The sequence below is a fragment of the Dermacentor silvarum genome, chromosome 7 (assembly GCF_013339745.2).
Source record: "Dermacentor silvarum isolate Dsil-2018 chromosome 7, BIME_Dsil_1.4, whole genome shotgun sequence".
Taxonomy (NCBI): Eukaryota; Metazoa; Arthropoda; class Arachnida; order Ixodida; family Ixodidae; genus Dermacentor; species Dermacentor silvarum.
Genome location: NC_051160.1, coordinates 82,472,132 through 82,528,315, shown reverse-complemented (window position 1 = coordinate 82,528,315; position 56,184 = coordinate 82,472,132). Strand labels below are relative to the sequence as shown.

Here is a 56,184-nt window from a genome sequence, read left to right as displayed (position 1 = left end):
GTTTGCCATGGTGCTGCCGAAGGGTGTATGTTATAGAGCAGTCTAATATGAACTTTTCCAAACAAAATTGCTACGAATAGTGAGTCTCGAATGTGAATTGATATAAAATAGTCAATGCTACATACATTTTAAAGCAGGAATATTTGTTTCAGTATATCTAGGTGCGAAGTCTGTACCTACATCTGCAAGTATTGCTGCCATTTGGAATACAGAATTCGTTGGAACTTGAAATTGATAATTGCCAATAAAACTGCAAAAATACGTCCTCCACAACAACAAGTCAAGTGGAAACGAAGCTTCTGATAATATTGGCTGTTGATTACAAGCTTTTCAAAAGTGAAACAAAAATTAGTGGCGGAAACTGATCAGAAGTAGTAGAAAAAGAAAAAAATAAAGCTATCGAAGGACTTGTGTGCCGTAAAAACACGTAAAATGGCTTGTAATCACAGGTTGTAGTATAGGCATCCGCCACGGAACGGAAAGCAAACGTTGCATTACCCATGCTTTTAACGGTGAAGCTCCATAGGCTAGGTTCGAGGAGATCGCGTCCGGCTACGGAAGTAGATAGATAGACCGGAAATTGATCAACAAATGTCGGTTCCATGTGCGTGGCCATTTTCCGCAGCTGGGATTAGCATAGGGTCAAAACGGATGATGCATGGCCAATTGTTACACCCTCGCACAGCCGATGCATCTTTCATAAGTGTGGTGATACTCGTGGCGGCACGTCCCCCAATCGTTGTGTCCTTTGTCTCGTGGCGTAGAGATCGCGCGAGCGCTGCTATCATCAACTGCCCTTGGATCGCTATGGGATGAGCGCTTGTTTAACCACATCTTTCAGGATCCTGACGTCAGGATGCTGAAGTAGAGCACTGCACGGGCCGATTTTTGCGGCCCGGGCCCGGCCCGGGCCCGTTTTTACATTGGGCGCCCCGCCCGAGCCCGATCAAAACTTTTATGGCGAGACCGGGCCCGGCCCGGGCCGGAAATAATCTACGTTACCCGCCGGCCCGGCCCGACACCCCTTACCTTAAGCCCGAGCCCGGCCCGAGCCCGACTCGAAACTGGCCCGAACACGGCCCGAGACCGAAAAATACATGTTTTTTAGAGTTGAGAAGCCGAGAATAACTCGCAGAAAGCCCGAGCCGGCCGGGCCCGCGTAAAAACCCGAGCCCGCCCGGGCCCGGGCCCGGGTCAAAAAGCACACGCCGTGCCCGACCGGCCCGAGCCCGTGAAAAAGCTGCTCCGGGCCGGGCCGGGCCCGGGCTTTCGGGCAAGCCCGAGCCCGTGCAGTGCTCTATGCTGAAGCAGCCGTGCAATGTGCCGCGGCTATGAGCGCTGTGGCTGATACGCTAGTCTATGACCATGGGGCGGACTTGGCACCGCAAACGCACTACTTGGCGATCGCGCCGGCCGAAAACATGGAACCGGTGTGCTCGCTCTCCGACGAACATGCTGAAGACGCTTAATATAGTCAATAATGATAACATATAAATTCACTGAGCGACACACCATAGTGACAGCTTCACTGCATCAATCTTCACAGCAGTGAAAGGGCTATGAATTTTTCTGCATTGTTTCGACAGTTCAGTATTTTTTTTCCTTAGTGAAAATTTCCGTTGCTTCGTTTAGCGTACGCAGAACAGTGGCTAGACTTTTCCGTATGTGTTTGTGAAAGATATCGTTAGTTTTATACATTCGGAATACCGAGGAGTTTCTCTTCGAATAGGTTATAAGATTTCATTGGTATTCGAAACATCAGATATTCACCCACTACTACTTATAACCTGCGTTCACGCCCTTTCACTTTGCACCGAGGTGAGAGTAGTTTTCTACCTGAGCGGAACCTCACGCGTGAAGTACTGAACACAGGAATAAGAAATACCAAGCTGGGATGTTTTTCAAGGAAAACTGCACGAACTGTTCGGCGATCTCTACCTGCTCATAGCGCCACAGATCTCCGAGTCTCATACGTTCAAGACGTCTTGGCTTTTTGCCCTAAGCTCACGAGATGTCTGAAACTGACAAAAGGCCCGCATAATAAAGGGTGTAGCACCCGCTGACGCTGCTGAGCGGGGAAGCTTAGGTCGGCGCTCTTGTCTGGCGCCTTGGGGCCGGCTGCGAATGACGATGACAATAATGTTGGGCGGCGCGTGCTAACGGCGCAAGCACGGCACGCGCTAGTCCGTTAAGAAAACCTGCTGAGCTGCTGCTCTCGTTCTGGCGCTCCGCTGCAACCCCTCGGTTCCCGACAGTGGTGACTCAGCCTAAGCGCAGACCAACCGCAGCAACCTCCCGCCTTCAGGTAACCTTCCACCTGACACTACCTCGCGGTGCGGGACGTCGCAGCTCTACAGCTCACCTGCCCACGCTCTGGCGCAAGAACCCGCAGGTTTGGTTCGACCATTTGGAAGCCATCTTCGATCTGCACAACATCACCTCGGAGGCTTCGCGGTTTCGCCACTTACTTTGCAACCTGTCCCTTGAGGTGGCTCAAGAAGTGGCGGACGTTATCGCTGCACCTTTGAGTGATGCCCATACCAGCAACTGAACGAGTATTTATAACGCACCACGGCGTCTGAGAGCTAGCGCCTCCAGCCCGCTCACCTCCGAGGACCTTGGAGATCGCCGCCCTTCCCAGCTGCTAAACTGAATGCGACAGCTCCTGGGCACAAGCAACGTCGAATAAACGGTGCGCTGTTGAGGGAGCTGTTCCTCCAGCACTCACCACTGTCCACCCGCCTTGTCTTGGCCGCTAAAAGGACTTGACCTCGACCGCCGCGCCCAGCTCGCTGATCGCGTCCACGACGTGACTTCTCCTTCAGTCGCCGCCCTCTCTTCAACGTCACAGTCCTCAATCATGGCCCGCTTAGAGTCCCGGATCGACCAGCACGCCGTTTCCGTCGACGCTCTTCGGACGTCCCACCATTACCAGATGCCGCGCTGGTCGATGGAAACGGCGTCGATGGAGAGCGTCGATGGAAACGGCGAGCTCGTCGACCTCATGTCCAACCACAGCCCTCTTCCCGACGGCTCTGGCAGTCCTCGACGCTAGCCTATCTGCTGGTATCATCGCACTTTCCAGCCCCGCGCCCGTCGGTGGAAGTCCCATGCGAATGGTCGAGAAACGCACCGCGATATCACTGACAGCGGCACGTGATCTCACCTTACAACCCGGTCGCCTTCATAGTCATGGATCGCATTTCCGGACTGCGGTTCTTTGTAGACACGGGTGCCGAGGTCACTGTACTGCCATCCTCCAAGCCTGACTGCGTTTCTAAGCCACCTGGACCTACGCTCAGCGCGGCAAACTTCACCTCCATCGCCACGTATGGTCTGCGGTCCCTCACTTCCGACCTTGGCCTGCGGCGCACGTTCCGGTGGGCCTTCATCGTGGCCGACGACCATTAGCCTATCCTCTGCTCCGACTTCTGACCAATTTCGATCTCGACGACAGCATGCGCTGCAATCGCCTGATGACAGCAAGACGCGCCTCTCCATCTCGACCATCCTGTCGACTGTCGCTCCCACTGGCATCCGCACTCTGATCCATCATGCCCGTACGCTCGAATTCTCGAAGATTTCCCTGAAGTGACGACGCTCTGCAATTTAAATCAGCACCCAAGCACAGCGTCACACCACCACATTGTCACGCGTGGTCCACCATCACAGCCCGTCTGCGCCGCCTCTTCGGTGAGCGTCTGGCCATTGCTAAACGGGAATTCAAGCACATGCTCCTGCTAGGTATTATTCGCCTTTCGTCAACAGTTGGGCCTCCCCACTCCAGCTGGTGCCCAAGAGAGAACCGGGTGACTGGCGTCCGTGCGGTGAATACCAGGCGCTCAACGCTCACAGGGTCCACGATAGCTATCCCCTCCCACACATCCAAGATTTCACAGGCCATTTGGTAGGATGCAAAATCTTTAGTAAAGTGGACCTTGTCAAGGCCTATCACCAAATGCCCGTTGAGCCTGCCGATATCCCGAAGACAGCCATTACTACACCCTTCGGCCTGTTTGTGCATGTGCGCATGCCCTTTGGGTTACGCAACGCAGCTCAACATTCCAGCGATTAGTCGCCGAGGTAACGCACGGCTCCCGGCTGTATTTTCCTACATCCACGACATCCTCGTCGCGAGTCCCAATCTACAAGGTCACGAGCGTCACTCCGGGAGCTCTTTCAACGCCTTCAACAATTTTCCCTTGTTGTCAACTCCCAGAAATGCGTATTTGGGTCTTCCGAGCACGAGTTTCTGGGAAACCACATCTCGGCGCTGGGAATTCGTCCGTTGTCCTCTTACGTCCAGGCCATGAAATACTTCCCAGAACACTACCCTACGCCAGCTGCGTGAGTCCTCGGCTAGTGAATTCTCCCGACGTTTTATGCCACACTGCGCTTAGCTTCTACACCCACTGTCTGGCCTTCTTCGCACGACCAAGGGCTCCTCATCCGCAATTTTCTGGTATCCCGAAGCTGAAGCTGCTTTCAGGGCTGCTAAACAAGCCGTCGCCGATGCAGTACTTCTCCTCCACCCGAGGACTAACGTCCCAACCCGCATCATGGTGCATGATTCCAGTGTGGTCATCGGCGCTGTTCTCAAGTAGAAAATCAAACAACTCCGAGTGGCGCCCACTGGGTTTCTTCTCCCGGAAGCTCCAACCTGCCGAGACTCGCTGCAGCGTTTTTGGCCGCGAGCTGCTCGCCATCTACACCACCATCCAGCACTTCCGACCCTTCTTGGAGGGCCAGCCATTTTATTCTAACGAATCATAAGCCTCTGGTGTATGTCTTCCGTACAAACTCTTCTAAGTACGTCAAACGTGAACTTCGTCAACTGGCCTATATATCGGAGTTCACAACGGATATTCGGCACATCAAAGGCACAGACAACCAGGCAGCGGATGCATTTTCACGCATCACCTCCCTTGGCACTTCTACAACGACTGTGGATTAGGAAGGTCTAGCTCGTGCGCAGTTAGAAGACGCCGAGTTGCAAGCACTGCGTGACCATTCCCGTTCCTCCGTCTACAACTCGTTCCTCACCCGTTCTTGCCTGGCTCCAACTGGTGCGACATGTCAGCGGTCCACCTCGGCCCTTCATTCCAGCTGCGTTCCGTCGTGTGGTATTCCAGTCACTTCATGACTTCTGCCATCCCAGTATCAGAGCCACGCAGCGCCTCGTTACACAGCGGTATGTTGGCCAAGCATTAACACCGATGTTCGCCAGTGGCTACGCTTGTGCCTGGCATGCCAGACCACTAAAATGACCCGCCACACGAAGACTCCCACGCAGTCGTTCTTGCCACCTGGGTGCCGCTTTGACCACGTCATCTTGATTGGGTTGGACCACTTCCTCACTCTCACAACGGCCGCTACATTCTAACAATGATTGACCGCTTCACCCGTTGGCCCGAAGCCATGCTCTTTCCGGCTATCCCTGCGGAAACGGTCGCCAAAGCCTTCGTTTCAGCACGGGTTTCCCACTTCGGCTGCCCCAGCAGTGTGACAACGGATTGCGGCCGGAAATTTGACTGCACGTCCTTCACTTCGCCCAGCCGCGTGCTTGGCACTAAGCACTGCCGTATGACTGCATATCACCCTGTGCCAACGGCGTGGTTGAGCGGCTCCATCGCCACCTCAAGGCTGCCCTCACTGCGCGCCTGAACGCGACCACTGGTCGACCACCTTCCTACGGTCCTTCTCGGCCTACTTGCCGTCCTTCGTTGCGACCTTGGCTGTTAAGCGGCCGAACTCGTCTGCGGCGCCCCCTTGCGGCTTCCTGGAGACTTGTTCGTTCCTTCGGCCCCCTCAACCCAGCCTCTACAGTACCTCCAACGCCTACAGAACTGCATTCAGCAACTGCGCCCCGTACCGCCTCGATCATCGGACCACAGCATCTTTGTGCACCCGGACCTTGCTTCTTCGTCCCACGTGTTCCTCAGACGAGACGCTTTAAAGGCGCGTCTCTACTCGATCCCACGACAGACCGTACCGTGTCCTCCACAAAACTCGGGAGTCCGCCACCATCCTATTCAACGGTCGCGAAGATGTCGTTTCGTTAGACCACCTCAAACCGGCCTACGTCGAGCGCCTCCCAAGGAGTGCTTCGTGGAAGTCGCCGGTGCACCCGTCGATCTGCTTGAAGCTAAGACAGCTTCTTCTCTGCCTCGTCGACGCGAGCACATTTCGCCGTCCCGTCTTGGCGGGGGCCATGTAGCGCCCACCGACGCTGCTAAGCGGGGACGCTTAGGTCTGCGCTCTTGGCCGGTGCCTTGGGGCCGGCTACGAATTACGACGACAATAAAGTTGGGCGGCGCTTGCTTACGGCGCAAGCACAGCACGCGCTAGTCCGTTCTGAAAACCTGCTGAGCTGCTGCTCTTGCTCTGGCGCTCCGTTGCGACCCCTCGGTTCCCGACAAGGGTATTGAAGGCACTGCTGTCACTGCGCTGATCTACACGGGTGCTCACCTCTCCATTACGAGCGCTGCCTTCCGACAAAGAATCGGAAAGCTCGTTACTCCTTTAACCACATGCGTCGACCACGTCGCGTACGGCCGTACTGTTCCTGTAGCTGGTATGTGTACAACCCGCATTAGCATCGGCGGCCACCACAGTTCTGAGATTTTTACCGTGATTGCCCATGATTGCAGGACCTTATTCGCGGCCTCGATTTTCTCTCGGAACATTCAGATTTTATAGACTGCTCCACCAGCACCTGCACCATCAGCACCTGCACCATCAGCCTAGTACTGCCGATTCTTTCGGATACTTGTGATACAACCCTAGCCTCTTAAGCTCACCAGCTTCGTTCGACTGCCGCCCAAATTATTATCATATATCGAGCTGTCGTCTTCGCCTACCATTCCTGATGGACAGTATCTCATCACTCCGCTGCCCGCCATCGCACTGCAGTGTGATGTCACCGTATCTCACACAGTTCTCGCTATCACGCCCTACCGGACTTGCATTCTTGTCGCAAAATTCGGTCAAACGAAGCAAATGTGTCTCAAGCAATTTGCCTCGCCAAACTTAAGCCTTTAGATGACCGTCACGCGGCGGCTTTTTCGCAGGCCGCTTCGTCTGTGCTACCAGGTCTCGAAAGTCTGGCTCCTGTGCCGATCCCAATATTCAGAAAAAGATCGCGACGGACCTCTTACCTGCACAAGCCGAATGCCTCTACCGTGTTTTGTCTTCCTACATGGATGCTTTCGCTTGACAATCGCCTCTTAGGGACATACGCTTGCTGTCAAACATAGTATTATTATTGGCGATGCTGCTCCTATTCACTGTAGAACATATGGCGTATCTCTATCAGAACGCTAGGTAATTGAAACTGAGATAAACAAAATGCTATATAAAACATAATTCAGGCCGTCTTCGAGTCCGTGGGCGTAACCGGTAGTGTTGGTTAAGAAGGACGGGACGTAGTGCTTCTTTGTGGATTACCGCCATCTTAATAAAGGGACAAAGGAAGACGTGTATAGGCTGCCGCGAATCGACGACGCCCTTTACTACCTCTATGGTGCCAGCTACTTCTCTATTGACCTTCGATCTGGATACTGGCAGATCACCCTCGATGGTATGGACCCTACAGAGGGAAAAGAGCGCATCTATAACGCCCAAGGGTCTTTTCCAGTTCAAAGTTATGCCCTTTGGATTATGTAACTTGCCGGCCACGTATGAGCACATGATGGACACCTTGCTTTAGCGTTCAAATGGTCGACGTGCCTGTGCTACCTTCACGACGTTATTGAAGCGAAGCTTCATTACGCTACCTCGGGCAGCCATCGGCGACTCAACAGTTTTCACCTTGAAAGGTAGAGGTCAAAATACAAGAGAGCATTAAGGCGCATTTGGTAGCCCATCGGCACGCGGGCGAGCATCATCAGACGCCGAGCGCCTCGGAGCACATTGGCCGCACGTCCGGTTACGTTGGCCCTTTTCGCAGAAACTATTGACCCTTTTCGCGGCGCAGTTTGTTCTAGAGAAACGAGATGGCGCTTACGGTGGCGGGCCATACGTATCCTCAGGCGACCGCGCAACGAATACGAACCATTACTGCCTTCTACCTTGCTTCTGTGCGATCAGCTGTCGGGAAATGCAACTGAGTTTTCGCTAGCGCACTGTGCTCCAATCACGCTAGATTGAATCATGTGGATTGAAGACGTGTGCAGTAGCTGGCTGGCAAACAATAGGAGCTGGAATGTTGAGGAATGTAATGAATCTGTGCGGCCAAGTTCGCGGACCGCGGCTGCAACTGTCCGAACGTGTTATGGCATTCGAGATGTACGGATTTCCTCGAGGATGCCAGAAATTTGCTTAGCCGCCAGCATTGTATCGCTGACCTTCAAAGAAAGGGCCTCAGCCCGGGAACGGCGGCAAGAATGAGTAACGCTCGTTAAACAATGAGAAAGGCAGTAGCGCCGCTTCCTGTCATAGTAAGTGTTCACGCACGTTATCTGTACACATCTATCCCAAATGACAGGAAACTTACGCCCGCTCTATCGTCGACGTATCAAGAATAAGTGAACGGGCGCACACTTGAATATATGCGCACTACATACGCACATTAAATGACGGCCTACACCGATGGCGCACGAATGGTCGAAGCTGAATGTTTCGTGATGGTCCACAAGAGTAAGCGAGTTACTAGCGGTAAAATATATTTGCTACAAGGTATTACAATGTACAAAACAGCTACGTCTCAAGCCTTGTGCGCAGAAAGAACAAGTCTATCGGAACTGGGCACACCCGCGAGTGATTAGGCAGAAAATAATCAGATAGTGGCCGCACCGATGAACTTCACTGAGTCAGAAACTGACAAGCCGCTGCTTCAAAATATTTGCCAATAACGAACAAAAAGCAAAACACACTAATCCTGATTCAATTCATGAGCGGAATGTTGGGATAGCTTGGAACACATATTTAACCCCACTTTTTAACAAGCACCATATTTAACAAGCACCATATACGCCGCTTGCGCCATTTGGACACACGTTATCTGTACACATCTATCCCAAATGGCAGGAAAACTTACGCCCGCTCTATCGTCGACGTATCAAGAATAAGTGAACGGGCGCACACTTGAATATATGCGCACTACATACGCACATTAAATGACGGACTACACCGATGGCGCACGAATGGTCGAAGCTGATCCTCCGAAATCACCTCCGAAAGCGCATTCGCATGTTCTCTGAAGCTGTGATGAAAGCTTCGTGCCGTCCACCTGCAGTCACCGTCTACGATATCTTCCAAAACAGAAGTTTTCTAAGCCGCGCGGCGTCATACACTTCCATTGTAAACAAGGAGGCAACGGAGGCAGTTGAGGCAAGCATTGGACGCGTCACCACGTGATCAAACATGGCAGCGCCCATGGGATCGCCGCGAAAAGGATCAATAGCCGTTGTTCTCGCCAACGTGACATAATGTGTGCGCGCGGTCACGCTACGTCGAACTATATTTGGGCCTTTACGGAGCCCTGAAAGGAGCCGTTGCCGCCGTTGCCCGAGTAGAGTTGGGCCGGCTGCGAGTCGCAACCAAGTCTCACTACATTACTGATCACCGCAGTATCTTCATAGGCATAAAAAATGATGAATAAACAGTGCATTCATTGTAAGCATGTCTGTATATCATTGCGAAACCACACCTCGGCCACAGCTCGACCATGGGCCTAGCCAGGGCAGTGAAGCTTTCGCTTCAACCAAGGTTACCCAAAGCTAAACCTCAGTAATTTTTCTCTTTTACCAACATTTTGACACTCCCGTTGAACGTCTCTCAAACATACATTTTTCATTAGGCCACGTTTGAACTCAACTCATCGAAGTGCCGTTTCCGCCACCGCCAAATTATGGTTTTGGGCCATCTTGTCGGACGCTTCCGGAGTGCAACTTGGTCCATAGAAAATTCGTGTCATCTGAGACTTCCCGGTTCCAAAGTCAGCTACAGACGTTCGCAGTTTTGTTGGGCTGTGCTTTACTTCCACCGCTATGTCCGAAATTTTTCCGCTATTGCTCGACCTCTCACCGACCATTTAAAGAATGGCGCACCCTTCTCATGGGGACCTCCACAGCCGCCGTCTTCTTTCGGCTCATCACGCAGTTGACCTCAACATTGATCGTCGCCCAGTTCGACCCTAATGTAGATACAGAATTGCGTACACCCCGTCAGTGGTCATGGTGTCGGCGCTGTCTTAACCCAGTGTAAGCGTTACCAAGATGACGTTATTGCTTACGTTAGCCGCCTCCTCTCACCACCAGAGCGCAACTATTCAATTATTTAACGGGAATGCCTTGCTATTGTCTGGGCTCTTGCCAAGTTCCGTCCTTCCCTTTACGGGCGTCCCTTTTCCATACGAACCCACCACCGTGTTCTTTGCTGGCTTTCCTCTCTCAAAGATCCCACGGTCCGGCTTGGTCGAGGGGCTTTGAGGCTCGAAATGTTTATTATAATCTGTGACTTACAAGTCCAGATGCCTAAACCAAGACGCGGATAGTTTGTCGCTATAACCCGTCGACAGCTCTGACGTACCTGACATCGAGAATGCCGCTTGTGTTTATCCGTGTCAAAGCTCCTCCGTATCGCCAGCGAGAAACATTGTAATGCCTCACTCACAGTGCTTATCCATCAATTTGAGTCCGCGCCCGACAAGGCTTCCTTGCGCCTCTCATTGTCCGGGATGGCACATTGTACAGTCGTAATGTTAATTCCGAAGGTACCGATCACCTCCCTCTCATTCCAACGCACCTCCTGGCGACCGTCCTCAAGGAACTTCATGACGCGCCCACCACTGGATATCTCGGCGTGTCTCTACTTACGACAGAGTACGCTGCCGCTTATTCGGGCCTGGTTTTGCACGTTGTGTGCGACGTTACATCGCAGCTTGTGAGTCGTCTCAGCGGCACAAGAAACCGTCCCTGCTTCCCGCTGAGTACCTGCAGCCACTTAAAATCCCGGTAGAGCCGTTTGCTCCTGTCGGCTTTCACCTCCCGGACCCTTTTCTGGCATGTACGTTGCGGAATAAGTGGGTTGCTGTCGCTGTTGACTACGTGACCAGATACGCGATTATGCGCGCTCTCCCAACCAGCTGCGCTACGGATGTGGCAGATTTCCTGCTACGTGACGTCATTTTGATGCATGAAGCCTCCCGTCAAATGCTCACAGACCGAGGCCGCACCTCCTTATTCAAGGTAACTTATGACATCATGCGCGTCTGCGCGATCCAACATCAGCTTAGCACCTCCTACCATCCATAAACCAACAGGTTGAACGAGTGATTGAACCGGACTCTTATAGACATGTCGGCCAAATACGTTTCAGCCGATCAGAGCTAGTGGGACCTCTCTCTACCCTGCATTAGCTGCGCCTATACCTCTTACCCTCATGACGCTGTCCTTTATTCCCAGTTCTACTTCTTGCATGGTCGTGAACCCACTCTTTCGGTGGACACTTTGCTTCCGTCGATAACGACATCGACAAGTGAATATACCGGTGATGCCATTGTTCGCGCCCACCACGCTCGACAACTTGCGTGCGATGACCTCTCAGTGTCACACGAAAAGCAGACGCATCGGTACGACCTCGGTCGCCGCGTGAACTTCACTTTTCGGCGGGCGCCCTAGTGCACCTTTGGACGCCTTCCCGCTGAGTAGACCTTTTCGAGAGACTCCTGCTTTAATAAAAAGGCCCATATCACGTGTTTCCCAAATGACTGATGTCACCTACGAAATCGACCCAGCCAGACTTGCAAGGTCCATTGCTCCGACCACCAGTGATACCGTCTACGCCGCCAGACTCAAGCCCCACAACTATGTGCTAGCGACCGATATGCAACTGCACCATGACGGCGCTTTCCCGCCGGGGGCTGTGTTGCGATACAACAGGTGCTTATGAGACATTGCGCAAAGGAAGACAAAATTGGGCACCTGGGCATGGCACGAGCTGGTTACCATCTTGGTCTCCGGCAGCGCTGCTCTAGTAAATACATCGTAGTTAGTTCCTTTGTTTTGTAGCGAGAGCTACATTGGCCGCATTCTCGCCGTTTCGCTGTGGTCGGCGGCTGCACCGCGAGCTGAGCCGTTGCCTAGCAACCGCCGGAGCAGGTAGCGCCGCTCGCCGTGCAATCTGGCATGACGTCAGAGGAAGAGCCGGTGAAACCGTGAGCTGAGCCGTTGCCTAGCAAGCGCCGGCTTTGCATCGGCGTTGACGGCGTTGCATCGTCGGACGAGACGGCGTTGCATCCTATATATAGAAGGGGCGGCACGGTGGAATTCGTCGGCAGATATGGAAAGCGAGTCAGAGAGACTGAAGCAAACGCCGGCGTTGCATCACCGGAGGAGCCGGCGTTGCATCGTATATATAGAAGGGGCGCACTTTCAAAACAAATGCGTTACACTTTCAAAATCTCTAGTCTTTAATCTAACCATAACAAGAAGATAAGTAAGAAACAAGCCTAAACACTCAGATGTACGAAGCGAATGGATAAAGATGTCACCGTAGAGAAAACGACAAGCTAAACAATAAGATTAACCGTATGTCTCAGTACGCACACCCAGACATAACTGAGTTAAGGCAAGGCCAATTTTTTTTTTGTCTCTCCGCACGTAACAATATTATAGGCGATAAGTACATGTCATTGCGTGTTCACAGGTGCATTTATTACTGTCACCTCACGTCCATGTAATTGAGTAGGCAATAGATCATTCAGTCTGTGCTGCTGGGCCATCCGTGAACTAGTCCGCGTATGTGATAAAAATTGTCATAAAATGTTTGTCTGGTTATAGCTTCTGTGCTTGCATCAAATGCAGTGCCAAGTACGATACCCGAATTTTAAGATGGTTTAATGATGTCGGTTTTGCCCCAGTTCTTCAAAGAAAGGGGGGGGGGGGGTTATGGTGTGATGTTGTGTGTTTTGGTTTCAAAACCAGTTTTATTCGCCGTCTGGGGGCGCTACAGTGATCGGCGGGAGCTATAAAACAAGCCGTGTCACCAATAGATGTTCCTCGCCTCGGTGCCCAGCTGCCTCCATTTCTATTCTTACGGCCGCCGTCCCTGCTTGCCTTCCTCCCTTTGTCCCGGCGTCGGCGTCCATGGCGGCCGCGCCGACACCACACTTGGGCTTCACGAGACTTTCGCTTCTGTTTCTTCATCGCCTTGTTGGTGTCAGCTGCTCGTCGTCTGCTATCCTTTCTCCCTCGAATTCCGCCATGTACTTCATTACAGATGTTTAGTTTCATAAGGTTCGTTTAAAAATGGATAGAATAGTTTATCTCATAATAGCCTAAAGAATGTTATTCAGGCGAAACATTGTTGTTTGTATATGGAGACAAAAAAGTTGTTTGCGGCACATTTCTTTTAAAATAACTGTAATAATAGTAAGGGCGTTCAGCAACAGCTTTTCACTTATATTCGCCTTTAAAATATTGCACAAATACGATAATATTATCACTCATCTAATAAGTATTATACCGTAAAGGTTTAAGTATCTAAGGCAGTGATAGAAATGAGGTCGTGAATAGTCTTACCAGGTAAACAATCTTCTTCACATTCATCTTTGGTTTCAAAGTTTTTTATATCTCCGCATCCAAGGTGGGTGAAAGGAGTGCAGCTTACAGTGTCCTTGTTGAAATACCATAACTCGTCGGGTTTCTTGCTTTCTTCACTGCACAGCTCACCTGAATGCTTCTCCACATTACATCGGTCCATTGTCAAATCTTCATTATCCGCATATTCCCAGGCTGCAGTAATAAAATAAGCTTTAAATATGTTCTACATGCACATTCTGTAACAATCTGCTGGAAACTTGGGGTTGTAAATATGGCAGAAAACCCAAGGTAGAATGAGAATTAAAGCGCTTTTATGCATATTCTATATGAGTATTCTTGATAACAACATGCAAGTGGTGGTTTTGCGTATACAATCACAGCTGACAGACGATTGAAAACTTACATTTCTACGCAGTGCGCAAGATGCGCGTTCAACTCACAAGTGATGGCAAGATTCCTTTTTGTCTACTATCGTTTCTCTGTTGCTGAGTATCTTACTTTTCGATTGATAGTACAGTTATTCCACCCTATCACTTCTTTGAATTTATTTTCTGTTGGCGTCACGTGATTATTCTTAAACTCCTGTGTAGGCTCGAAAACATACGCGTATTACTGGCATTCTTTTCAGAAATTTAGACGTGTAAAATGAAGGCTCAAAGTGTTGTGAAATTCTGTTTCTTCAAAAGCGTGTGTTCTAAGACTTCATTCACAGGTGTGCTTTTATTTACATCCGTCAAACGGATAGATGCCTCAACGTGCGGCCACGTCAACCTCGCTAGACACATTGTTGAACCTTTTTCTACTTTGCATACTGAATCGCTGTTTTTAAAGCATTGTATCTGAATGTATAACACCATGAAATGTGCAGGATATAAGTTGTGACGCCAGTTATGGATCAACAAAGACCTAAGCGAGGCTTTGCTGTCCTAGCACTTCATGGGGTTCTGTATATTAATAGGCCTAATTCATAATTTTACACCGCTTGCTCGTTTATGCTTCATAATGTTAATTGGATATACGCGTATTTTGGTCCTTCAGTACGCAACTGTTTGTTAACTCTCATAAAGGCTTGGTTATGAGAGTGTGCTAGGGTCCATCTTGCCTTCTTTTATTGCGATAGCACATATACGGACACTCCAAACGCATTATTGCCGTCGCCGTCATAGTGATGTTCCCTATAAAGTCCAACGGCAATAAAATCGTCGCCGTGCGACGTGCGTTGTGTGTGCCAGTGAAAGGCTGAAAGCATGTGAGGGTGAGCCGGCAACCGTAGCTTAATCTCGCACACGCGAGAGAGGAAGGCGGCCGGAAGCGCACGGTCTTCGTTCGCGAGCGTGGAACGGGTAGGAGGCAGTGGCGTAGCCAGAAATTTTGTTCGGGGGGGGCTGAGGTTGCAGCGCGGCCTCCTCCTTATAGAATTTGTCGAGGGATCAAATACATGAATAATAACTGTATTGCCAATGCCATTGTATAGTAGATGCTGCAAACGAATTACTGAACGCTACGCACTGTCAAGTAAAATATGTATTTTTTCAGAAAAGAATACATTCGTATGTCCTAAAAATTCTGGCAGAAATAACTGATATCAATGCGGCTGCGTTTTTGTTTTTTGTCTTTAATAAGGAAAGAAAACATCACACGGACATTAGTACTATATGAGTTCGAAACCAGCAAAGCAGTGTATACAGCTGATATGAAGAACGTAAAGGCCATCTAATGAATAAGTTGAGGACAAATATGTTGATGAATCTTCGTCATTCAAGAACCTTCTTTACATTTTTGCACATATGCAAAGGCCAGGAAAAAACCTCAATGACGCTGTCCCTCGTTGCAATAGAATGCGCAGGAGCAGCTGTTACCGGTCGTGTATTGTAATTACACCGAGATGATACTCGCAACAGTGAGTACAAATAAAAAGTAGGAGAGAGAGAGAGAAGTCATAAGGGAAAGGCAGGGAGGTTAACCATGCTGAGCCCGGTAGTCTACCCTGCACGGTGGAAGGGGGAGAAGGGATTGAAAGATAAGGAAGAGAGAATTTCACAGTTCACACGTTGCACATTTACAGTTGAGCGTTCATCGCTGAGTTTCGTCACAGGCGGTCATACAGGCTTGTGCACTTCAGAAAACACAGCAGCGCCTTTGTAGCCCTGCACATAGCAGACGCACGAGGCCACGCGCCCAAGATATTTTCCTCCGTAAAAAACCTCTCGTCTAAGTGCCCCAAAGCCGTCCGAAGGGCAATCCTCTCATCTTCGTATCTGTGGCAGAAAAGTAGGAGTTCTGCAAAATATACATTAGAAATGCGAAGATAGAATGGAATATACAAATGCGAAGATAGAACTCGCTAAGGCCAAAAAGGAGTCGCTAGGAACAAAGTTCACTGCTTGTATACACAACACCTCGCAAGAAGATATTTAAATGTTCGTCTAAGTCTCCAATAAATCTACGTATTTAAGCAAACGTCACTGTATATTATGCGTCAAACAAGACAAATAAACACGTTGCGGAGTCAGACATAGTTAACTTTGCGCACAGAAAGACAGATGATCTAGGCAAGAACAAAACCATGATCGCAGACATCGTGATATGCACTCGGGCCATGCAGCAGTCGCGAAAGCACCATACAGGTAGAATAATAGAGGAATAATGCAGAAATCAGTACGAAAATGTGTAATTTAACTGCCTGCACAGCGGCAACAATTATTCTGCACCCAAAATTAAAAGAGGGTTTTGCTTCTTTTCAAAAAAGAAATAAAGCAGGTAGCTAAAAAGGAAAGAAAAGGACAAACGAAAGCCACAGATTATACGGCAAGTTGAACTACCCAATATCCGTGTGTGTTTTTGGAAAACGCATCGTGGGCCGGGCTTTCAATGAGCAAGGTCGGTCAAAATTGGTTATTGATGTCCTCGTAATTTTCGTATTCGCATGATCGATAATTTTGATCATGATGTTAACTGCTAGAATAAACGGCTAAAATTTCTGCAGTTTTAAAAGCTAACGAATTGCGAGCTTATGGACCCGAAGGAATAGAGCTTTTTACTTGCATTGATTTTTGCTGCTTCGCTATCTAAAGGACAAACTTCTCTCGGCGGGGAAGTTTAGCGAAGCGGTCAATGACTTCGGACACGTTGATGCCGACGTCTCTGTGGGTGTATAGAAGCACCAGTCTAACCATGCGTTCCACAGACATTGTAGAGCGCAAGTAGTTTTTTTAATAAACTCTTGTTAAAAAATATTCTCTCTGCGCTGGCAGTGGTCACTGGAAGGGTGACTAGAATCTGGAACAGTTTGTACACATTTACATAGAACCTGCAGTCGCAATGAGAGATGGGCATCTATTCCGGTGCTAAAACCTAAAACACTCCCTCGATGTCGTTGGCATCCTTGCTTAGGTACTTTGCACAAACATTAGGCTGTTCGATTCCGGCGATGTCCGTCGTTTCGTCAGCAAATACGGAGAAGCAGCCTGCTTTTGCAACTAGGCTTTCTTTGATAATTTCGTCACAAATTTCTATAATTTGGTTTTGTGCCTCTGGGCTTAAATACGAGGCATTACTGGGGCAACTTTCCAAATGGTTCTTCAGATATGTATCTCCCCAATCAGCTCGCATGCGAATAAGCGCTCTGAAAATACCTGTATTTTCCGGGGGGCCTATGCTTGAATCCATAGGGCCACTGTCCCTGTGGCCAACGAGAGCCAGACCTTGTAGCCCGCAAAAAGAATTTCCTCAATAATAGGCCATTTCCTTTCTCCTGTTTTCTCAAATTTTACTTTGCCTGCCCTGGTCCAGCTGATCGATCACATTGGGCACGCGTCCTGAAAATGTTTGGAGAAAATTATCAGCTGCTAGCTCAAAGTCACGGTAATATTTAGTATTTTCGTGTGTGGAAGATTGCGAGCGCGTGCTTTCATTTCTGGAACGGCTTGGACACGAGGGCTCCAGTGCACGCATGTTGGTCCAACTTTATACCAGCATTAACCCCATAAAGTTCTAGAATTGAAAATCTTTTGAAGCACGCCTTTGGAAATGTCAGTGCACCTTTCGCGTCAAAAGTCTATGAGAACTTTATAGTTATACCCAAAAAGTTTCGGAATTGAAATCCATGCGCTCCGTAGATTCCACGGCCGCTGCGAGATGCCGCAACGCGCCCGCTCGCTATCAAAAAGCCCTTGAAAGTTTGTGCTCGGATGCGGCTCCTTGCGTTACGTGACCCCAGGTGCCACGAAATCCACCACAGGTGCCACGAAATCCAGCCCGAGTTCGCAATGTTCGTGCCGAAATGTCTTTCAAACGTGAAAAAGACATTGTAGACAGAATGCAGAATGATTGAACATAGCTCGCCTACACGAACATGTCGCAGCCTATGACACTAGGACACCTGAACAATGGAACATTCTGCACTCAAGAACGAATTATGGTCAACAAATTCTTCGACATACACTTCCGGCTTTACTCAATAACCTCGCCTTACGAGAAATAGACCTTCTGTCCTTATGCAGCCTGCACAACTACTTTCAGTCAAACTAATCCTTGTTGTTTAATGAGTTTGTTCATATGCAATACTGTATGACTTTTCCTCCCTTTATTTGCTTTAGTTTATGCTTCACTGAATATACTGCTATGTTATGTTGTTTTTTTTCAAATTTTTTTTCTGTTTTCGTATAATAACTTTCTTTATGTAATCTATAATGCTCATGTATAAATTCAATATTTCCTTGTTAATGCAGACTACTTGTTTTTCTAATTGTTGAAGTGTATTACTACCTGTCTCGTATACACATTTTTTTTAAATTGACACCTTCGCACCTGTTTACTCACATGTGAGCCCCCGATGGCCTCGGTTGCCTTTGATGGGTTTTTGGGCTGGTCAAGTTGCCTGCGTGCAACTTTTTATCCAGAACCCCACATTCTTTTCATGGGAAGTAAATTATTATTATTATTATTATTATTATTATTATTATTATTATTATTATTATTATTATTATTATTCCCGGCGTCGGTGATAGTTTTGGTCGGCGGTGCATGCCGGCACGAAAAAATTTCGGGGGGGGGCTGAAGCCCCATCAGCCCCCCCCCCTGGCTACGCGCCTGGTAGGAGGCGACGGAAACGGGAGGGGGGGGGGGGGCGTTCTGTTTACGAGGCTGCTGCTCACGGATTTATCTTGAAAGCGATCTGCGACGCGGCTGAAGTGTGCGCCCGCGGGTGCCTTATCTTCAAAGCGATCTGCGAAGGGCCTAAGTGCATTCGCCGAGTGCCGGTAGCTTCATATGCGCTGCGCTTACGACGTTTCGTTCGCGTTAAAGCCGGAGCCAGCGCGAAGGTCAATTTGCTCGCTGCCGCTGGCGCGCTTTATCACTCGAGCGTTTTCACGAGCTGCCGCGGTCATCGAGCGAGATGTGTTCATGTTTACCTGTGCGCGCGTGACACCGTGCTTGTTCATTTAGTTAGTAAGCGAATATTTACAACTTTATACGGCCCATAAAACTGCTATCCATATTTCGTATAGCTGTATACTAATTTGCTATCGCAATCGATGCTTCGCCTTTAGGGCGAAACTGCGCCTTTTTTATGACCCTACTGTCTTTGCTTTAGTACAAGCAGTGGAAATTCAAAAGGAGAACATAGGGATAGAAGGCAGTAAGATCAGGTAAATCTTATTTACCTTCCAAACTAAAATGCGGATTATGGTATGGCAACACGCAAAAGAAAGAAAAAGTTCAAATTATTCGCCTCCACTGGACGATGCGCAGTCTTTCTACAAAAAAAGTACTCAAGACTGTCGCTATGAAGTATTGAAGAAAAGCTAGCATGGCTTTTTGGTCTGATAAATTCTGAAGCCATGTTTCCAGTACTTTCGCTTCGATAAAAGCCCAATCGTCAGACCCACTCACGGCAAGCAGACGAGTTTGGAGTTGCTCTTCGAAGCGACGACAATGGTGGAGGGGGTGATAAATAGTGTGCTCATATCTTCACTGACCGGACATATGTACCTGAGTCAGGCAATTCAGTGCAGCAGTTGTAGGACTCTACTATTGCTGCACTGACCCACAATCAACCCAGCGTTATTGCTTCATACCGCCAGAGTTATGGCGGTAACTACAATTGAAGTGACGGATGTAGGCTCTAGAAGCACCTGTGGATGTTCCGCTGTGTATTTCCATGAGCCAATGTTACAATACGCACAAGAAGGTGAAGCTCTCCTGTACCATCGACTTTTGATAACGGTATGAAGAGTGTTCGCACAGCAGCGTGGGTACATTGGGCAGCGTCATTGGCATGATGGTTACTAAAAATGCCACACAGTCCGGCAGCCACTGAAAAAATGCATCGTGTCCTCTATCATTGGAACAACAGCAAGTTTGACTGTTTCAGAGCACCAATTGGTCATATTTGTACGGCATAAATGTTGAGGACTTCAAGGGCTGCCTTTGAGCTACGAAATATTGAACATTTGCAAGTTGGCTCTTTTCCGAATTATTCCACAACGTCCCGAAGAATGTCGAATACAGATCACCGTGGCCGCAGTGGTGTAGGAATTCTAAACTCGATGCATATCGACTCATCAAGTACAACTGAAGTGCCCGTGGAAACTCTTGAGACGGAACCGTCACTGTAAACATGGACGCTGTCAGTCCGTGATGTGTCTAGGATAGCCAATGATGCCTTCAACCCTGCCGAGTGACAAGCTCTTCTTATTGCGATCGCAATTCTATGAACACCCAGGCGCATTTCTGCCGCCGCCGCGCACCGTATGTTGTATGTGAGAGTGAAAGTGTGCGAAAATGAGCGGGCAATCGCAGATGAATCGCGCGCATGCAGTAGAGGGAGGCGGGAAGAAAGTGCGCTGTCTTCCAGTCGCGCGCAACGCACCAGAGGGAGGGCAGGGAGAGGGGGGGGGGGGGACGGGACGTTCTACTCCGTTTGGCCTGAGCGGCCGCGCGTACCCGCCTGCGCTGCAAGGTTGGGAGCGTGAAAGAAGCCTGCGAATACACGCAAAATGCCTCGAGCGGCCAGTCGCGCGGTAGTTCTGCGTGTATTCGCGGGCTTCTTTCACGCTCGGAAAAACACATTTATGAAGCAGGTATTGAGCACCAGAAAGCTCTATCGGGAGTTTTTCATGTCGCTCTACAATTTTTTCATTGACTCTTTCATAAATAGGACAGTACTTCTTCAGTTAGATAATTAATTACAATTACCTAACGAAACAATTACCGGCGGCTACTCCACTGTACTGGAAACAATACGCACTAGGTTCCCTTCGCTTAACGCCGCTCCTATTTTTTCAAATCGTGCTACGTGATAGCTGCGACACCCTATATGTGTTACTAGCGGATGTTGCTGGCGGTAGTAATTATTCCGGCGGTTGAAGCACAACTACGTACTCCCAAATCAGTGCAAATGATTGCTATTTGTGTACTCTACGGAACCTGGAGATTAGTTTTGCCAACTTTGAACAGCACTGGCACGCATTATCGCATGTATCCGAAGAAGTGCGATGTGTTTAATTCAAGCACTGATAGCACGTTAGTGCCCCACGTATTACCAGTGTACAACCTGAGCATGTGGGCATTATTGTCAACCCTCTTCCTTAAGTATGAGAAGGCGTCGCTCCACAAAAGTCCTATCTATCTAATAAAGTATCAGACTCTATATTAGTTTGTTTGTGAAGTCGTGCTCCCGTTAATTAAAGCAGGCTACCAGGCAATCTGCTTGTGCATAAATCATTAAGGTCAACTTATATTTTGAAATGCGCAGGAATCCACGAAGCATTTACGTCGATCTTAGGCTCACATCTCTTAGGCTCCAGCTCACATACGAAGGTCCACATGGTAATGCTGTCGGTATAGGTGGAAAAGTTGATGGATGACGCAAAATATGAAGGTTGAGTTTGAGGTAAAAAAAAGTCACACTTTCGCCCGAAAGGCGAAGCACCAATTGCGATAGCAAATTTACTAGTAGAGTATACGGAGTAAGGGTAGTAGTTTTATGGGCTGCATAAACTTGGGCACATTCGCTTACTAACTGAATGAACGAGCATGGTGTCAGCGTGCTCCAGCAAACATGAATACATCACACTCGATCAACGCAGAAGACAAGCAGTGTCAAAACGCTGGCGTGAGCGCGCGAGCAGTGGCCGAAGGTTCGTGTGGTTTATCGCTTCAGCGGAAACTGAGTGGCGAAAGCACAGCGCATACAAATGTCAGAGCCGTGTAGAGATCGCTTTCAAGATACGGCACGCGGGACAGCCCTCAGCAGCGCAATGTACAAGTACGTAGTTCCTGGCAGAGTATAGAAGCCGCGCACCCTCCCTACCGCGCTGCCATCACGCTTTCCTCCTTTCGCGTGGGAGATGTAATGTTTATGTTTATTAAAGATGTTATGTTTATGTTTATTAAAAGGAAGGGCCCAATGTTATGTCAGTTATGCAGAACCAACTAGCTCAACAATTAACTATTCTAGAATACATTTCTCGTACATTGGGCCCTTCCTTTTGTGTGTATCCTCAGCAGTCTTCGGTGGCACTTGTCCTTGTTTGTCCCTTTCTTGTGTCTGTCTTTTATATTGCGCTGAGTTACTTGTTCAGTTATGCACAACCAACTAGCCCAACAATTAACTATTCTAGAATACATTTCTCGTACATTGGGCCCTTCCTTTTGTGTGTATCCTCAGCAGTCTTCGGTGGCGCTTGTCCTTGTTTGTCCCTTTCTTGTGTCTGTCTCTTATATTGCGCTGAGTTACTTGATCAGTTATGCAGAACGTACAGAAGTATGTTGGCCACTGCGAACTCTGCCAGCGACGCAAGAGACCACCGACGCTTCCCGCCGGCCTTCTTCAGCCTATCGATGTTCCAGTAGAGCCGTTCTTCCGCGTCGCTCTCGATTTGCTCTGACCTTCCCCTACATCAGCATCTGGGAACAAATGGGTCGCTCTTGCGACGCACTATGCCACGCGTTACGCTATTACGCACGCACTTCCAACCAGCTGTGCTACCGATATTGCCGACTTCTTCCTTCACGATGTTATTCTGCAGCACGGAGCGCCTCGCCAACTACTCACTGATCGCGGTGCTTACTTCTTGTTCCGTGTCATCGCTGGCCTTCTACACTCATGTTCCACAAAACGCCGTCACCACCGCCTATCACCCTCAGACAAACGGCCTCACCGACCGCCTGAATCACACCATAACCGACATACTGCCCATGTACGTTTCCGCCGACCACCGCGACTGGGAAGCTGCATTGCCCTTTGCTACATTTGCCTATGATTCGTCACGCCACAGTACGGCAGGTTGTTCACCGTTTTATCTTCTTTTTGGCCGGGAACCGACACTACCTATGGATACTTTAGTACCAGCCGCTCCACGACAACCATCGTAGTACGCACAAGATGCCATCGAGAGGGCGCACGCTGCGCGTCATATCGCGCGCGACCGCCTTCAGATGTCGCAGGTGTCGCAGAAGAACCGTTACGATTGCCCTCACAAGGATGTATGTTACGGTCCTGGATCCTTATTGCTCCTCTGGTCGCCAACTCGACACATTGGTCTCTCCGCGATGCTTCTACCACGGTACCATGGTCCTTATCGCATTCTTTAGTTACCGACGTGACGTATGAGATTGCACCGGCACAGCCAATGTTATCTTTTTCACCGGTCCAGACTGACGTAGTTCATTGTCCCGGCTAAAGCCGTATCACCCGTCCGCTGATGCTGCACTCTAACCGGCTCGGATGGTGTGCGTGTTTTCGCCCGGGGGGTATTGACGCGAGACAGAAGCAGAAGACCGGCACCTAAGCAGAAGTAAGCATTAGGCCGGCATCGAAGAAGAGGAAGTAGAGGTTGCTCCTCGCCATCTTGGCTGGTTGCTGCTACGCCTGTGCTACTCGCGTGTAAGTATTTGTAAATATACGTTTTTGTGCTATATAAAGCTGTAAAGCATACAAAACTCGTGGTGCTCGGAGATTTTAATACAGATCACTCGGCCTGGTGCTATCTGAAATGTGAAAAGAAGGGCACTAAACTCTCGGAGGCCGCCCAAGGCTTCAATTTTACCCTTTTGGTTGACCCTCAAAAACCAACCTGCGTAGGCAATAGCGTGAGTCAAAACACCTCGCCTGATTTAACCTTCACCAGGAAGATATACAATGCCATCTGGAGCTAGAATACGGAACTTAACGTTGGGAATTCAATCCATTACGGTACCTTCCAGAGGCTACAAGGGGAAAACGCTAAATATGAAGCACCCACGTGGGACGTTTTACGGTATGTTTGGACTAGACGTAAACCGGAACCCATTGCAAGCCTTGAAGAGTAGATATCTACTCTTCTCAAAGACGCAGCTAACTCAACCACGGAGGCAGAGCAGGTGGAGGACGGCCCAGCTCCTGATGCAAAATTGGTCTACCTGCGGTCTGCGCAGCATAGCTTGCAGAAACGCTGGCTCGAGCATAAACACAACCGTGGCATACGTAAACGCCTCGCGCAAATCGAAAGGGATATCGAGAAATACAACAGTTCAGTCAGGAACACTGGTGCAAGCTATGCGACCGCCTCAACAGTCAGCTCGGATGCAAAAACACCTGGTTCCTGCTTAAACACCTACTTGACCCCACTCAGACTAGAACAGCATCACAAAAGAACCTTCAAAGGATCCTACATTCCATCCAGAAACATAATGACGCCCTCTTTGAAGCTCTAAAAAACGGCTACTTTAATACTAGCACCAATATTCCCCTGCCCGTAGCTTATACTGGAAAGGAAAACATAGAATTGCACAGTAAAAATATGGAATCTTAAGTACATGCTGTCCTAAACGGCATCAAAACTTCAGCGGCGGCTGGCGAGGACCATATGACTAATAAAATGCTACGTAACCTAGACGATCTAAGTTACTGAAATCACCAACCTTTTCAACATACACTGGAAAGAGGGAACTATACCCACCAACTGGAAATATGCAAACATGATCTTCATACCCAAACGAGGCAAGAGGGTGGAGCTGGAGAATCTGCGCCTCATCTCCTTAACCTCTTGCCTTGGCAAGGTTATGGAACACGTCGTTTTTAACAGACTGAATGAGTACACTGAAATCAAGAGGCTACTGCCCCATACGCTGATTGGCTTCAGGCCAAATCTGTCCACCCAAGACATTATGTGGCAGATTCAGCATGGTATGTTACACCCGGGCGCTTTAAGAGCCACCCGTACCAATCTAGGGCTAGACGTAAGTAAAACTTTTGACGATGTGTCACACGCATCAATACTGACAAATCCATCCCAAGGTAATGTCGGTGAGCGCACTTATTTCTACATTTCAAGCTTCCTCAAGGATCGCACTGTGAAAATACACCTTGGGGACATTAAAAGCGGACCGTTTTTAATAGGAACGAGGGGAAACCCTCAAGGTGTGGTTCTCTCCCCCTTCCTTTTCAACGTGACTATTGTAAAGTGCCTTTTATTGCATTTTAGAATGCTGCAAGGCGGCTGCGTGGTCAGGAGCTCAGAGTCCTTGGGTGCGCCACTTCGCTCTCCTCGTCTACGCTCGCTCGTCCATACGCTGATATATAACACTTCCCCCCTCTACTGAACTCTTAACATATCTTAGTCAATTTTATGTTGACATGTTGAAATGCCTAGTTGTTATGGCGCCTTCAGAACACGACCATATCGACTGCGTGGTATACAATCGGGAACGGCTTGCGACTGTTCGGATCGCTGCATGCTTTCGGGCGTCGCTGCTTCAGCGGGCAAATCAGGGTACGCATTAGGAGACGAGTGAGAAGCCGTGGGTGCATCTTCTGTCGGACGCTCGGCCCCTGAACTGTGCAATGGTCTTGTTGTAGTGAAACGGTTGTCTTCGAGTGAGTCATTTCCTGAACAAGAATGATAGGGTGATTCTTGAACTGAGTTTTCAATCAACGTATATCTTATTTTTATATGATCCACGTGACGCCTGTACCACCTGCCATTCTGAGTGATCGTTGCGAAGGACCTCTTGCCGCATTCTTCAACTACTACAGCGGGTAGCCAGGAGGGATTATTGTTCAAGAAATTTTTTATCCACACCTTGTCACCTGGCACATAATCTTTTCTCATATTGTCCCCCCTTCCCCTTTCGGTGTCTTTTCGGGGGTGTAGCTCATTCATATGAGACGGAATCTGCCTGCCAAACATTAATTCTGCAGGCGTCTTCTGTGTTGTGGTGTGTGGCGTCGTATGCTGCATAAATAAAAACCGTAACAGCCGGCAGGAGAGGCATCCATCCGTCATTTTCTTGAGTGCCATCTTCGTTTCTGCAACCATGCGTTCGCTTGTCCATTTGTGGGCGGGTGGTATAGAGCTGATGTTATGTGTTTGTTCATGTTCAATTTGAAGAAGTGTTGCATTTCCGACGAAACGAATGCTGTGCCATTATGAGAAACTATCACTTGCGGTATGCCAAAAGTCGCGAACCGTGATCGTAGCACATCCGTGGCTTCGGAAGTAAACTGTGACGGCACTTGTCTTCTAGCCACTTGGAGAAGGAATCCACTACGATTAAAAAGCTCTTATTGTTCACCGGCCCTAGAAAATCAACATGAGCGATCTCCCATGGTTCACTCGGACGGGGCCATTCCGGCATTACAGCTGCTGGAGGATGATGGCTGTGCATCTGACATGTCTCACACGACCACACCTTGGTCTCGATGTCGGTGTCTATTCCAGGCCACCACAGGTGACTGCGAGCGAAGCGTTTCATCATAGTCATTCCTGAGTGGGTAGAGTGAAGGAGAGTAAAATATTCCTCTCTAGCCTCTGTAGGAATCACAACCCGTGTGCCCGATAATACGCAACCACGGTGCGTCGAAAGCTCTTGCACCCGACTCTTGTAGGGTTGGATCTGTTTACCTTGCCATGATGCTGTTGATCCTGTTTGCACTCCAATATAAACTTGAGAAAACGTGGAGTCTTCCGCGGTCAGCCTTGCTATCTCCTCGGCAGTCATTGGAGGTTTGCGCAAACCTTCAATCATCAATACGTCGGTGCCGCTAGCTCATCGACATCGGAAGCCAGCGGAAGTCGACTGAGCGCATCCGCATTTTGATGTGTATTTTTTTTCCTTCTCAGTAAAACAACTCATAGTCATAGCGCACAATACTACGCACCAACGAAGCATTCGGGGTGATAACACTTGCTGAATTTGCTTTCTAGGGTACATGATTCCAAAAAGCGGCTTATGCTCAGTCACTATGAGTACATGCCGACCGGCAATGTACTGATGAAAATCCGTGACTGCAAACACAATTGCAAGCCATTCTCTGGCGAGTTGGGAGTAGTTTATCTCAAATTTGCCGAGTGTTCTTGACGCAAACGCTACTGGCAGTTCGTGTCCGTTTGCGTCCAACTGCGCAAGAACTGCTCCTAACCCATAAGGCGAAGCATCACAGCTGAGCATCAGTTGGCGAGAGTCGTCGTAATGAGCAAGAACCATACACTAACGTAGTGCGTCCTTAAGTTTGTTGAGAGCGGCGTTGTGCGGGGCTTCCCATTTCCACTTAGCTTCTTTATCCAATAGACGATGAAGAGGTTCGGCGATGGACGCTTTGTCTCGGAGGAACCGGCTGCAAAAACTTATCATTCCTAAGAATGACTGTAGCTCGGACTTGTTTGTTGGTTCTGGCGCACTCGTTATTGCTTCAACCTTTTCAGACGTCGGTTCAACTCCCTTTGCACTCACTCTGTAGCCCAGGAAATGCACTTCGCGCACCGCAACTATGCATATTTCCGTGTTTGCTTTGAGACATGCCTGTTGCAAACGCTGCACTGCTTCCAGTCAATCTAGATGCTCTTCATTTGACGCTCCCATGATGAGGATATCGTCTAAATAAGCGCTAACACCGGGTAATCCAGCGAGCAGAGTATCCATGAAGCGTTAGAATATAGATGGTGAGGCCGAAACGTCGAATGGCAGTCGCTTCAATGCGTACAAGCCTTGAATTGTGTTGATAGTCAGCATCTCCGAAGTGGCCTTGTCGATGTGCAGCAGTTTATAAGCATTTGTCAAGTCAATTTTTGAAGAAAAGATCTGTCCTCCTCGAAGAGCTGCAAGCAGCTCAGCTGCCGTGGGCAAAGGATACGCCGTTGGCTCGATGCTTGCGTTTGCTGTGCTCCAGCAATCCCCGCACAATCGTAAGGATCCATTCTTCTTCCTCGCGGTGACCACCGGCGTCGCGCAGTCACACGCCGAGATTGGCTCAATTATGCCTTGAGCCTGGAGTTTGTCGAGTTCTCGACATACGGCATCTAGCATGCAATGCAAATGGCACTTGCCGGCACTTCAAAAACTTGAGTGTCGCGTCTTCAGCAAGTTAAATGCGTACAGGTGGCCCTGAATGTCCAGTGAACGCTTCATCGAACACCGCAGAGAACTTGGCTAATGTAGCGTCGATTGTTGTTTCCGTGAGATTTGTCAGTCCATGCAGCGTAATGCCCAGTTTTTCGAACCAACTTCTTCCTAACAAGCTGGCTCCAACCCCTCCAGCCACGAGCAAGGGTAGCTGTGCTTTGTTGTTGTTGAAAGATACATTGATAAGCACGGAGCCTAGGATGTCCAAACATTCTCCCAACCTTGTCCGTAAAGCGAGCTTGCGTTCTCTTAACACCGGGGCATTGTAAGGCCAGAGGCGAGCGAACGTCGCTCTACCTTTTATAGAAAACGCTGCTTGCTCCCGAGTTTACTTCCGTCTTGAGTGGCCAACCAGACAGTCGTACTGTCACGACGAACCTAGCTGTGGTTGTCATCTCTAGTCCTGTGTGAAAAACAGTAAGGAGGCCACCTTCCTGTCCCCCAAAACTTCGTCCTCCTCTAAACGATGACTTCCTTGGTACTTCTGTGGTTTAGCCTTTTTCGACAGGCAAGCTTTCGCAATGTGACCCTTTTTGCGGCAGAAATTACACGTGGCATTACTGATGTAACACTTGTCCGCCTTATGATCTGCTAAACATCGGAAGCACTGCTGCGCCTTGCTTGTAGAGCCCTCGCGAACATTCTGACGATGTACATCGAAATTTTCGGCCTGTTGCTGAGTGCTTTGAAACTGTGTCTGCTGATATCTTGCTGATTCAGCAGTCGAAACAAGCTCGTACGCTTTCTTAAACGTTAGCTTATCCTCAGCTAGCAACCGTTGTTGAAGATGAGAATCGTGGATCCCACATACCAATCTGTCTCGTACCATAACTTTCAAAGGAAGCCTTGTACTCCCTTGTTGAGACTCTACTTCCACGCTTTCGCCCGACGTATCATGGCCCACCGTCGTGGAGTCTGCGTTTCCAAAGTTGCAGCCCTTTGCCAAAGTTCGCAGAGCTGTCACATAGTCTTTGGCCGATTCATTAGCGAGCTGGTCTCGTTTCTGGAAGCGATATCGTCCATATAACTCGGAATGCCGGTTGTCGAAGTGCTGGCTCAGTAACTTGATGATGTCCACCAAGTCCACCTCAGAAGGTTTCCGTGGTGCAACCAGGGCCCTAAGCATCTCGTAGATTTGCTCACCGCACAGCGTGAGGAGAACCACTCGCTTGGGAGATTCTAAGATGTCGTTGGCTTCATAGTAGAACTCCAGGCGCTCTACCCACGATGACCAGTCGGTGCCGGGCACAAATTATGGTATCTTGCCTTTCTACATCGTCGTCCGGAAAAACTTGCTTCTCGGGGTCCCGTTCCTTCGTCGCCAGTATTGTAAAGTTCCCTTTTATTGCATTTTAGAACGCTGCAAGGCGGCTGCGTGGTCACGAGCCAAGAGTCCTTGGGTGCGCCACTTCGCTCTCCTCGTCTTCGCTCGCTCGTCCAAACACTGATATATAACAGTGACCATGCGAAACCTTCCCCTATTACTGGAAAAGATCCTGCATATGGAGCACTCCATCTACGCTGATCATATCACCATCTTGACCAATATCGGTTCGGATGGTGAAATCATCCGCGGCCCTGGACACCATAAACATTTTTTTCCGACAAAACGGTATTGCGTGCTCCCCGACAAATCCGGGCATCTGGTCATCCGGGATAATTCTACGAAACCCGCCGCCGTGGGGAAGGCCACTTCCTCTATCTGCGTCAATATGGAAGACCGCCCAGATTCACTAATATTGACAATAAGAAGCCTCGGCATGTAATTCTGTATAATACTCACAATTGCGAGGCTATTTCCCGGTTACAGATGACAGCCCGCCAAGTCAGTGGCCTGCTCAGACGACTAGCCACATGACATCACGTTGTGAAGGAGCCCGATCTCTGCCGTCTGACACAGGCTTTTCTAGTCAGTCGCATAGTGTACTCCTTCCCATACTACCAACCGCGCCTCTCTAACAAGGAAAAGGTCAACAGTGCCATCCGCACAGCTCATAAACCAGCCCTCGGGTTCCCTAGGTATGCGAACACTGAACGATTTCTTGAGCTAGGGATATATATTACGCAAGATTAACTCATGGAGGTAAAAACGGCCCAACATGAACGACTATCCAGCACCACAACTGGCCGGGTCATTCTGGGTAAACTCGGGCTGAATCCCGGGGGAATTCAGCAGGACGAACCAAACTTCCCGGTGTGGTCATACGCCAGTTGGTTATCAAACCGTTACCCAAGAACATGCTTCCTGGGAGACACGACAAGAGGCGGTCTGCGAGAGCCAAAGTCCTTCAAGAAAGGTGCCAAAACAACCAGCAAACCACGTATGTCGATTCAGCAAAGCAAAATCACGAAAGTTACATAGTGAGCGTCGTGACCGTAGAGGGACGTATCCTCAATGCTGCAACCATAAGTACACCGTCAACCGTGGAAGCGGAAGAGACTGCCATTGCTTTGACCATCGCGAATCCCTCCGTGCAAACCGTCATATGCGACTCCAAAAGGGCAATCACTAACTTTTCGAGAGGCAGCATAGGCATCGGCGCGGCGCGAGTCTTGCGGGACTTCACAAGTGAAAAGGCTATTGAGCTCGTATGGTCCCTGCTCATTTTGGGAATCAAGCGAATAAGGAGGTGCACTGGGTAGCCCGAGGTCTAATCAACCGGGAGGTGTGCTCCTCAGACTCGGATCCCGTGGATTAGGCACCGACGTCGTTCCACGAAATAACAAACTACTACAGGGAGAAAAGGCGAATCTAGCCGCCTCCAAACACAAGCCTCACGCGAGCACAAGCCTCGATCCTGCGTCGAATCCAAACTAGTTTGTTCGCCAGCCTACACTGGATGGTCATAATTACCAACGGGCAATGGAACCCAATATGTCACAACTGCACAACTCAAACATTGGCTACCCAAAAGCACATTATTTGGGGGTGCGAGGGTTAACCCCCTCCAAGGTCGCTCCTGCCAGCTCCCTTACAACAGACGTGGGAGGAGCTGCTGAGGATGCCAGATGAAAGACGACAGCAAGCCCTCATCGCCTGGGCCGGAAGAGTGTCGCTCCTCGATTGGGGCCCTCCTAGGACTCGGGCCTGCCAGAGCTTACCTGAGCAGAATTCTAATAAAATTGTTACCAACACCACCCAGCTTTAGTGAACCAGAACCGTCAAGCCTCCGCGGCGTCAACGGATGGCAAGAAACAAATACCGAAAGAGAAAGACGCAGGGGGAGTGCCGGCTTAGATGATATTGCTTTTCTGTATGAACAGCGTGCGGAAACGCGCATGGATGTCAGGACTGCCCGCGTAGTTGCAAGTTCTGCGAGGCAAGACCTAATCGAAAGTATATATCACGTACACGCGTGATGCCTTAAAGGACATGGCTGAATCGCCAGAGTCGTTTAAGGAGCTTGACGCTTAGGTTCATGCGGTACACTCTTTTAATGCATTTTAAATCAGTGTAGTCTAGCCAAATGATGTAATAATACTTAGTAGCACCAAGTGACATGCTTTGTATTTGTGTATGTGTACATATTGTTACGAAGAAGGTATTAAAGGAAAACCCTTGCACTCGGTCGTGCAACGCTTGAAACAGCGAAGCTGGCCCATCGTATCGCAGCGTTTTCCGGAAGTGCACGCGAACTTTTTATCTTATTACTCATGATGATGATGATATATTCTTTTCGCGCGCCTCAGACTTACGGCCGTCACTGCGTGTTGCATAGCGCAGATTGCAACACCGACACCGCCTTACAATTCCGACACCGCGTTCCAGGAGACCCGCTCCGTGAATGCGTCTCTCTCTCGCGCTCTCATAGTGCGTAAGGCCTCTTCACCTCGATGAGCACGAGCTTACGAACGCGTCAGCTGTGGATGAAGACGACGACGCTCGAACGCAATCATGTGCTTCGCATAAATGCATCTTCTGCAAGCTTGCCTGTATAGCCTAGGGACTGGATTCCTTTATTGGACGCGTGCACATGCTTGCCTGACTTTTTAATATGTACCTGTAGCGCCTTGTTTCTTGTGTTGCTGAAGATTCTGCTCCCATGTAACACAGAAAAAAAGTGCCTGTATAGCCTAGTGTTTACGACGCTGGTTTTGAGACCGAGGGTACGCGGGTTCAAATCCCACCTCGGCAAGTATGTTTATTTTTCTTTCTTGGTAGTTTCTTGATACGCACCACAAATTACAGCGCGCTCAGACAGCTTTGCTCTTAAGATGAAAAGGCGCCGTGGTGTTGAGGAAGCGTACTCGTCCCGCACTCCGGAGGCCCGGGTTCCATTCCCACCCGAACGAAAATTCACCTAATTTTCTTTTCAAAGGCATTATTTTCCTTTCTTTTCAGGAAGCTCACCAAGAGAATAGGCGTCAATGAGTATTTTTCACGTGTTTTTAGCCTTTGCTGTCGGCCGTTTTTGGTACCATCACTCGGTCACACCGCAGACTACAACGCCGGATTCTTGCTTAATGGGGCATATCGTGATTTCTCATTAAAAAAAGAAAAAAGATCGTTGATATGCATCACTCTTATATTTACGGCTAACTTGTGTTAATGAGTAGCGAAAATTCTTGTAAGCATTCTAACAAATTCATGTAATCTGTAAAAACACGTATGAAATTTAACCGCGTTACAAGCTCTTAAAAGAAAACTTTACCGAACGGCGGTACTGGCCTTGGTGCAGTGTAACGAATTTGTAAACTTAATGGATGATCTTTTTGAGAACATTGAGAATTGAGGCAGATTTTGTCAAAGAAACAAGATCACCGGTAAAAAAATGCACTTCTGATTTGCTAGAACTTAAATTATTTTGTCAATTGCAAAAGAGTTTATTCATATCGCTTCAGTAGTTATCTCAGGAGAGTGTTTCTCCGTTTTGCATGTATTTTAAAAGAGAAATTTGAGTAAAATCCGAACTAAAGGTTCCTATATTGTGGCGCAAAGAAACAAAACTGTGTGTGATTCCATTTAACACTACCGCGCCACCACGTGTGGCATGATACTACAACTTGTACTGGAAACTCATTAGTTAAAAAGTGTAGGAACGCGGAGGCGGAAGCGTTAATTAAAGAGGTAAATAGCATTCTCACTTACGAGGGTTACAAGCTTCTCGACACACATCTTCTCTAGGGAATGCATTGATGCTGTCATCGCAAACAGGAAATGCTGTAAGAGCGCACGTTTTAGTGGTCGGGTTGTAATACCATAGAGGCTTGGCGCCTTCAGGACAATTGGACATTTTTGTTGGGGGATCTGCGCAATCATCATGAGGAGAATCATCACCAAAGAGAAAGCGTGCAGCGGTTTCTGCAAATAGAAAAATGTTAGTCACAGATGTGTGCTTCTGGTATTTCTTTTTTTACGCTCATCATAACAACATTTGTGAAATATGCTACAGGTTTTGAAATAGTTATTGCCAGTCAGCGGCATTGTCAAAGCTTATATAATAAGCAAGTGTCTTAAAGTGGTTCACAATAAGGCAGTAAAAGAACTATATGAAACTATATAAACTTAAGACACCACTTAATCTGTAATAGTAGAACTTGGCGGGGTTGATAGCACGTACAATACGCCCCTGTAATGCCACACATTAGAAGAGAACCTGTCAGATCACTACCCAAAATGTGAAATGTAGTACAAGACACGACCAACTACCGGAAAGTGCTTTTTACTAGAGTCTTATTTTATCAGATAGAATTACAGGGGCGGAATAATTTTCAGCGCTGCAGGATGCAGGGAGGAAGCACTTCCTGCTTCGAAGTCAATTATAATCTAAAAACATAGCGTTGAGCCTGATAAAAGAAATCATTTCGCCTCCCATAATTCACGTGGAGCCAGATCTCACAGTCACATTATTCCCATCTGTATTCATGTAAACGCCCACACTCATACGGTTGTGCACTCAGTTACTAATAGTAGTGGCCTGTCGTACCTCATGTGGCAACACTCGTTTAGCTTTGCAGTCTCCTACTAACAACATCGAAGCTACCAGGGAGCACCCCACAATTCTCCATGGTGATACTTCTTTATTTCAGTGTTTGTGCTGCGATCGAAAAAAAGCACGGTACTTTTACGAGAGCCGCATGACACGTTTCTCACATCTCCTTCACGTCTGCAGTATATATATATATAGGAACTGCATATTGCGAACATCGAAGCGAAGAATATCCTATATATATATATATATATATATATATATATATATACGATATTCTTCGCTGCGATGTTCGCATTAATCAGGTACAGCAGCCATGGTGGAATAGGGACTATGGCGTCGCGTTCGTAAACACGAGGTCGCGGTATCCATTCTCGCATATGACAGCTGCATATTTAAAGAGGTGAAATGCAAGAACGCTGGTTCACCGTACATTTAGCTGACGTGAACAACGACCAAAGAGGTCAAAATTAATCCGCCGTCCCCTACTACGACATTCCGCATGAAGACATCGTGGCTTTCGTCGCTTGAAACCCTGTAACCTAATTGTTCAGCAACTTTTCAGGTACTGCTGGAATGATGCTTCGCACGAATCCCTTGTTTCAAAGAATGTTATTCTAACGTTCCTGAAAATAGAAGCAGCTACGATGACTGCGCGGTGGTTATAAATGACGCAGCGTTTTTTTTTTTTTTTGTCTGCAAGAGAAAGGGGCAGCTGAAAACTGAAATAAACACAGCAGCAAAAGACAATAAAAAGGCAGTTCATTAGTTTCTTTGATCAATAAAAAGGCAAAAATTAGTTTCTTTGATCAAAATGTTCATTTTGTAGCAAAATATGTTATTTTATTCCTCTATTTGACAATTTCAAATGAACATTGCATTTTTTCAAGTAATTTATATAGCGTGATATATTTGCAAATTTATTAGCTTCTTTGTGATGTAGCCCAGTAAAGTTGGCGCTATGGTTGTCGCCAAATGTTTTTATCAATTACATAGAATACGAGAAATTAAGGATCTATACAAAATATTTAGCATTAGTTGAGTACTTACGTTCAACGAGTTCCGTACCCATGAAGATTATAATGAACCAACAAATCATTGTTAAAAATTTTGCCTGTAAAAAGCAAGCTATATTGAGTTTTACTGTTGCGGCATATTCTCATGAATATATACAGATATCTAAACTTAGTTCGAAATTTGTTTCTTATGCTGGGTTATAGACATAGCATATTCTTATTTCATGAATAAAATATGCCTGTGAAAATTACGACGGCGCAGTTTTATACATTGCTTCCTTGTTTATTGAAAACACCCGCCATGGTGGTGCAGCGACGCTGTCTATGCGCTTCCAAGCCGCAGGGCGCGGGATCAAATCCAGGTCGGAGCGGCCACATTTAACTCGGGGCTTTTAAATAGTACTCGGAGCATATTAAACAACCCCAAATCGTCAAATTTAATCTGCAATCACCTAAAATGATGTGCCACCTAATCATATAGGGATATTGACATGTACAACGAACGAATTTTACGTCTTGAAGAAGCAAATAGGGATGTACGTATTATGGAATATCTAAGTACGAAAATTGCGAATCTTCAGAGAGGTCTGTCGCCTTGTGGTGAAAACAGATACTCTTTTACAGCGAAGCTCTTAATAGCCTGTTCCTGCTGCGAACGTCGGCGACGGCGTAACCGAGCGAATGACCGCAACAGCAAAATATGAAAGAGTGAGACGCAAGCCGCGAATGGCGGAGACCAATGAGAGTGGCCCCTGCTGTGACGCGCGCGCGGCTAATTGGTTTCATGCGGACCTGCCCGACCGCTCCTTGAGTACTCGTATCTGGTCTCAGCCGGACCGCTCGTTTCGTATACTATCGTCTGCTCGCGTCAGCTCTTGCTGGCGCTTGTTTGGTTTGCTTGGTTTGGTATCGTTGGCACTTGTTTCAATTGTCATGGTTTGTGATTGCTCTGTAATCTGATTGTATGCATGACGCAATTGTGTAGTACTTTCTGGAAGCCAAGCGGCACCAGCTAATACAGTGGAACATTCGAAGAGCCACGTATAAAAAGCCCACGTGCTTGACCCGGAGATCAGATTTTCGACGATTGCCGACTCTGCTACATGTCTAACTCAATTTCTTTGCCTCAACATATAGCGACATGAAAACACGTACGTATATAGCTGGGCTAAAATTTGGCATTAGGGACTATCGTATTCGTTGATCAAATTTTTATAATAACACCATAAACTAACAATACAGCAGATAAAATGAATGGTTGGGACACTTTAGAGGGACCCTACCGATGAGCATAGGTCGGCAAACTTACTCATAAGTCGACTCCCTCGGACTCGAACCAACCCGTGCGTCTGAATGAGACCAAATGAGTATAGTTTTGAAGAGAGTGAGTCTGAGTGAGCCCGACTGAGTGAAATTCTGGTGAACTTGAGTCCGAGTGGGCCATACGCAAGAAACATGTTTTGTGTGAGATTCCGGGTGAGTTTTGTTTATATTTTCACCCTCACCCCAAAAAAACTCGATAACAACTCAGGGAGAGCGAAACCGTGATGCTGGGAGCAGCGTAGATCGCACAAGGGCGTAAAAAAATTTGGTAGACTCTATGAAGAACGCAGCCGCCGAAGGGTGCACGAAACGTCTTGCACGTGCGATAGTGCGCGCGTGAGTACTAAGGTACAGAAATGACGTAACCAAACGCAGAAGTTACATTTTGTCGCTCAGTAAAAAATTTTCGTGTTTAAGTTATATTATAGCAAAGGGGATCTTACGGTCTAATTGTGCAGTTCTACTCGATCCTACTTGCAGTGGGCACGATTATTTATCAAAAGATGTCTATGCACAAAGATGCGGATGTGACCCCTGTACTGTTGCGCCCGAGAGTGTCCGGCGCCGCTCTATTTCAACGCACTGTTTGATGGTTGGAGCCCCTACACTTCCCTCGGTCCCTGCACTTTTACGCGTACTTCCTATGGAGACGGACACGTTCGGCCGTAATCAAGTGTTTGAGTATTCTTTTGTCCTGCTGGCTTATGCTCTTCACGCCGCTTCTGTGCGTCACGTGTAAAGCGCGCTGGTGCCATAGCCTAGCAACAGTAAAATTTTGGAAAAATGCATAGCGCTTGTAGGCAGCATGGAGCTTTAATGGGGCGAGAAGGAAAATGTGCGCAGCGAGCCTTTCCTCCTATCTGGCTTGTGCAAGCAGGCGCGGCGCTGCTTCAATGTGTTGCCCTCACGTGCTCTGGAACAATTTGGAGATGTTTTGCTCGTTCTCCGCGGAAATTATGCGACGTCAGTTCAGACAAGGTCATCGGGGAACCACTTTGTAGCTTTTCGGTGCAGCGTAACAACAGTGCGCAGACGCCGAACTCTTGGCGTTTCAAACATGCAACGTGTATCATCAGCCGCGATGTTTGTATATGCTCTCCACTATTTTGGCTCTCTCAGTTTTCGCTCAACGAAAAGAACTGAATATGTATCTATAAATTGCCAGCGGGAATCAGAAAATATTCTCAGTATCTGATTACTTGGCGTGGGAACATGCTGAAAGAGTACATGCTCGTGTACGGTCAATCCGACGAAACGACAAAACAATAAAGCACCAATCCTTTTAAAATATTTCTGTCAGCTGCAGCATCGTTCAAACACCTTTCAAGTTTAGTAGACTTAAAATCACCATGGTATGTCTACTCTAGCCCCTTGTATATTTGTGGCTGATAGCCATGCTGAATTTAAGGCGTGATATTGCTTTCTGACATATATAAGCTTAGTGCTTCGGCTTTTTGCCCTGTAAAGCAGTGATATCCAAAGGGGATCGCATGAAAACAATCGGACGGCTATTTGCACTGAATTTTTCCCTGACGCCAGTAAATCAACCTACGGCGCCGTTTTCCACGTTTCCACAGCAGGAAGTACGAACGACAAAAGCTCAACGATAGTTTTGTGTGAGTCCAGGTTAGCCCCAATAAAGGAGACAAGCCTTACCAGACTAAAACTACTGCCTATCTCGCCTCAGCACGAATGTACGAGTACGTGCATCAAGAGCTAGCCGAGGACAGAACATCAGTGAAGTTTTGGACTGACTCAATGATAGCACTGCACTGGATTACCGGTGATCCTAACAGATGAATAGACTTCATTCGCCATAGGGTAATAGAGATTCAGAGTAAAACTAGCATCACATTGTGGAGACACATCCCTGAAAAGCAAAGTCATGTTCATTTTTGAGAAGAGGAATTACGGCCCGTGAATTAACAACAAATTCAGTCTGTTGGACAGGAGCCCATTGACTTACTTACGAAGAGAATGAATGCCCACCTCACCGTAGACCGAACTCAACCGATCTTCCACCGAGTGTCATGAAGGATCGTACTCATCAGGCACCATGCTTGCAACTCGTCATGCAAACCGAACAAGCTATTATGGACATTCACAACTACAGCTCTCTTACACCGTATTACAGCTTGGATACTGCAATTTGCCTCGAAGTTGGATCGGAACAGTGTGTCCCGGGGAGCCCTGAATACAGAAGTACCAGCCGGCGAACTATAGTGGATAAAGAAGGTTCAAAGGTCAGCCTTCTCTCCTAACATTGACCGCGTTTCCGAAGGAGCTCCACATATAAAGGACTCTACACTTCTGGACGTGACCTGCTTCCTCGACAATGTAATTCTTTGAGTCACAGGATGCTTACAATACAGCAAGAAATATTACGATGAAAAACATTGAATTGTGTTACCAAAGCACCACTACTACAGCGAGAACCTCGAGGCCCCCTTTTTGGAAACGTTTCCAAAAAAGGGGCCTATTGTGGTGTGTGGTAGCACGCGAAGACGAAGTTTAGTGAATTGTGCGCCTCTGAACGTGAACATGGTGAGCACAAAACGAAGACGACGATAAAGAGCTTCAAGCACGACGCGCCGCGGCACAAAAAAAAAGAAAACAAACCAAGCGCCATCCAATTGGAAAGGACCATGGCGCTCACGGGGGCCAATGACCGATGCCCACGGAGCCCGAAGATAACCAATCCAAAAGTAACACACGACCAGAGGGAAGAAAAACGAGGCACTTGCCGCCTCGGCAAAGAGCATCGAAGCTGTCGTCCGCTGTGTCAAATGTCCGGAACGTTACCGATGCAACTGCCATTCTTGCCAGGAGCGTCTCCATCTTGGGGACGAGTGCAAAGTGCGAAGAAAGTAACCTGAGGATGGATACCACCAGCGCGGAGCACAGCAGCCCTGCAGTCACGGCGCACGCTTCGGCCAAAAGAATGACGGACCTAGTAACCTTCCAGCGGATGTAAATGCAGCTCCAGCGGCGCCAAAAAGATTACGCTCATCGCAAGGCCTACCCCCTCCACCGACACATACGCCTCCGGTGTCACGAACGACATCGTGGTACAAAGTGGTTATCAAGCCTCGTGCGAGATACGACATGTCCAGTCTGCCCAAATGTACCATTCAAGCGGCTCTGGATGCTCTGGATGCCTGCCTCGAAAAGTCCAGATTCCAAGGTTTCGCCTTCACAAACCTACCAATACCGTCTCAGTATGGGTGCCTGCTATAGCACTAGTTTATAAGCTCCAAGAACTGCAACAGATCCAAGTCTCAGAAGAATGTGTCCTTCTAGTCCAGGCGTACCTCGCCAGTGGTACTGATTTAAGGCGCTATGTGGTTAATGGTGTTGACCATGACGAAGAACCTGAAAAGCTCCTGCAGGAACTATCATGTTCTATGCACAGGGTCGTCGCTGCTCGCTACGTAGGTAGCGGTCGTACGTGCCTAATCACGCTTCAGGGTCCTAATTCCCCATCTGAACGTATCCTGTACTACGGCTGCGTATTGCGCCCGCGCCCATTCATACCCTCCGTTGTGTACTGCTACTCCTGCTTTAAACAGGGACACATGAAGTCATCGTGCCCCTTTCCACCTAAGGAGGACAACATGGAGCCTGACCCATCAGCATCCTTTCAATGCGGCCTATGCCAAACAAATGATCATGACATCACTTCCCCGACATGCCCTACGAAGTTGAAAGCTACTAAGAAAGCTCTACAACACCGCTCTCGGCAGCAACCAAGCACCTCTCAAGGCTCATCGATGAAACAAGTCCCTGTGTACAACCATCACGCCGTTCTAGCATCGCTGGAAGAAGACGCTAGCCAGGTGACAGCAGCAAGTACAGCGACAAGTGATGCGGCCAAACCTACATATAGCGCAGCCGTTAGGGCGTCCATTTCGCGACCACAGCGACAACGGGCGTCACAAAAGATAGAAGAGACGCCGCTTCCCTTGGCGAATAAAGAATTCCAGATCGACGCTCGCCTCGCCACTCTTGAAATGGAAATCCAGCGTCCCAAGAAACGCCGTACACTTCTCCAGCGTCGTCATGACGGAGCGCGGGCTTCACAATCGACGTCGATGTCCATTCCTGCTCCCTTGGTTAACCCAGCATCTATGTCACAGTCTCTTTCACCCCAAGAACTCTTGCGCTTCGTTGCGCAGCAGCTCCAGCATCTCACCTCGGTTCTAGTGGCCAACCTGAACCTGTGATGGCTGCTACATCTTCAAGTGCACCAGAAGGCATTTTACAGTGGAACTGCCGCGGCATCACCGGGAAAGTCGGAGAGCTGTGCCAGCGTCTCAGGTATGAGAAAGTGCGTGTTTGGGCTCTACTGCTTCAGGAAACTAACGCCCTGCCACCCATTTCAGGATTTGTGGCATACTCATCGCCTTCAATGCTGGGCCGTAGGAGTGCTACGCCTGATGTCCCTCCAGGAAAGGCTGCCGTTTATGTACGATCCACCCTTTATGAGACCCGTGTTTATCTTTCACGGTGGTGCACTTTATGGCAAGAAGTCGTGGCCGTATTGGTTCGTCTCCAACGCACCGACGTTATCATCGTTTCGTACTATGCACGCCCCTACAGTGGTCGTGCGACTCGGTTGTGCCTCGGCTCGTTGGCGCACCTACGACAGAAACATCCTGGTTGCCCCATTATGGTAACAGGGCATTTTAACGCGCCCCACACCACATAGGGTTACGCCATTTCGAGTGCGCGTGGTACGTGTGTGCTGGACACATTTGTGGACGCCCAATTCACGCTGCGTAATAATGTGTCAGTGCCTACTCGTCGGCGGGACCACCCTCGCACGCCGCCACCCTCACCGGACCTGTCGTGGTGGCTAGGAAGGACGAGCGTCTCGTGCAGGCGCGTAGCCAGGGGGGGGGGGGGGGGCTGATGGGGCTTCAGCCCCCCCCCCCCCCGAAATTTTTCGTCCTGTCATGCACCGCCGACCAAAACAACCACCCGCGCCGGGAATCATTCTGGATTTTGTCTACAATGTCTTTTTGACGCGCGAAAAGACATTTAGGCGCGACAGTTGTGACCTCGGGCTGGATTTCGTGGCAACGCCCATGCACCTGGAGTCACATCACGTAAGGAGCCCCAGCCGAGCTCAAAGTTTCAAGGGCTTTTCGATAGCGAGCCGGCGTGTCGCGGCATCTCGCTTCGGCCCTCGAATCTATGGAGTGCATGGATTTCAATTCCGAAACTTGATGGCTATAAAGTTCTCATATACTTTTGACGCGATAGGTGCACTGACATTTTCAAAGGCGTGCTTCCGATTTTTAATTCTGGAACTTCATGGGTTTAATGTTCTTATAAACTTGGGCCAACATGCGCGTACTCGAACCCGCGTGTACAAGCCGTTCCAGAAATGGAAGCACGCGCTCGCAATCTTCCACACACACGAAAATATTAACTATAACCGTGAGTGTCAGCTGGCATCTGATAATTTTCTCCAAACATTTTCATGAAACGCGCCCAATGTGATCGTATAAGCTGCCTAAACTGCTCCCCCGGGAAAATCAGTGATGGTATTTTTAAGGTAGAGCGCCGTAAGGCGTGAGAAAGGTATAATCTGGCATGGCTGACCCGCAGGCGCGGGAATGGCTGTCCGAAATACCGCGCCTGTGCGCGGAGATTAGGTTACGCCAACGAGGCATTTACCACGTTTGATCTACATGGTAGTGCGGTCCCCTCGATCGCGATCTAAATTTTCTGTGTGACGATTATAACCTCTTGCTTTGTGATTGCTATATTCAGCACTTTTATGAAACAAAGATATTGTTGAATCAAAGGTAAACAGAGGTTTTACAAGTAAAAAAGAACAAGAATTTTGTGCAATTGGACATGTTCGTGTGATCATTGAAGCTAACACGAATTGTCATCTGTTTACAGACCTCCTTGCTGTTGCAACTCTGAGGACAATTGCTTCAAATGGGAAGGAACAACCAGCAGTGCCAGCGCTATTTGTACATGAGGACGTAAGTTCCTTCACATTTTTCTTAATGAAGTCGGACCTAAACAATGCTGTAATTCCTAAAATGGCTTCAATCGTAGAAACAGTGTGGCAACTGTATAAAGATCCAGATGCATTTTTTTTAAATGTGAACTGACATGCTACCTAATTTCACCACCTATTTATTCATTTTTATTTATTCATGCTACAGGTAAAATCCCTCACAGGGAGTGTATTACATAGGGGGGGGGGGCGATACAATCATTAATAAGTGCTGTACATATTAGGAAGAACAACAACAATACATGTATAAATAATAAAAAACCGCAATTAAATCATAAGTCAATATACAAAAAGTAAGGATGAACAAACGAACAATTTTGAACTGCTCTTGCACTCAATGTGAGGAGCATCTATGCTGCAAAAATGACCTTGCTTGGATTACACAGGTTATTCGAATAATGCTGGGTTGTGTTAAGCTTCTCTACAGCCTACATTGTTTGCAGTTAAGGCGGCATGACATTATACTTGCTTGCATAAGTGTCATAGCTGTCACCCGTTCATCGTCGGCGCGAAGTCAATCGACGGGGTATACAAGCCGGTTGGTCGTTCTGTACTCAAGCGAACAGAGTGAAAAGAGTCAGAGTCGGGAGTAAACAAAAAAAGCAGATATTTATCGCCAGATAAGTATACACAATTGATAAAATAAAATAATAAAGAAGGCGCAATACAAACACACCTGGGGCGCTATAACGTAAAATGATTCCAAACAGTTTTGATTGCAAACTCCTGACGTCAAATTTACGTAACCACCGACGCAAGCATTGGGCGGTAACCCGCGGCGTTGTCTGAACAACTCAATCAAGCGCTCTCCTCGTTTATAGGAGGTCACCTTTGTTCGCTTTCAAAACCAATAACATTGCTTATACTCAGCGATTTTTCTTATCTAATTGGCTGACAAGAGGAGCACGCTCTAGTGGAGAGGGTTACGATGGGGCCGAGCCAGCACAGTGAAAATAGATAACCGCATGAAGACGGTGGTGCCAGCTTCTCCAATTGGTCCGCTTCGCCTTACTTAGCTTGTGGTGGCTGGTGGAAAATCGCGGCGGCATGCAACGGAAGAATAAGAATGCCGCTAAAACGGATCCTCAGCAAAGAAGAGTTGGCGGAGTGATGTTGTATGCATGGCGAAAAGGGCTCAATGCTTTACTGATTCACAAAAATGTGTATCATGCGCAAATAATTACATGCTCACCGGCAGGTACGAGTAGCGAGAGCCTGAGTGATCCGCGGGCAGTTAATTGGCGTCAAAACCACTCGAAATCTCTCGAAAATATGCCGCTCCGTGACAAGCATAGCAACCCCTTTATATTGTGCTTACGAAAAGCATTAATATACTTTCATGATCAGTAAGCTTTCTTTGTTGTCATTGCAGGACGAGAGGGTTCCACTCACCCCCTGCCTGTGTGGTGTATTCTGGCCACAACCTGGAACAGGCAGAGTTTTTCCACCTCTGTGTCGACAAGGAGCGGCTGTTCATGGTCAAAAATGCGGAAGAAGGGGTCATCGCAATCATGAGTGCATTTTTTGTATTGAACATAGTATATGGGCCTAAATACTTCAACACCAGTGCAGTACTGGAACGATTGTTTTTTGGTTTGAATGTAACAATGCCAAGTGGTTGTTACAAAGCTTGTGAACAGAGTTGTGCAGGCAATGCAACACCGATGTTCATGTACGTTACCATATGAATGCTAGCCTGACAATTTCGTGCAATTTTTAATGTATCATTTTCTTTCTTTTTGATCACGATAATAGCATGATCCAGTAACTTCTTCCGCTGCCTCTGTGCCAACCACATTACCTATAGACTGCACCTTTTTTTGTTCTGATGACTTGACAGACAATGTAATAGTGCCCAAGTGTAGGTCAGCGAAAAACAAACGTGGCGTACTGTAGTCTGCACGTATTTATCGAAAACGTTGCTGGGTGTTGGTATGTGCTGAAAAGAAGATTACAATACGTCTAGTTTTTATTAGGTCTGCCTTAACATTAATGTGTGTGAAACAATTGTCAGCAGTCTTGTACAAATATTATAGCTTGCTTGCTCTTCCTTAACATAGTTTGTTTATGAAACCTATTTGCCAGCCAGGGAACAATGTCCCAGCTTATAAGTACTGCATGATACAACTGTTAACGTTTGTATTCCCTTATAGGGCACATCAACACTGGCAGCCAGTGCTCATCTTTTCGTAACATGCTGCTTGGTCAATATTTTATATGTTGCGCATGTGTTGCATAGTGTAACCTACCCAATACAAGTGAAAGTTTTTGTAGTTTGACTGTCCTTTTATGAACTATGTTTTATGTTTATTATGTATAACTTAGCAGCGGAGGCCTGACATACTAGTCAAAACGCAACAGAGTATCCAATTTTTATATGTTTTACAAGGTTTTTACAAGTTTTGGATTGTAAAAAATGTTGCGTGGAACAATTATCAGGCTGAAATACTGTTACATTGTCATGAATACCGGCAGCCTTTGCTTAACTTTTATGAATCTGCTGGCAGGCTGTAGTATCTTTAGCTCGTTTATTTTTTGTACATGTGTTGCCAATACCTCATCCGAGTGAAAGCTAGTCACTTATATACTGCATATACTGGTGTTTCTACAAAGACGTTACGGAATACTTAAAAATAGCCGTTCTGAAGTAGAAGGACGGCTCGTTAGAAGACATGCTGTCAGAGGTGCCGACCATGGGTGGGTGGGTAATATCTGGTAATTAGTTGCTAATTAACAATCTAATATATCTTACTTTTAGTTTCAGCAGACTCATTGTAACTAGGAAATTAAAGCAAGCTCTCTGCACAAGACGTGAACTTTTGGATCTGGAAAAATACAATTACCCACAGAACTGTGGCGTTATGAATTTAGGCTGTCTGAGCACGTGAAACTGAAACTGAGATGCTGCTGAAACTCAAGGCAACATTTTGCTTACGTCGCCCAGCAGCGGGCTACCAGCACACTGCACGAATCCCTATTGCTTCCCACTGTTGGGTGATGCGAGCAGAACGTCCCCTCGAAGGGCGCGTCTTTGTGCTCACTGCAGCCTCGGGTACAGTTTCGTGTGCTGTGATAGCCAGAGTTCATCGTGCCACAGTTGTGTGGGTAATTGCATTTTTTCCAGATTCTAAAGTCTATATGTGTTGTGCAGAGAGCTTGCTTCAATTTCCTGATTACGATGAGTCTACTCAAACTAAAAATAAAATGTATTTTATTTTTGTTATTTAGCAACTAATTAGCGTGTATCACCCATAACCTCGTGGTCGACACTGCTGGTGGTATGTCTCCAAAGGAACCGTTTTATTTCAGAACGGCTGTTTTTACATATCAGCAATGTGTTTGTAGAAACGCCCTTACAGAGTTGTGTGATATTACTGTTGAACAAATCTTATTGTGTACTCAGGTGAAACATGCACATATGAAGAGCAGATATATACGTGGTGTCACCTCTGTTAATGTACTATAATTTTTTTGTGTGAAGGCCACCACACAGTTTCTTTTCAAATGGCTGCTCTGCTTTTACTCACTCGTACTCTCTCACTTGTACTCAGTATACACGTACATTATACCACAGATATACTATGATCCATGTGAATTACTGTGATCAGTTGCAAATTATATTGTTAACTGCAGTGATACTTTACAAATAACGTTTGTATTTTATTGCTCCTTGTATGAATACAATAAAGTTCATTCACATTTTCTTTTCAAATCATTACATACAGGTCTCATATATATGCTTCACCATTTAGTTAAGCTTCGCATTTTTGTACAAATGCAGCAGTGACTTCTTTTGCATGTCCATGGAGTGAAGCAGAATAAATATTAGCCAGAGATCTAAGACATGCTAAATGGGAGGTTTTTGTGTGTGTATATTGCATGTGTACGTTACGTATAACTTGTGTTTGAATTGTATAGCTTGAGCAGATTTAAAAAAAAGTGATACATCTCCGATGACCGAGACCATGATGCATATTGAACTCCTGCATGAGACAACATGCACTTTTCAAAGCACGGCTCATGGAATATTATTTTAAATCTCCACATGCATTATGCATATATATTGTTTAATTATAATTTAACTTTAAGAAAACATTTAAGTTCAGGCAACTGTAAGCAATATACCATAGGTCTCATTCATCTATAATGTGTTCCACTTTAAAGTTCGGTTCAGGCTATTTGACATCTGGTACAGGGGCTGTACACCCATCTGGCACCCTCCACAGTGGTGTTAAATAAGGAAAAATAAATGAAGGGTGTAGCTGCCACCCTTCGGTTGGGGTGTTTTCACAACACCCTACAGTTTCTTTACATGGGCACCCTTGTTTTAGGGTGTGCCGATAAGGCACCTTGTAAAATAGGTGCTAACTTACACCCTTAGGGTGTCGTCTCTGCGACAAGCCTATTTACACCATTTTGGGTGTAAAAACTTTTCCTGTGTACTAAAAAACTACTTGCGCTCTACAATATCTGAGAAACGCATGGTTATGCTGGCGCTTCTATACGCCCACAGAGACGTCTCCGTCAACGTGTCCGAAGTTACTGAACGCTTCGCTAAACTTCCCCGCCGAGTGAAGTTTATCGTTTAGATAGCGCAGCAGCAAAAATCAATGCATGTAAATATATCTGTTGCTTCACGTTCCTATATAAGCTCGTAATTATGAAAACGTATGACTGTTCATTAGCTTTTCAAACCGCAGAAATTTTCACCGCTTATTGTAACAGTGAGCATCATGATCGAAATTATTATGCGAATACAAAAATTACGAGGACATCAATAACCAATTTTCACTGACCTTGCTCATTGAAACCCCGGCCCACGTGGCGTTCCCCAAAAACGCACTCGGATGTTGGGTAAATCAACTTGCCGCATCATCTCTGGCTTTCGTTTGTCCTTTTCTTTCCTTTTTAGCTATGCATTTACTTCGTTTTTGAAACGGAGCAATACCCGTATTTTTTTTGGGTGCAGAATAATTATTGCCGCTGTCTAGCCACATGGTGCTGTCGCGACCGCAGCATGGCTCAATGCTTATCACGATTTCTGAGATCACCAATTTGTTCTTGCCTGTATCGTCTGTCTTTATACTCGTATGCGTGAAGTTTACTATCGCTGACTGCGCAAGATGTTTATTTGTCATGTTTGACGCATTATATACAGTGACGTTTCCTTAGATACATAGATTTATTGCAGACTTATACGTATATTTAATTATCTTGTTGCGAGGTTTTGTGTATACAAGCAGTGAACTTGGTTTCACGCGACACTTTCTTGCTGTTTATCTTCGCATTTGTATATGCCAATCTATCTTCGCATTTCTAATGTATATTTTGCAGAATTCCTGCTTTTTATATGTACTCACTGTTGCGACTATAATTTTGGTGCAATTACAATATACGACCGGTAACAGCTGCTCCTGCGCAATCCATTGCACCTAAGGACACCGTCATGGAGGCTTTTCCCTGGCCCTTGCATAGGTACAAAAATGAACAAGGTTGTTGAATGACAAACATTCATCAAAATATTTGTCCTCAACTTGTTCATTTTATGGCCTTTACCTTTTTCGTATCAGCAGCATGCACTGCTTTGCTGGTTTCGAACTCATATAGCTCTAAAGTTTGCGTGATATTTTCTTTACACTTATTAAATAGACAAAAAACGGGGAAGCATGGATATCAGTTATTTCTGCCACCATTTTTGGGATATACGAGTATATTCTTTTATGCAAAATGCATATTTTACGTGTCTTGACAGTGCGTAGCGTTCAATAATTCGTGTGCAGCATCTAATATACAATGGCATTGGCAATGGTAATGCAGCTATTATTCATTATTATTATTATTATTATTATTATTATTATTATTATTATTATTATTATTATTATTATTATTATTATTCATTATTATTCACTTGGCAGCAGAGGCGGCGGGCAGAGCAGTCGCTAAGAATCTACTTGCATTCACAGGTGTGGGGTGACCCTTGAAGCCATCTGTAGATCGGCAGCCGTGGACTGTGGAACGCATTGCGGACCTGCAGTGTGGCTGGCTGAGTGTACCGGCGCCGACTGCTGCAGCGAAGGACGCACAGCCTACTTTCGGGACCACGTGTGGCTGACGTCACCTGCTGTACCCGATAAAACAACGCTCCGATCACCTTTTCGGACACTTGGCAGCAGAGGCGGCGGGCAGAGCAGTCGCTAAGAATCTACTTGCATTCACAGGTGTGGGGTGACCCTTGAAGCCATCTGTAGATCGGCAGCCGTGGACTGTGGAACGCATTGCGGACCTGCAGTGTGGCTGGCTGAGTGTACCGGCGCCGACTGCTGCAGCGAAGGACGCACAGCCTACTTTCGGGACCACGTGTGGCTGACGTCACCTGCTGTACCCGATAAAACAACGCTCCGATCACCTTTTCGGACACTTGGCAGCAGAGGCGGCGGGCAGAGCAGTCGCTAAGAATCTACTTGCATTCACAGGTGTGGGGTGACCCTTGAAGCCATCTGTAGATCGGCAGCCGTGGACTGTGGAACGCATTGCGGACCTGCAGTGTGGCTGGCTGAGTGTACCGGCGCCGAGTGCTGCAGCGAAGGACGCACAGCCTACTTTCGGGACCACGTGTGGCTGACGTCACCTGCTGTACCCGATAAAACAACGCTCCGATCATCTTTTCGGACACTTGGCAGTAGAGGCGGCGGGCAGAGCAGTCGCTAAGAATCTACTTGCATTCACAGGTGTGGGGTGACCCTTGAAGCCATCTGTAGATCGGCAGCCGTGGACTGTGGAACGCATTGCGGACCTGCAGTGTGGCTGGCTGAGTGTACCGGCGCCGACTGCTGCAGCGAAGGACGCACAGCCTACTTTCGGGACCACGTGTGGCTGACGTCACCTGCTGTACCCGATAAAACAACGCTCCGATCACCTTTTCGGACACTTGGCAGCAGAGGCGGCGGGCAGAGCAGTCGCTAAGAATCTACTTGCATTCACAGGTGTGGGGTGACCCTTGAAGCCATCTGTAGATCGGCAGCCGTGGACTGTGGAACGCATTGCGGACCTGCAGTGTGGCTGGCTGAGTGTACCGGCGCCGACTGCTGCAGCGAAGGACACACAGCCTACTTTCGGGACCACGTGTGGCTGACGTCACCTGCTGTACCCGATAAAACAACGCTCCGATCACCTTTTCGGACACTTGGCAGCAGAGGCGGCGGGCAGAGCAGTCGCTAAGAATCTACTTTCATTCACAGGTTTGGTGAAACAATTTCTTTCTTTTTTTGTTTTTGTTTTGTTACTCGTCTTCTTGCTGCCTCTGCTGCCATTTGCCATTTACCATTTACATTTTGCTGCTCTCATTTGCCGTTGAAAGTTTATCTCGTCTTATCTCGAGCTCTGGCTCTGAGCAACTACGGTGATGGGAGGCGACATCGCTGACCTCAAACGAGAGATGGCTGATCTGAAACGTGAATTTCGGAGAGAGATAAGAGAGTTAAGGAACAGCTTGGAATTTGTCAGCAAGGAATATGAAAGCCTAAAGAAAGAGTGTGAAAACACAAGGAAAGAAAATGCAGATCTCAAGGCCATGCAGGAACCACTGAAACGTGAGCTTGACGCTCTACGAAAGCAAGCCCATGAAACAACATTGCAAATAGTGGCTCAGGACCAGTACTCCAGAAATAGAAACATAGAAATCAAAGGAATCCCGTTGTCAAAGAATGAAAATCTTGTGGAAGTACTTGGCAAGATTGGCGACACGCTTGGCGTATCGCTAAGCGAGCAGGACATTGAAGTGTGTCACCGCACTCCAAACCGAAAGGACAATGCAAGCCAAAATATTGTTGTAGCTTTCAGTCGCCGAGCGAAGCGTGATCTAGTCGTTGAGAAGGCGCGAAAAACGAGGTTCACCACACAAGATCTAGGATATAGCGTGAGAGAACCCGTGTTCTTGAACGAACACTTGTGTCCTCAGTTAAAGAAGCTGCTTGGGATGACTATTGCAAAAAAGAAAGCACTCAACTGGAAATTTGCTTGGACGAAGGGAGGGAAGGTGTTCGCCAGAAAAACAGAAACGTCTCACGTGATTCGGATCACGTGCGAAAATGACTTGGACAAAATGGAATAGACAGTTACGTCTAAGCTTACGTCAACACCGTCTGACGGCTTACAATGACTGATCCGAAAGATGTAGTATGCCCTTTTGAACGCGGTTATCTAGGTTTTCTACACTGTAATGCGCAATCCGCAGTAAACAAACATGACATCCTAACAGCGCTTCTTTCTTCATTCAACGTAGATTTTCATGTGATCATGATAACAGAAACTTGGTACGTTTCTGATATGGACGTGTTGCATTTACCTGGTTTTAACACGTTCTTTTTAAATAGAAAGCACCGTCGAGGTGGGGGCATAGCGCAACTTGTATCCACTAAACTGTCCTGTTCAATTATTAGTGACTTTTCCAGCATTACCGATGATTATGAAGCACTAGCCGTGCAATGCGGAAAACATCTTTTTTCAGCTATCTACCGCCCTCCCGATGGAAATATTGGAAGGTTTCTTGGTTTCCTAGAAAAACTGCTCGACTTTTCCTCTTCTAATAAGCTAGACTTGGTAATAGGCGGTGACTGTAATATCAATATTCTACAACCCACATCTCATTCCCGTGAGTTACAACTGTTACTTACCTCGTTTGACTGCATGAACGTCATAACAGAACCCACGCGCATTAGTTGCGTTTCTGAAACGCTTTTGGACTTATTTATAACCAATCACACAGGCAGCAACACTGCGTCGGGCGTGATTGCCGCAGATGTGAGTGATCACTTGCCCATATTTATGTTTTGCAAACAAAATGAATTACAAAGAATCGGAACAGATAATCCCGGTACATTTATTATTCAAGATATTAACACAAGAACACTGGATATGTTTCGTCACGAAATAGAAAACATAGATTGGACACCTGTATTACAATGCACAGATGCTGACGAGGCGTATGTAATGTTTATCGAAATGTTTAAAGACGCATATGACAACTCGTTTAGACCTAGAACGATAAATAAGCCTAAGAAAATCAGGAAGCCATGGCTTACACTTGAATGCATGAACCTAATACAAAAAAAGAATGCAATGTATTCAAAGTTTATTCATACACGGGATCCTACTGACCTGGCCTCATTTAAAAAATTTAGAAATTATGTAACAAAATGTTTGCGCACTACAAAAAATTTGTATTACGAAAACTTGTTTTTCCAATGTGCCGGTCGAGGGGAAGCTTTATGGCGCGAACTTAACAAGCTCTTGAATCGTAGTAATAGGTTCAATGAACTACAGCTTACATCCGAAAATAGGCTTATGAAGGGCCGGGAGCTAGCTGACCGATTTAATACTTATTTTACTAATTTAGTGTCAGGCGTCCACAACAATGCAGCTATGAACTTTTTACATGAACCTAACGTTCACTCCGCATTTTTTTCTCCGACTACACCCGAAGAAATTTATTCCATATTCTCAAGCCTAAAGAACAGTAAAGCTCGAGATATTGACGGTCTTCAAATACGGCCAATAAAGTATGTATTTGACCTTCTTGTCCATGTGCTTAACCATATATATAACATTTCTCTTTCTACGGGCATATTTCCGGAAAAAATGCAGCACGCGAAAGTAACAGTTTTATACAAGAGCGGAGACAAAAACGATTTTTCAAATTATCGACCTGTTTCTGTTCTCCCCGTTTTTTCCAAGGGTTTGGAAAAAGTAATTGGTAAGCGAATCACCTCGTTCTGCGAAAAACACTCTCTTATATCAGCGTAACAGTTCGGCTTCCGCCAGTGCATGTCCACAGAACTTGCTTTGCTAACGCAGAAGGAAGTAATATTACAGGGTTTTGAAGAAAAGAAGTTAACGCTAGGTATCTTTGTGGACTTCTCCAAGGCTTTCGATAGAATAAATCGTAGAACCTTATTTTCTAAATTAGAATATTATGGGTTTCGTGGCCTACCTCTTTCTCTTCTACAATCATACTTAAAGCATAGGAAACAGGCAGTAGAAATCACCAATCAGCTTTCCTCTTTAGAAAATATTGCTGCAGGGGTCCCCCAGGGGAGCATATTAGGGCCGATCTTATTTAACCTATATATAAATGATATTGTAAAAATTAGTAACGATGCGCAGTTCGTTATTTTTGCCGATGACTCAAGCATGTTCGTCCGGGCACACGATGTTCAGGAGCTCTCTCGCTTAGCAAACTCAACACTTCAAAAAATGCACACCTGGAGTATAGCAAATTCACTAGAAATTAATACCAAAAAAACCAAATCAGTTTTATTCACACCTTATCAAAAAACAGTTAACCATTCACTTGATCTGTACCTAGGGAGTGAAAAAATAGCTGTTGTAAGTGAGATTAAAACACTAGGAGTTATCTTCACCGAACACTTAAGCTGGGATGCTCATGTACAGCATGTATGTGCAAATCTATCACGAGCGTGCGGTGTGCTTTCAAGGCTTCGTCATATTCTGACGGACAAGATTAAATTATTGCTTTATAACGCTCTCTTTGCAACTCACATTACCTACTGTACTCTTATATGGGGAACTACTTCATGTAGGAACATTCAGAAAATCTGTACTCTACAGAAAAGGGTACTGCGTTATATAGCGAATGTAGTACACGATGCGCATACAAAGGATCTGTTTTTAAAATATGGCATACTTCCTTTCCAACTATTGTATGACTTCACTCTACTATTAAAATACAAGAAGAGCCTTAAGCAAAACGAAACCACCTTTCTTGCATTATGTGCCTTAACAAAATCATCCGACATATCATATACACTCAGAAATAGAAGCACTTGGCTGACTCCCTTTTCAAGAACATGTCATGGAAGGAACAGGTTAAAATCGCGCATAGCTACCCTTTTAGGTGACCTGGAAAATGACAATATCGACATAGATAACTTAAACCGCGAAAAATGGAAAACTTTTCTACTAAATCGCTGGTGCTCTTAAATACAAATAGACTGTTCATTGATTTTGTATGATTAGACTATTACACTGAATTGAAATATTTATGCTGTTTTTTTAATTTTTTGTCTTTTTCTAAAGTTTCCCTGTAGACACTCATTGTTATTCCTTCTGTAATGAGGTTTCTAATTATTTTACGTCATGTGCTTTGCATTTTGTGTAGGCTGCTGTTCTGTACGCTACTGTTCATTTTGTATTATACAGTGACATACTACAACAGAGCAGTGGCTGCAGATTTTTTGAGTATTTTAGAAGATGTGCTTTGTGTTTTTTTCTTTTTTTTTCTTCTTTTTTACGTGACCATTTCAAATATGTAAATGTTTCTTTTTTTTTCACTCAAATGTATTTTTCTGTCTCTGTTTTTGCCAAGTAATGGGGCAAGCACCCAGTCAAGCTGCAGCTTAGCAGCTTTTTGTGCTTGTCCTAGCATTCTTCTGTTCTTGTACAAAAGAAATGCTGAAATAAATTGACTTGACTTGACTTGACTTGTATGTGATCCCTCGACAACTTCTATAAGGAGGAGGCCGCCTGCAACTTGAGCCCCCCCCCCCTCCCCCAACAAAATTTCTGGCTACGCCACTGGTCTCGTGGTCATGTGTACCCGACTGCTGGGGAAGTGACCACCATCCGATTCACCTTGGCTTACCTTCGGGCGGAACAGGCCACCTTCGCCGGCTGTGCCGCGTGGTGGACTGGGGTCGATATAGGGCGGTATCGGAAAGCACTGTATCCAGCTTCGTGCAGGACCCGTCCCATTGTCTTAGTGCAGCACTATTTGAAGCAACCCGTACTTCATGGGTGGATCAATCACGAACCACTCCGGATTTGCAACTTCTGCGTCGCTGGGCGTCGCGCCGCCAAGCAGAACTTGCATCAGAACGGGACCCTTCATCAAATTCCCTCCGGTTGGAGGCCCAACGTCTTACTGCAGTAGCTCGGCGCCATGAACACTGCTTAGAACGTGGCCACTGGATAGACTTGTGCTCTTCCATCGGCCCTTCGTCGTCCAATGCCTCTATTTGGCGCACCTTCTGTGTGATGGAACGCGGCCGGCGGCCTCCAGAACCTGCAGCCTGCGCGCTGTTAGCATCTGGCCAGACACCAGCAGTATTCGCCGAAACGGTCGCCCACACTTTTTTTCCTGCTTTGGACACAGCACCGGCTCCTTTCGTTGTTCAAAACAGCCTTCCCCGGACGCAGGCACGCCGCCTACGCTCGCCGACATCGAGGGTATACAAGCTGACTTCACTATGGCGGAATGTCTAGCGGCAATAGACCTGTCGAAGCCAGGCAAGGCACCAGGGCCGGATGGCATACCGTATGAACGGTATAAAAACACGGAAGGCAAGGTTCTCGATGTGCTGTTAGGTGCCATAAACGAAGCTTGGGCTACAGGAGCCATTCCTGATTCTTGGCGTCATGCAGAAATGGTCCCTATTCCCAAACCAGGAAAGCCCCCGGACAATATCCCTTATATGCGCCCAATAGCGCTAACCTCAACGTTATGCACGCTGATGGGGCGTATGCTTGCGCACGTATTACATGGTGGCTCGAGCGATACTCTTGGTACCATCCTGGCCAAATTGGGTTCCGTCCTCATCTGGGCACCGAGGATGGCCTTGAGTACCTTTCTTCTATGGTTCTCATCGCAGGCCGCTCCCGAAGAATTCGCACTATTCTGGCAATGGACATCCGCAAAGCGTATGCCCATGTGAGTCACGAAGCAATTGTTCGAATTCTCCATTGGCTTCATTTCCCCAGCCATGGCTGCTCAATCGTCCAAGCCTTCCTGCATGCTCGCACCTTCTCCGTTCGCCAGGCTGGCCACGCAGCATGTCATTTTGTCGCACATCGGGGTGTCACACAGTTATCTATGCTCGCACTAGTCCTTTTCAACATCTGCCTCCTCCCTCTAGCTTGGAAGCTAGCGACGATACGTAACGCACAATACGTAATGTATGCAGATGACATCACCGTTTGGTCAGTTCATCCTGAAATCTGCCGCCAAGAACAAGCGCTTCAAGAGGCTCTGAACCTAACACACAACTAGTGTTCTCAGATAGGGCTTGAAATTTCCAAGGACAAGACAACGTACATGTCAGTAGCGAACCAGTATGGGCGCCGTCTATACTTCCATCCCGGCCTCTTCTGTTAAATCTGGATCAGCATCCACTACACGAGGCTTCAACTCTCCGTGTACTCGGCCTTGAAATGGATGCCTCCGGATCTGCGGGACCATGGGTGAAGAAGGCAAAGCAACAAGCCGCAGAAACGATACGGTTGATACGTCCGATTGCGAAGAAATATGGCGGAGCGCGCACTGAGATGGCTCGCCTTCTTGTCCGTTCCGTACTGCAACCACGACTCGTCTACGGAGCCCAGTTTCAACACTTCACGAAAACAGAATGGGCTCGCCTTGAGGCCATTAATCATGAAGCAATGCGTGTCATAACGGGACTGCCACGTGTAACTCCGCTGCCAACCTTACAGGCCGAGTCCCAACTCAACACTCTTGACGAAATGGTGCACCAGCGTAGATGTGCGCGCGCCCTTAACCCATCGAAGCTATGCTCGGCTGCTGCACTTGCCCGGTACATGAGACATGAAATAGACAACCCAGATTCTACGACACCCGATTTAGCTCCTTGGAACAGGGTACAATTAAGTGACAATAAGCCTCTTGGTCGTCTGCATAGCCCGGTTCCTCGCCAGGCGAACGCTCAAGTATCCCGACTTCGTCGCACCGATGATAATCAAGACGATTCGACTCTCGTAGCATACACTGACCCCAGTGTTAATGGTACCATGATTCACACAGCTCTGGTGTGCCCATTGATACCAGAGGCAGGCCAGACGTGCTCGTATGTTGCCGCTCCTGCACCGCCAGCTTATCTTGCCGAGTTTGCGGCCATACGGGATGGCTGGCCGCGTTG

At 47.3% G+C, this 56,184-nt stretch overlaps 1 protein-coding gene across 1 annotated transcript; it reads right to left on the bottom strand.

Annotated features, from left to right (window-relative positions):
- Positions 1-13,476: 13,476 nt before the first annotated feature.
- On the bottom strand, positions 13,477-34,973 carry LOC125947156 (carboxypeptidase inhibitor SmCI-like). Its single transcript, XM_049671537.1, has 3 exons — positions 34,913-34,973; positions 33,022-33,234; positions 13,477-13,736 (listed from the first exon to the last, which is right to left on the bottom strand). Exons 1-3 carry the CDS (start codon positions 34,959-34,961, stop codon positions 13,477-13,479), a joined length of 522 nt encoding a protein of 173 aa, XP_049527494.1. The 5' UTR covers positions 34,962-34,973.
- Between the last annotated feature and the right edge of the window lie 21,211 nt (positions 34,974-56,184).

Bases quoted from the DNA above. Each gene is read 5' to 3' on its own strand.
- LOC125947156 (XM_049671537.1), bottom strand. From the start codon at position 34,961: ATGATTTGTTGGTTCATTATAATCTTCATGGGTACGGAACTCGTTGAA. The intron at 33,235-34,912 runs GTAAGTACTCAA...TTCTATTTGCAG, and splicing joins GGGTACGGAACTCGTTGAAC to AAACCGCTGCACGCTTTCTC. The intron at 13,737-33,021 runs GTAAGTGAGAAT...TTATTACTGCAG, and splicing joins TCGAGAAGCTTGTAACCCTC to CCTGGGAATATGCGGATAAT.